This window comes from Papaver somniferum, chromosome 6, assembly GCF_003573695.1.
Source record: "Papaver somniferum cultivar HN1 chromosome 6, ASM357369v1, whole genome shotgun sequence".
Classification (NCBI taxonomy): Eukaryota; Viridiplantae; Streptophyta; class Magnoliopsida; order Ranunculales; family Papaveraceae; genus Papaver; species Papaver somniferum.
In genome coordinates this window covers 100,838,204-100,910,292 of record NC_039363.1, presented here as the reverse complement: position 1 = coordinate 100,910,292, position 72,089 = coordinate 100,838,204, and the positions used below count along the sequence as shown (strand labels likewise).

At 37.0% G+C, this 72,089-nt stretch overlaps 3 protein-coding genes, 1 long non-coding RNA gene and 3 other non-coding genes across 8 annotated transcripts; 2 read left to right on the top strand and 5 right to left on the bottom strand.

Annotated features, from left to right (window-relative positions):
- The first annotated feature begins 9,326 nt into the window (after positions 1–9,326).
- LOC113288600 lies at positions 9,327–13,439 on the top strand. Its single transcript, XR_003330670.1, has 7 exons — positions 9,327–9,416; positions 9,839–10,183; positions 10,287–10,646; positions 10,770–11,212; positions 11,304–11,663; positions 11,765–12,357; positions 13,082–13,439. It is a non-coding gene; the product is annotated as an uncharacterized LOC113288600 (long non-coding RNA).
- A 22,119-nt stretch (positions 13,440–35,558) lies between these two features.
- On the bottom strand, positions 35,559–39,448 carry LOC113288599 (tRNA-splicing endonuclease subunit Sen2-2-like). 2 transcript variants are annotated; one of them, XM_026537687.1, is made up of 3 exons: positions 39,308–39,448; positions 37,934–38,769; positions 35,559–36,487 (listed from the first exon to the last, which is right to left on the bottom strand). In XM_026537687.1, exons 1-3 carry the CDS (start codon positions 39,340–39,342, stop codon positions 35,727–35,729), a joined length of 1,632 nt encoding a protein of 543 aa, XP_026393472.1. In that variant the 5' UTR covers positions 39,343–39,448; the 3' UTR covers positions 35,559–35,726. The 2 variants fall into 2 exon arrangements, with proteins under 2 accessions (XP_026393472.1, XP_026393473.1); XM_026537688.1 differs by lacking the exon at positions 39,308–39,448 and having other exon boundaries at positions 37,934–38,113; positions 38,515–38,673.
- On the bottom strand, positions 36,927–37,000 carry LOC113292232. The gene has a single exon (XR_003331727.1). It is a non-coding gene; the product is annotated as a small nucleolar RNA Z105 (small nucleolar RNA).
- LOC113292231 lies at positions 37,213–37,285 on the bottom strand. Its single transcript, XR_003331726.1, has one exon. It is a non-coding gene; the product is annotated as a small nucleolar RNA Z105 (small nucleolar RNA).
- Positions 39,449–39,506: 58 nt separating the features above from the next.
- TRNAM-CAU lies at positions 39,507–39,578 on the bottom strand. Its single transcript has one exon. It is a non-coding gene; the product is annotated as a tRNA-Met (tRNA).
- Positions 39,579–39,960: 382 nt separating this feature from the next.
- LOC113288596 lies at positions 39,961–42,475 on the top strand. The gene is made up of 4 exons (XM_026537685.1): positions 39,961–40,889; positions 40,976–41,230; positions 41,331–41,422; positions 41,518–42,475. Exons 1-4 carry the CDS (start codon positions 40,110–40,112, stop codon positions 42,296–42,298), a joined length of 1,908 nt encoding a protein of 635 aa, XP_026393470.1. The 5' UTR covers positions 39,961–40,109; the 3' UTR covers positions 42,299–42,475.
- Positions 42,476–42,577: 102 nt separating this feature from the next.
- Positions 42,578–47,175, bottom strand: LOC113288598 (glutamate--glyoxylate aminotransferase 2). Its single transcript, XM_026537686.1, has 14 exons — positions 46,805–47,175; positions 45,697–45,835; positions 45,411–45,476; positions 45,103–45,220; positions 44,855–44,936; positions 44,672–44,759; positions 44,406–44,564; positions 44,082–44,255; positions 43,873–44,004; positions 43,685–43,750; positions 43,503–43,567; positions 43,301–43,392; positions 43,033–43,189; positions 42,578–42,925 (listed from the first exon to the last, which is right to left on the bottom strand). Exons 2-14 carry the CDS (start codon positions 45,808–45,810, stop codon positions 42,796–42,798), a joined length of 1,443 nt encoding a protein of 480 aa, XP_026393471.1. The 5' UTR covers positions 45,811–45,835; positions 46,805–47,175; the 3' UTR covers positions 42,578–42,795.
- Between the last annotated feature and the right edge of the window lie 24,914 nt (positions 47,176–72,089).

The window sequence follows — 72,089 nt, the reverse complement described above, 5'->3', positions numbered from 1 at the left end:
CTCTAATGTGTAAAGAGTTAACTCACTAACTGGAATTAAAGAGGTTACTTTCCAGGTTTACTGCATCGATCTCAGTAAGGTGAGCCTGAGTTGTGCCAAAATAAACAACACACTTACACAGAGTTCACGGAAAATTAAGATAAACGGTAATATGTTTTCTCTATGTGAAATCCCTGTGTTGAGTTGTTTCTTCTGGCATAAAAATGAATATTTTGTTCTTTCGTTGTTGTATACCTATCCTACCAGACCTGTTCAAGAGCTTGAAATAAAATCACATGAAGAACTTCATTTATTCAAGATCTTGAACAGTCTTGCAGGAACAACTAACAGTCTCATATCTTGTTCTTCACTTCAGGTGGTACTACGACACTAACACATCTCCAACTGCGAAAATATTATTAAGTTAGTGTATCAACCAAGAGAAACTAATGATAACAAGATAAACTATTTACTATACGAGTTTACCCACCAATGAAATTAGAGTGGAGATGAGTCAGTTGGCAAGTTTGATGCATTGATCTCCTTAATTTACATCAAACCTAACAACTAATGCATCTCCACTCCGTAAACTGTATGGTGGTAAGTTGCATCTTTTGTTAGGAATCATGTAAAAAACATACTTGAAAAAATCATAATAGGTAAAAAAAAAACCTTAAGGAAACCTGTAGCAGCCACATGTTCACTCTCCAAATGGAATTAATGAGGTTACTTGTATAGTTTGCTACATCCACCTCTATAAGGGGATCATGATTTGTGCCAAAAGAAACAACCCAAATGCACAGAGTCTTCAAAACACTTGACAAGTAATATATATGTTTTGTCTCCGAAAATTCTGTGCTTGGTGTTGTATCTTTAGGCATAAAAATGAATTTCCTGTGCTTTTGTGGTTGAAGGCTAATCCTGCAATTCATGTTCAACAACTTGGAATCAAATCATTTATAGAAACTTCATTAATGAATAGATCATAATAGGTGACAAAACAAACTTGCGATTAAAAAGGAAACCTGCAGCACCATCGTGTTCATGGGAATGGCTAGAATCTTAGACGAAAGATACAACTCATATCAATGTAAGTGTATATTAATCCTGCAAGGCTCTCTAAGGCAGGAATAAATTCATTTTGACAAAGTTGATTTTGTCTAATAATGAATTTATTCAAACGCTTAAAGACATTTTCATGAACAATACTGTCCATATAGGAAACGTAACAACAAACCACATACAGAACAAGAGGGAAATAGGTTACAACAAAAAAACCATAAATCTAGAGCAGCAATCTGATGAAAGAGATTACAGTTGAGTTGAATAAAACTTATTTGGGTTGTAATCTATAGAAAGAGATTACAGCATCCAAGAGAAAAAAGAATGTAAAGCAGTAAACATCAGCTTATAAACAACAAAAACAACAACAACAACAAAAATCTATTGAAAGACAGAAATCTATTAAATGTAAAGCAGAAATCTATTGAAAGACATTATTCATGGATGCTAAGCAGTAAACAGTATAGATGTTAAGCAGTAAACAACAACAACAACAACAACAACAAAAATGAAAAATATCTTGTTGAAATCTATTGAGATTACAACCAGGAAAACCCTAATTTTAAAGGGAAAAGTACAAATTTAAAACATACCAGTGAATCTATTAAACAAATTGAAACCTTAAACGAGAAAAATAAACAATTTTGATAAATCAATTCGTAGCTAAAAGGCACAAAGAAAACACCTTGAGATTGAATGAGATACAGTGAAAGATGCGAGTAAAGAGGTATCAGAGTTCTTCGTATCCCTCTTTAGAGTTGAATGAAGATGGCAAAAAGGTCAGAGTTCTTCGTCTAACCCTTTTAATAAAACATGAGGAGAGTTGAAATTATTGAATCAGAGGAGGGAAATGAAATTTGAGAGGGAAATCAGATAGGGTTTCAAATTTGTGAGGGAGTGGATATCAAAAAGAGTTATTAGATTGGGAAAGTGAGAGCGAAACGAAATTTGAGAGCCAAAAGTTTCAGACAAGAAAGAAAAGTACAATAATTGAGGAGATATTTGTTTTTCTCTCAAAATATCTGGGTCAAGGCGTCCCGTTCGAGATAAAGTTGGTAAAATTTGTGGTCAAGTTGGTCAAATTAGTGGTCAAGACGGTCAGATTATGGTCAAACACATGATCGGAAACAAAACAAGGCATACTCAGGTTGCAAGATTACCATATAAAGACCCGATATTCTGGTCCGTGCGAGGTTCGAGGTGTCAAATATATCAGATTGGATGAAACTGCAACCTATCACTTAACTTAGGTTGCAAGATTACCATATACAAACCCGACGTTCTCTTCCGAGCGAGGTTCGAGGTGTCAAATAATTCAGATTGGATGAAACTGCAACCTATCACTTAACTCAGGTTCCAAGATTACCATATACAGACCCAATGTTCTCGTCCGAGCGAGGTTCGAGGTGTCAAATATAACAGATTGGATGTAACTTGGCATTTTAAGTTGAGGATAGGAAGGTAATTACGCACAACCCTCCTGAAACTCTGTAACAAATACCAATTATTGTAACGATTATCTGACGTTACAAAGTTACCAACGTCGATACGACGTTACTTAAAAAATATTCGTTATAAAATCGGGTGTTATAAATTCCCTGATTTTGTATAGTGAAAGTACTGAGGATTATCAGTATTCTCAGTATCGGGGACGAATCTCAGCTTGGTGTCACTTACTTCGCTAAGAATACGGATTTCACCATGAGAAGCAGTCATAGTACGAAGACCGACACTCTAGCGTTTTTGGTTCCGAATATTCACATAATCTCCAAATGAAACATTAAAATTCTCAGCGGTGTACCAGCTTCGTTCATCAGGATTAGGACGATAGCATTTCACCGTGGTCTGACTTTTGCTTCGCAAATAACACTCATGAAGAGTTCTCAGGTAATTTCCACTTAGCTGAACCACGGGGCGACAATGTGTATGGGAAGTGGAACCTTCACGACGAGCCAATACATCATAATAAAAATAATCTCCAGATTTATATAAAGGCAACATCAAACCCGCCTCAAAAGCTCCTACTGTCGTTAACAGATGCTGAGAATCGTAGTTGTAATTACTTATCATCTCGTAAGTGAGGTAATCACCCTGACTGTAGAAACGCACCTCAAAATACTCGAGACCGTGTCGAACCTTAAACTCCTCAAAATCAATATGCTTGAACGAAACAACACGTTTCTTTTTCTTTGGAGTTGAATCTGTCCACGCCGAAGGAGAAACTTCAGAAGACACTGCCTTATCTGACGAAGGATTCAGATCCGAAACCTTCATTTTCGACGATGGATTCCTTGATGAGCTAGTTTCCTTAGGTACAAGATACTTTGACGAAGGATTCTTCAACAAAGATACCTTGAGCGAAGACTGGGTTTTTTGAAAAGCAGACTGAGGAATGATAGTATTGATGGCCTCAGCATCTAACGCCTCTAAACGATTGGAAGAAAATTTACCAGTAGGACGGTTAACAGCGTAGCGAGGGCCCCGTGCCTGATTTTATTTTCTTGGAGGAGCATCCCTAGAAGTAGACGAAGAGGAGACTTTACGAGCATCAATGAAGAGGAGACTTTATGAGAATCTGATTTAGAGGATCGTGTAGGTCCACCCTTCGGCGGAGAAGTGTCAGCGGTTCTAGCCTGAGGAGACCGATAAGGACTCAACGGAGGAGATCTATATGGACTAGTGCGACGATCATTACCCGCCATGACTAAAACAACATGGGCATAAAGCATCAAGAATCAGAAATCATGACCATCAGCAAACAGAGTTTTATAAAGCATCAATAATCAGAAATCATGACCATCAGCAAACAGAGTTTTACAAACAAAGTTTTTTTAACTTTTGCGATGGAGAATAGGGACAAGTGTATATACTCAAATACATATACAACACGCTAAATTAAATCATACCTTGACAGCAGCGGTACCCTTTGAAGGAAGAGTAACCTCCGAACCTTCATCGTCACCGGTATCCTCAGCATCGTCCTTGTAATCAAAATTCATGCCAGTAAAGTTCAAATCCAAAGGACAGAAGTCACTATAACGAACAGGGGCACCGTCACGAATTTTGCTCTGATCAGTAGGCTTCCACCCATTCTCACCAGGAATCCATCCATGAGCCTAAAGACCGATGACTTCAATAGGAGTGGCATGCCACTCATAATCATGGTCACGACGGAGGCGTTCTTTTAAAGGAAAGTACTGAAGATTGCCAGTATTCTCAGTACCGGGGATGAATCTCAGCTTGGTGTCACTCACTTCCCTAAGAAGACGGATTTCACCATGATAAGCAGTCATAGTACGAAGACCGACACTCCAGCGTTTTCGGTTCCGACTATTCACATAAATATCAAAATGAAGCATTAAAATTCTCAGCGGTGTACCAGCTTCGTTCATCAGGATTATGACTATAGCATTTCATCGTGGTCTGACCTTTGCTTCGCAAATACCACTCATGAAGAGTTCTCAAGTAATTTCCACTTAGCTGAACCACAGAGCGACAATGAGTATGGGAAGTGGAAACTTCACGACGAGCCAACACATCATAATAAAAATAATCTCCAGATTTATATAAAGGAAACATCAAACCTGCCTCAAAAGCTCCTATTGTCGTTAACAGATGCTGAGAATCCTACTTGTAATTACTTATCATCCCGTAAGTGAGGTCATCACCCTGATTGTAGAAACACAACTCAAAACGCTCGATACCGTTTCGAACCTTAAACTCCTCAAGATCAATATGCTTGAAAGAAATATCACGTTCATTTTTCTTTGGAGCCGGAGCTGTCCGCGCCGAAGTAGAAACTTCAGAAGACGCTGCCTTATCTAACAAAGGATTCAGATCTGAAGCCTTCCTTTTCGACGATGAATTCCTTGATGAGCTAGTTTCCTTGGGTACAGGATTCTTTGACGAAGGATTCTTCAACAAAGATACCTTGAGCGAATATTGGGGTTTTTGAAAAGCAGACAGAGGAATGATAGTATCCATGGGCTCAGCGTCTAACGCCTCTAAATGATGGGAAGAAGATTTATCAGTAGGACAGTGTAGCAAGGGCCCCGTGCCTGATTTTCTTTTCTTGGAGGAGCATACCTCGGAGTAGACGAATAGGAGACTTTACAAGGATGATAATCTTATTTAAAGGATCGTGTAGGTCCACCCTTCGGCGGAGAAGTGTCAGCGGTTCTAGCCTGAGGAGACCGATAAGGACTCAACAAAGGAGATCTATATGGACTAGTACGACGATCATTACCTGCCATGACTAAAACAATAGGGTCATAAAGAATTCCTAATCAGAAATCATGATCATCAACAAATAGAGTTTTATAAAGCATCAATAATCAGAAATCATGATCATCAACAAACAAAGTTTTTTAACTTTTGCGATGGAGAATAATGGCAAGTATATATACTCAACTACATATATACGACATGCTAATTAAATCATACCTTGACAACAGTGGTACCCTTTGAAGGAAGAGTAACCTGCGAAACTTCCTCATCATCGGTATCCTCATCATCGTCCTTGTAATCAAAATTCATGCCAGGAAAGTTCAAATCCCAAGGAAATAAGTCACCATAACGAACAGGGGCAACGTCACGAATTTTGCTCTGATCAGTAGGCTGCCACCCATCTCACCAGGAATCCATCCATGAGCCCAAGGACCAATGACTTCAATACGAGTGGCATGCCACTCATAATCATGGTCATGGCGTAGGCGTTCCTTCAAAGGAAATTACTGAGGATTGTCAATATTCTCAGTACCAGGGACGAATCTCAGCTTGGTGTCACTCAGTTTGTTAGGAAGACGGATTACACCATGAGAAGTAGTAATTGTACGAAGACCGACACTCCAGCGTTTTCGGTTTCGACTATTCACATAATCTGCAAATGAAGCATTAAAATTCTCAACGGTGTACCAGCTTCGTTCATCTGGATTAAGACGATAGCATTTCATCGTGGTATGATCTTTGCTTCGCAAATAACACTCATGAAGAGTTCTCAAGTAATTTCCACTTAGCTGAACCACAGAGCAACAATGAGTATGACAAGTGGAACCTTCATGACGAGCCAACACATCATAATATAAAGAATCTCCAGATTTATATAAAGGGAACATCAAACCCGCCTCAAAAGCTCCTATTGTCGTTAACAGATGCTGAGAATCAAACTTGTAATTACTTATCATCTTGTAAGTGAAGTCATCACCATGATTGTAGAAACGCACCTCAAAACTCTCGAGACCGTGTCGAACCTTAAACTCCTCAAGATCAATATGCTTGAACGAAACAACACGTGTTTTTTTTGGAGCTGGGGTTGTCCGTGCCGAACGAGAAACTTTAGAAGACGCTTCCTTATCTAACGAAGGATTCAGATCTGAAGCCTTTCTTTTCGACGATGGATTCCTTGATGAGCTAGTTTCCTTGGATACATGATTCTTTGACAAATGATTCTTCAACAAAGATACCTTGAGCGAAGACTGGGGTTTGAAAAGCAGACTGAGGAATGATAGTATTGATGGGCTCAGCTAACGCCTCTAAACGATGGAAAGAAGATTTACCAGTAGGACGGTTAACAGCGTAGCGAGGGCTCCGGGCCTGATTTTGTTTTCTTCGGGGAGCATCCCTCGGAGTATACGAAGAGGAGACTTTACGAGGATGAGAATCTGATTTAGAGGATCGTGTAGGTCCACCTTTCGGCGGAGAAGTGTCAGTGGTCCTAGCCTGAGGAGACTGATAAGAACTCAATGGAGGATATCTATATGGATTACTGTGACGATCATTACCCGCCATAACTAAAATAACAGGGGCATAAAGCATCAATAATCAGAAATCATGAACATAAGAAAACAGAGTTTTCTAAAGCATCAATAATCAGAAATCATGATCATCAACAAATAGAGTTTTTGAATTTTTACGATGGAGAATAGGGGCAAGTATATATACTGTCGTATGATGTATTCCCCATCGCAAAACCTAAAAGAAAAGAACTGTGAAGAACACATTACTTGTAACAATGGCGGAACTCAGGCGAGTAGCTTGAAGAAGTCAATAATCGCCGATCGAAGTTACTCCCAACAAAGATGATGTGCGGAAGACAATCAGTACGATAAAGAATTACCACCAGCAGAATTAATGAGTAAGAAGACAAGTTGAATTTCAAGATTTTTCTCTGCAAAAGTAATTGAGAACACAGAACGAAAACAGAACAAGAAGACAGAGAATGAGAATAAAAATTTAAGGCTTTCACCTTCCCTCTCCCTTATTTATAACCAGTGTAAAAAATGGAAAACCGCACCGAAATTCAAGGGGGGTTATTGTAGAGGAGTGGGAAACGTGCACAAATAAGAGAAGAGTTAATGCGGGAAGTTGAAGGACAACTTTTCTTCCAATTTTGACCAAATTCAAACTTGGAAAGAAAAAGGGGAAAATTGTATACACATAAATCACAGCTAGCCACATGGAGGAAAAGCTACACGTGTGACACATGTGGAGAGGAGACATCAACCTTTGATGACACGTTGCTACATCTAAGAGCCCTGCTTTCATCCCTCGCCACATCGATATCAACAAATAAATCCAACAACATCAAGACTTAAGGACACCTGATAAACAAGGATCCGAGAAGTACCATAGAGGATCCGAAATCTACTTTTCCCCATCCCTAGATGGGTACAAGATGAACGGAGCAGATGCATGCTACTGACAAAGAAGTGACTGCGACAAGGACAACTGTCTGACGCGTGCGGTCTGACCCAACCACCCGCATTTAATGCTACGAGCCTAGGGCATGTGTCAAGAATTCTATGAAGCAAGAGGAGGTTGGTCATCGTAGCAACACATGACCGTTAGAAGGATCGGGCAATAACGAAGCTCATTATCGGTACCAACACAGCTGTCAAGAAGCTAAGATTCAGATGAGTCAGAGAGATGGGCCCTAGACAAAAACTCTATAAATACCCACCTCGACTAAAGGAGAGGGGGCCGACCACAATTCTAGAGGAGAGAGAACCATAGTTAGAGAGAGAGAACTATAGCTAGGAAGAGAAATTATAATTGTAAGTATTGAGTTTATCTTCTCATCATACCTTCGTTCCCTACACAGAGTCATTCGACTAACTATTGTAACCTTATATGATCCATAGTGAAAACCAACATCCCCGTGGATGTAGGCCTTAGCGCTGAACCACGTAAATCATTGTGTCATTGATGAGCCCCAAAACTCAGAGTTCCCCATGGCACACATTTATTCATTGTTATTACATTTGTTATCGTATCTTTAATTAATGCGAACATTGATTGTAGGCACGATGTTCACCATTGTTACGTCTGTGCTTACAGCACCAAAGAAATTTAATAATGTATTGAGTGTGAAAAGAAATGATCTCCTAAAAAATTCCATGATCAAAAGTTGGATTTCACCTGATTCTCCTATTAACTTTGTTTCTGCTCTCCCTCCATTCACGCAGTTGCAACTACTCTTTTGGTAGATATGGTCTTTCAGATGTCAAGTAATATTCCAGCATGTCACTCTGAATCATAATATTGTTATACATAGAGTTTGTCACTATCTTACTAGAAATTCTTCCATCATTAATCATGCTCATACTAGGCATAATAGAAACCCTGTACCTTCTAACCAGCATTGGATACCTCCATCACTTGACACTTTAAAAATGAATTTTGATGCTTCACTCCATAAAAAAATTTGTTTTGCTGGTATTGGTACGATAACAAGGGACTCTGTAGGACGATATGTGGCAGGAAAGGGATTACTAAGGAGAACAAAACATGCTAATTAGGCAGAAACATGGGTATCGTATGAAACTATGCATTAGACACATCGACAAGGTTGAATCGAGTCATCTTTGAATCTGACTGCAAAGGGGATTGTTTTGTTCATAACCAAAAGTTTACCTCCTCCCCCTGGCAGTCTTTTTCTCTTTTGAGTGCTGTAATGAACTATGTAAAAATTATCCTAATTGGAGTTGTGCTTATGCACTTAGAATATGTAACAAAGTAGCAGACTGTCTAGCTAAATCTCCCTGTCAGTCTGGCAATATAGTGGAATGGGGGCATGTACCACCCTCCATATACCGTACGAATTTACAACCGAATCACTCTGAATTATTGGCCGAGTTTGACTTTTATGAATCCGAATAATACTCCAACTGTACATTTTCCGAATACCAAATGGCTAACTAGGAATTTGACCGCGTCAGCGCCAGTGCTACCCAGCTTCCGGGTTTAGCCTTGGTTATAGGGCAAGCCTAGCGAAGAAGGTGCGGAGAAAATATAGTGCATCCCTCTGCAAACAGTACAACTCTCCGCCATCGCCGTCACCTTTCTTCTTCTTCACTTTTTCTTTCTTGGAAGTTAAGGTACGATCTCTCTTCTTCTTGTTGTTCTTCGATTATGTAATTAGGTAATCAGTGTTTAATTTTGTTACTAGGGTTTTAAATTTCGGGATTCGTATTTAGGGTTTTGACATTTTTTTTTAAGCAAGTTCCGAAATAGTTCATCTGTTAAAGATGATACACATAAGGTTCTATTTGTCACGTTTTGGTGCTAGGTTTTAAATGAGGGTATTTTTGAATTCGTATTTAGGGTTTTGACATTTTTTTTTTGTTAAGATGATATTTTCTTCTATTTATCAGGAGGATGGGTGGGTGGTGATTTGGTTGTGGTTTTTGTTGATTTGAGGTTTTGGTTTTATATTCTGATGTAACTAAATTTTTTATTGAATTAAAAGTTATAAATCTGGTTTTTACAATTGAATATGAAAACAATTTTTGATGAACAGATGGAAACATCTACCCAGATGGAAGCATATAAACTCCCTGGGAGGCTCATTCCCCACATAATTTCTACTAGTGAGCACATTTATAGGATTCCAGAGTTAGAAATGGAACAGGACACTGAGGCTGAGCAGTACACTGAGGATGAGGATGAGGATGATGATGGGGAATGAGGATGAGGATGAGGATGAGGGGGATGAGGAGGAGGGGGAGGTTACCCGTAGGAGTAGGTATTGTCTGCTTGACAATAATCATTCTGGAGACTTCCTTATTCAAGATGCACGCATTTGTTCTACATAAGTCTGAGGACCTTGCATCGTTGTGGTTTACTGTTGAAAAAGAATTAGAAGGTTTTTCTTCCCTTTCTTTTTCCTTTTTTTATCGTCTAACAAATATTTCCTCCAACATCTTGTTATCCTTGCACAATGTGACTATGCTGTCCCCCCTTGACAGGTCTTATATCTGCACTTTCACCATTCAAGTTCTTGCAAGAGATTACACGGAAACTGGAACTGGAGACGGTTATAAGTGTTTGTGCCTGGACAGAGTAGTGCCCTTCTCGAAGATGAAACCCTGGTTTGAGTTTAACTGCTTTGAGCTAAAGAAACTAGAAGCTGAAGGGTTTTTAGTTAATGAAATATTAACTGGATTTATAACGTTATGTATTGATACACATATGCTCAAGAAGGTGTCAGGTCTTGGCAGTTACTTGTCAGTAGCTTCTAGGTCCTTCTTAATAGATCATCATGGCGATCTAGTGGCTTATAAAATGACAAGTGTTTGCCGTGGTTGTATAGAGAACTATAATAAAGCGTAATAATCTCTCCCTCCCCCTCTCTCTTTCTCTCAGTTATCATCATCATTTGCTTTATTAATTATCATCATTGTTGTTAATATACATTGAACTTTCTTGTTCTATCTCTTGTTCTATCTCAGATTGCACCGCTGGAATCTTCTAAATAATGATTCAGACAAGGATATAGTAAAGATGATGACGAAGGATAAAGTTCTGAAGAAAAAAGTTGTCAAACAACAAACACATGACGTTCTTCTAGATGATACATGTCCTTCTTATCCCCTGATAATGCAGTTGCTCTATTTCGGGGATACGTATGTAGAAACACATGAAGCCTGTGGAAACCCTTACGTTGAAAGTTTGGACATCGTACCCATCATTTCTTTGTCATCCAAAGACGAACAGAAATTTATATCTTTGAAATTTGAATTTGGATTTGGAAGACCTATGGACCAGAAAATAAAAAGATACAAGGAATGGCTTGACATGGCACCTGTTTCTGAGAAGGGCAAGAATTCAATGATCGTCTTCTGGCTACTGGATGGTGCGCCATCCAGTTGCTCTGTTTGTCACATTTTGTGAGGTAAACATTTGCTTTCCAATTTCCATTTCCATTTCCATTCTTAGATTTGCTTTTCCGAAGATTAAGCATTCATATCCAATTTGTTGCTCAGTTGGGGAGTGTAGCTTTGGATGCAATAGATGAGGTATCAAAGGCGGAAAAAAGAAATAGAGTCAAGGAAGCTAAAAAACACAAGGTGAGCGCTGGTGTTGTGCAGGCTAACAAATTAACTCAGAGTCCAACAGATAGTCAGGGCATGTCAAGTCAGAGCACGTCAAGTCAGGGCATGTCAAGTCAGAGCACGTCAAGTCAGAGCCCAATGGTGCAAAACCCTACCGTCACCCCTATTCAGCCCCAACAGAAGATGAAGGGTATTCAGCCCCAAAAGAAGATTAATGGTAGGGTGCCGTGGATTCAACCACCTGCTAAAGGAATCAGCCGTATCGATACTGATGGATCGTTCGTTGTTAAGGTAATAAACAAACGCAAAGTCTCATTGAACTTGTTAAGATGAATGTTGTTGTGTATCATGTCATATAATAAATATGTTGTACTTTTGAATGTGAAAATCAGGCAAATAAAGAATGTACAGCTGGATTTGGCTGTATTATCCGACAATTTGAAACAGTTCAGAATGTTGAAACAGTTCAGAATGTTCAAGTGGAAGTGGCAGTTGCTGGTGGTGCCACACCATATTCGTCACTTGCTTCTGAACTCGAAGGTATATATTGGGGATTCAGGAAACGAAAGACCTCGGTCTTCAGAACGTTGTATTGGGCACGGATTGTCTGCCAGCGCTTCATCATGTGGACAACGGACTAGTGGTGCATAAACTAATAGGTCGGTACCTCAGAGTGTCAAACAAACTGAAGAAATTGATCAATAGAATTATCGAATGTCAGTCGCATTTTGCGCATTGCGAGTTGATTCAATTATACAGAGGTGCGAATGAGGTTGCCAATTTATTGGCGCATATCCATACCAATCCAACAAGTCTAACAGTATACGGCCAAGGCTATTTTGATCAAGCTGACAACAAGCTAGATGAGATGGAGCTTAAGATCAAAAGATTTATTAAATCTGACGCTGCTGGTAAACATTATCTCCCCCATGGAGAACCATAGCTCTGCGTAATTAAAATACTCAAGCCTGTCAGGAATAACAAGGTAATTCTTACTTGCAATATAATCATTTCGTCTTTCTTAGTGATAGTTCTTTCCTGTGTGTTAGTTGCAAAAACATGTGAAATGTCTGGGCATAGGTTGGATTAGCTCCATCCTGTGTGTCCCAAGTCTTTTGAACTTCCATAAATGTCAAGCCTTTGTTCTGGATGATCTTATCATATGTGTTCACTCGTTTTGACGTATTTGTATATCACTTTTATTTCTATCAAATTATTTGTGCGCCGCTCCTATTGGATATTGTCTGTTGTCATATACATAATAAGAAAGCTTGGACCATGGTTGGCTTCAAGTGTCATATGCATATTAACAAAGCTTGGACCATGGTAATTTTCTGTTAGTTGTTGTGATTTCACTGGGTTAGGGGGAAGTTCATAATCAAGTTAGTAACTTAGTAACTGACTGGGTGGATAATAAACCTTAAGTGTATATGAGAGAAAGAGAGTGAAATAAATAGGAAATGTAGTGGGTGTCCAGTCCTAAACATGTTCTACGAGCCGGACTGCACAAAGTACTCAAGCTTGTGTTGGCTCTTAAAAGCCACAACTATTTATTGCTATTGGTATCAGTAGTTTATTGTTCTTTTTGATCAAACTGATATTTGGCAACCAGAAAGAATATAGGAGAGAATCTGAACACCACTGCAAAAAATGTTATGTTTTTTAAAGCATCAATTCATGGGTAAACTAACTTATTTCATCGTATGCAGGTATGTTTATATTAGGAGGAGATAGAAGATTTAACATGGATTAGAAGTAGAAGAAAAGAAATGAAGTCATAGATAAGACCAATTGACCAAGGACAGGGGATTTCAACTTTTTGTATTTCCCTGTTTGTTTGATTTTTTGTATGAAATACAGAAGTAACAGGAACCTTTACTTAAATACCAACAAAAAGATTTTAAATGTGAATCCATTAATAATCGGTCATTAGTCACTCATCAGCGTTTTTTTGTGGGCACTATTTTGAGGACGGTTCTCTTAAAATCTCTTTTCATCTCAGTATTCTCAATATCTGTTACCAGCTTCACTGCCTTCTTGGTTGCATCTTTGTTGTCATCTTTGACAATCTTTATTATTGTCATAAGTTACATTGATCACCAATAATGCACACAATTTCTTGTATAGCTAAGTGATAATTAGAGTTATCGCACCAGTATCAAGTGATATATGCAGATTTCAATGGTTGTCACTTTTCAATTCTCAATCATCTCATCAATCATGTATTTCTTTTATGGTATATATACTCTTAGAGGAAATGGCGTACAAACTCCCAAATACTGTCAAGCACAACAGCACTTGGGCAATTGGGTTGGGTGATGATGAAGTTCCAAATTTCATAAACCCCTATATGTGGAACCGTTTTTCGGGGACTACTCAAAAATGGTGGGGGATTACTTAGTGATAGGAATGTCTATCCTATACTTATAACAGGTGTCTTAAAGTATGGAAATGACTAACCTACTCTTCACCTATATATATAATCACCTCCTCCCATCATCACCACCATCTATATATATATATATATAACCATCTCCTCCCATCACCACCGCCGACCACCACCACCACCTCAAATCACCACTACCGCCACCTTTATATATAAGATTAATTTAAATCATTAACAAAATCAAAATTATAACAAATCCATTACTTTTCATTCGTTTTCCGTTGAAAAAATGAGAAGTAATCATCAAAATGAGTTGAAAATGGAAGTTACATAGAGAAGTTCGGTTAGGAATTATGTGCAAAATTTTGTCGAACTAGCCGAACTCAACTTTAATGGAGGTTTTTGTTTTCAGAGAAAAATTCGGTTACGTCGGAAAAAAAAAGTCCAACCCGGACTTATAGTTCGGTTACGCCGCAAAAAGTTCGGTTACGCCACAAAAAGTTCGATTACATTGCAATTTTTTTCTCCTAACTGAACTTTTCTCTGAAAAACCTGCATATTGAGTTCGGTTACGTCACAAATTTTTTTCCTAGACGAACTTCTAGTTCGGTTACGTCGCAATTTTCTTCTCCTAACCGAACTTTTCTCTGAAAGAAAAAACTCCATTAAAGCTGAGTTCGGCTACCTGTGTTTTCAAAAATATTAACCGAACTACACTTGCAGATGAGTTTGGCTACCTGTTCTTCAGATTTCGTAGCCGAACTTTTTTAACCAAACCGAAATCAATTTGTAAATTGTTCATTTTTATGAATGTTTTGGCCAATTCAAGCACCATTAACTAAATTTGAAGTATCCGTGAGTACCCAAAACATCATATTCTTGTTGTGGCTCTTAAAGAAAAAGATCTTAACTTTTTTTCTTCCAAAATCCTCATCTTCATCTTCTCCCTCTCAATAATTCTTCTTTTGAAAAAAAATCAACTTATTAATTTAATCTCACTAATCATTTCACTAATCTGATTACCAAGGATAAGTTTGGTATTAAAAAAAAGCCTTAGATAAGGAATGCGCGATTAGGGGATATCAAAACTAATTGGGGGATATAGCTACATAACAAAATAGGGATCCAAATATCAAATCTGGGTCACCCTTTATGTAATTATTTTTTTAAAATCTAGCCCTCACTAATCAGGTTTAGTGGTTAATAATAATTAGTAAAATCTTAAGTATTTGGGGGATAGATTAGTGTGTATTTTTATTTGAATTTGTGTGAGGGAGGTGAGAGTAGAAGGAGGGAAAAATATTTTTGGGTGGAAATTTTTTTGTGAAAATGGAAGATGATTGTGAGGAGAGAATCGCAGATGCTGAATCTTTAGCTCAACTACAACAACAATCATATATTCAATCTTCGGTTAATGATAACAACTCACAATTGGAATTATATGATGAACCAACACCCTTGGATCGTGATTTTCGTGAGCATGAAGTGTTTCTTGAAGAATCAACCCAAGAAAATAAACATGTTCAACATACAAGCAACCCCAACACACAGGTAATGCTACAAAGAGGTCGAAAATTTGATCATTTTTTTTTGAAACCGCCATTTTTTCTCTGAAAAAGCTTGGTGCCGGCATACCCGTAGTATGAATACCACGCCGGCACCACCAGAACCGGCACGGTATTCATACTATTTTCATGCCGGTAATAGATTTCCCCTATTCTGAAATAAATTCCGGCGTGGTCTTCAACCAAAAAAACCATGCCGGCACGCAGTTAACTCTTTACCTACCACCGAATGTTCCATGGAATATCCAAACCGGCATGGTTCCCTCCTAACTTTCCATGCCAGTACCACCAATAAAACATCCAGGAGTTAGAGAGTTTTGAACTTAAATACCGGCGTCTTATACAAATTATCGAGCACGCCGGAACCTATTACCGGCGTGGTAAAAAAATTACGGACCAAGCCGGCACGAGATATCGGCTTGGAATCTTTCATATCTAGCATGCCGGTACCACTAGAAAAACATCCAAAAGTTAGTCACTTTGGTACCGACGTTGTTTTAGAAGTATCGGGAATGCCAGCTCCGGTTTCCGGCGTCGGACCTTGTGTAAAGAGAATGCCGGTATTACCAATTCCGGCATCGATGTTCAAGAAAATACAATGCCGGTACTGTTTAAAATTAGGTGCTCTTTTTCAAGTGCATTTCCGGAAAGCCGGAACATTTTCCGAGAATGCCGACACTAATTTCTGGCTTAAGTCGTTTTTGCCGAACTGCCGTCGAGCATGCCGGAAATAGTACCCGGCATAGTACTTTAAATTTTTTTTGAACTAATTCAATTTTCTTTTCATTCATTCCTTAGATTGTGACATACATTGATCCAACAAATTCCAAGCCGCTTGGTCTGGATACGTCCGAATACTATAAAATTCCTCTGGTATGTTACCAAACAATACTTTTCACCTAGTTTTTAGAACTTTATGTGGGGATTGCTTGTAATGAACCTTATAATATTCCATTGTTGTCCTTATGTAGGGAATAAAATCTCCACATGAAGCGATTGCTTGGGAAAAAGAGACGGCTCTTAAGAACATGTGTGTGTTGGTGAGGAATACCCAACGTTCAGATAATCGTTTTGAGATGGTTTGCGAGAGAAGTGGGCAATACAAGGAGAAGAATAGCCATAATATAAAGGGTTATGTATATCCAAAGAAGACCAATAGGGTATACAAGACTCATACGAGTAAGGATAATTTTCCCTTCAAGCTTTTATTCTATTTAAGAGACAAAGACAAAGAAAAGGAATGGGATTGTGCGGTGTGGTTGGCCGTCATAACCACCGGGATCCGAAAGATTTTGTTGGTCACTCCCTAGTTGCGAAGCTAAAACCTCATGAATTCGAGGATGTAAAGATAATGACCAAAGCATGTATCAAACCAAGAGTGATTCTCAGAGGGTTCAAGGAAAAGGATGATCAGAACGTTTCTTCTCTAAGTACAATCTATAGCGCACAAGCAACCATTACAAGGGTGGAATGGGAAGGGGGGACCGTTATGCAAGAATTTGAGAAGATAGTTTGGGATCACAAATACACGGTATAATTAAAAGATGAACGGACAACAAACTCATTCATTGCGTATCCTTTGCTTTCATAATTGGCTCATACATGTGGTGGTGTTCTTATGATAGATTGCACCTACAAGACAAACAAATACAACATGTCGTTGTTCAATATCGTGGGACAAACATCGGACAAGGTGTCATTTACATTGGCTTGGTGTTTAATGGAAAATGAGAGGGATTACAATTATCATTGGGCATTACGAAAATTGAAATTATTATTCCCGGAAAATCAATTTACGAGGGTCATCATAACCGATCAAGATGACACACTAATGAGTGTTATATCCGATGTATTTCCCTATCCCTCCAATGTGTTGGTTCTGGAGTTGGATCATACTCTACCCTCAACCTTGTGAAACTTTCCATGGACACAGAAAGGTCAAGCTGATACCTTTCAGTAGAGGATGTCATGTAGCAGGGTAATTGCTTGTATTCAAGTTGCCGCATCACACGTCGAGGATCAGCCATAACGTATCCCTTTGGGTGGAACAAAGGCCCGTTGTAAAATGCAACGTTATGAGACCTCAAATATTGGCGGTTTTCTCTAGCCTCCTTGTAAGGGTAGAACACAACATCTTTGGTATTCATTGCGCCCAGAGCCAATATCATATCTGTCAGTCGATGATCGTTACCGGGCTTCGGATGGCTGTTGAACTGGTATCTCTTGGCTCTAGGCTCCTCGGGGTCATCAACGAGAATAATCTTCAAGAAGGGGTTGTCCTTGAACAATGTTGGGAAATGTTCATAATCCCATACCTATACCAATGTGAAATGATACATATAAAAATCAGTAAATTTTGTGAAAAGGGTACATGTAAACAATATAAATAAGAACATAAGTTTAAAAACAAAACTACCTGGAGTAGAGTGAAATTCCCGAAAAATTGGTTTGTAACCGCCAAATAGGCCCTTCTCATCTTCGTCATCAAATGTGTCATTACCACGGTCCCCCAAGAATATCTAAAGACATCTTCCAACGGATCCAAGTATTGAAAGAAGTTTGCACTAACCCTGTTGCCACTAGTGTCAGGGAATACCCTAGTGCCCAAGATGAATAACAGCTACGCAACAGCTGTATAACGAATCTGTGCGGGGTTTCATCCATCCTTCAAACTTCTTTCCTTTGAGTTCTGAAACTTCTCCTTAAGCAGGGTCAGCTTGATGGTCTTTGTCCTATTAAGCTTAGATACATAGAATCTTTCCACAGAAGTTTTGTAGTCCCAACCAAGCAACTTTTTGGTAAGCTCGTGCAACTTCGTTCATTCTAGATCAAAAGAATGATTATCTCCTTATGCAATTTATTTTCCGGTAACACTCAAGCCTAGGATGTTCTGAGCATCATCATGGATCAAGGTTATCTCGCCAAACGGGAAGTGCATGGTATCTGATTCACCATGATACCTTTCGACGAAGCAATTGACTGTCACAATATCTGGTTTCACATAATTTTCAACCAAAGGATATAGATCAAAATCCTTAACTATTGTTTGAACATCTTCATGCTCCTTAGACAAATCCCAATGAGCCTCGGCTTGGTTTCGGAAAATAAGCACATCCTTCGTATGATCCTACAATTAAGAGATAATATGATTAAGAGATTATGCATATATTTATAACAATACATATGCACGAGATATAAATTCTTACATAGGTTTGATATATAGTACGAGCCCACGAGTGCTTGTAGCCAAATAGATACCCTGGATCATAAGAAGCTGCGCCCCAAATTCTACCACAATCAAGGTCGGGCATCATGTCATCAACATGAGGAAGGTGCGAACCTTTAACTTTTACTTTTCCTTTGCCTTTGCCTTTCCCCTTGCCTTGTGTGGGTTGTTTACTTGGACCACCTTATTTCACTACCCATTGGCTTTGGATTGCTAATTGAGTTGGTTCAATCTCATTATCTTCCTCCTCACTTTCCTCTTGCTCATCTTGCTCATCTTGCTCATCTTCCTCCTCAACAGCTCCGGTTTTACTACGATCACGACCACTCTCCCAAATTTCCCCTCTTGTATTAGCACCCAAACGCTTTTTTTTTTCCTCGAGGAGGCAGAGATTGAGGAGTATCAAGGCCATCCTTCCTTCTTTTCTTAGTGATAGAATCTTTAGATTTTCCTTTGTTAGCCTCCTTTTCTTTAGCTTCCTTTGCTTTAGATCTATTTCAAAAGAAGCACGAAATAAATATAATACAACTAACTTTAATTTCTAATACCGGAATAGATAAACCACATTACGTCATAGAATCATAAATACCGGCATACTGAAAAAAAGTATCGAACATGCCGGGATACAATACCAGCATAGTATATCAAAATGATTACATGCCGGGAGCAGCTGCCGGCATTGATAAATAAGTTTCTAGGATGTCGGTTTACTATAGGAAATTCCTGGATAAGAAAACTCAAGTACCGGCAGCTACGTAAAATAAAAATAAATGCCGGAACGGAGTACCAGAATTGAAATAAAATTGTCCAGGATGCCGGTAGTAGATCTAAAGTTTCTGGATACAAAAACTCTAGTACCGGCATGGAATCTAACATACAATGTACGCCTGAACAACTAACAAAATCATATGGTTTTCTGTTGATTAGAATCTTGCTACCGGCGTACTCGTAAAAGTTCAAGTAAATGCCGGTACTAGGTTCAGAAATAGTGTTCATCCTAAATTCAATGCTGAAACTAAGCTCTGGTGCGGTCTTCAACCTAAATTGAACGCCGGAACGGAATACCGGTGTGCTCTTCATCCTAGATTGACTGTCGGTACTAGTTTCCGGTGTGGTCTTCATACTAAAATGAGTGCCGGAATTTCTGAAACTCAACTGTTTCACTTAGGGTTTCGCGATTTCGACCTAAACCCATTGCCACAAATCGATTGTAACACTAATTAAACAGTTTTAAATGACTTATATGTCTCACAGAAGCCATATTTCTGAGTAGTTGATCGTCCGATAACTCTTGTTCTTCGTTTTCTTGCTCTTGAGCAATCAAAGCAAGCCTTTTCTTTAATTTATGTTGAGCAATCGATTTTGATTTCGATTAGGCATCTGATTTGTTTCGTGGAGGCATTCTTATGGGTTGGTTTTAATCGATGATGAAATTTTTGGTTCAACGATTAATCGTAGAGTATATGAAGAACGATTAATCTAATGGGGGATAACTGATTTTGGTTTTTTGGTTTTGATTTTAAGTTTTTAATTTAGTGGGGAGGGTATAACAGTCTTTTCATAATATTTTTTAATTAATCTAAGGGTGTTTTAGTATATTCGCTCCAAAAAACACCCCTAAGCAGACACCTTTGGTTGGGAGAAGTAATTCATATACCCCAATTAGTTTCCATATCCCCCAATCGCGCGTTCAAGATAAGGGGTGACTCATTATTACTTCTAATATAAAATGGAGAGTAGTCCCCCACCATTTTTGAGTAGTCCCCAAAAAACCGTTCTATATGTATTCAATTTGGTCACTGAATTTTTCTTTTAGTTTTTGCCACAGTGTTTTGCCATATAGTTATACTAGGGTATTACCCGTGCCGTAATGGCACGGGCTTTGGTCTTACTTTCTATCGTTGAATATTAGCTTCTTAACATATTAAGAATCTTTCCCATTAGTGTTTAGATGAATCTAAGTTTTGCAGTAATAATTTTCTGTTTAAACGGATGTTCTGAAGGTACAAATTTTGTAACAAACTCATTCTTCGTCTTATCCTGGATGAAGAGTTATACATGTACCTACAACCACACTTATTTAACGACTCCCAAAATATATTGGTTGTAGGTTTATACATGTACATATAAGTGGACTAATTTTTACATGTACGTAGTAACCTATGTAGTTTGGTAACCCATTTTTCGGTTAGTATTTAATTTTTAGAGACCTCCGCTAAAAGCTACCGTATGAAGATGTAAAATCGGAAACTTTGATATCAACACTGCATCAAAAATTGATCTTTGGATAAATAAATTATTATCGCCACCTAACTTGTATGGATGGACTCTGGTTCTTCATTTTTATTATCCCCGTATTTGTAGTACGGTATATTCAACAACTTCTGCTTATGCTTAAAAAAAATTCGTATGCTTTGTGCTTTAATTGTGGTTCAAAAGAGTAGCAAAACTTAGATTTTTATGCACACATTGAATCAAAGTTCATTGATTCATATCCTTGCATCACTTCATTGTCATGGTCCTACGGACAAATTCAGTCGCTTGTCTGGGCACAGACCCATCCTTCGAGGTAATTTCTGAGAGTTCACAATCTATAGATGAAACTCTACAGTCTAGGCATAACCTCATGGCTGATAATCTCTCCTACAGAAATTCCTAACAAACCGCCCAAAAAACCAGCTAAAAACAGCCCCTCTCATCTGCCTAAATAATAATGCCAAAAAATGGCCCCCTGCTGATCCCAAACAGATGGGACCCGCACTCATGTGAGAAGGTGATTTTTAGGAGCAGTTATTTGTGCCGTCTATTAAGAATCATTGTATCTTTTGAGGAATGAATGATTACGGAACTACATTTTCCAAAATGAACTATTCATACTAAACTTCATGGATCATTGACGAATTAATCCTTCACCAAGGATTCATACTTTATCTTTTGACAATTAGCTCAGTGTTACACCAGTTCATAAATTTGAGGAAAAACTTTATCTCATAAACAAAACATACTGCATTTACCATCTTCTTTACTAATACAACTTGAGATTTCGACAAAACAACAACAACTAAAACTTGGGATTTTCAGAAAATCTCCCGAACTTAAACTAACAAAAAATAATAAAAAAAGTAAAAGAGAAAATCCTAATTTTCTTGGCGTAATTTGTCACCAAGAATCTGGCAAACATAGGAAAACTGACGTTGTCAACCCATAGAGAACGTATAAAGTCATACCACACAACGTATGGCCATCACTTGTTTGTTTAGAAAAATGATGAGAAGAGATCTCTACCATGATAACAATTTTACCGATTAAACAAATAAAAATAGGTATACCAAAAAAATACCTGATGCAGTGATGTTAAAAGAGAAAATCCATATTCATTCTTGTACACTTTGTACTACGGTTAGATGGAGAGGCATATGAGGAAGGGAGATAAATATAAGCATGGAAATTGTTGTGATGGATAATTCACAGTGATTTCTACAAACGACGTTTTAAGCCTGTGATTTCTATAAACTACATTTTAAGCTCCATGTAATGAGCATGAGATCGCTCCATGCCAAAATAGAAAAAACTCGTCAGGGTCATACATATTACATTTTCAGATGTCAATGGGAGATGCCTAATTGCATATGAAAGATTCATGCATTGCGATATAACTTTGATGCACTGCTTCATCAGAGAATGCATCAACATAAGCCTAATACGTGTCCATGGACCATTTTTTTTTGTTAGATTGTATCCTGCAAAGAAATCTAGATATTAATAAGTTCTGTGCATCCTAGAATTGAAACTAACATGGAGCTTACTCAATGTGTGAGTTAATTGGTGGGTATGGGAGATGGAAAGTCAAGTTAATTGGTGGGTAGGGGAGATGGAAAGTCAAAATTAGCTTCTTTGAACCAACTAAATCCCTAATTGGATCACCACAAGAAACCTTCTTTCATCTTCATATACTAACTCTTTACGAACCACTTGTCATCATTAGTTTCATTATATTTTATGGGGTTTCCATTTTGTCAAAGAATTTAACAATATAAAGGGGAGAGTTTTTGAAGAGAGGGTAAGAAAAACAGAGAAATGTGAGTAAACTGGTGCAAGAGAGACTTGTTGGAATAGTCAATAACTATTTACAGGCGCCAACGATTTACTAAGGTGAGTCAAAGAAATCCAACAACCAAGATACAAATTTTAGCAGAGCAGAAAGAAGTTGTACCGTAATTCCTTGTTTGGCAATTAAGTGTTTCAAATAGTTCTCATCAATCTATCATCAATCCTGTTGCAATGGTCCTACCAAGTTAATCCAATCAATCTAAATAAAAATATTGATGAATTAATATGAGATAAAAATGTGAATACATATTAGATCAAAAAACAAATACAACAGAATAACAATGAAATTAGTTTAGATCAAGGTTCGAAAAACGGGTCACGGCCCAGGTCACAGGTACTAGGCGTGACCGTTATAACGTGTTTTGACGGGTGTGAGCACGTTTTGGGTCAAAAACGCGTTATATAGGAATAAAACGCGTTTTTTTGACGTTTTTTTAAAATAACGGGTGTGATAACGGTTAAATAAGAAAAATAAATAATTTGTGATCTGAATTTCCTATGTAACGGTAATTACAGTTGTGAAAACGGTTACAACGGGTCTAAATGACGTTGTTACTACGTTTTTTCATTTTTTTTGGTTTAATTTATTTATTTGATTTTTTATTTATTTGTTTATGGGTTTTTAACATACAAATTTATGGATATCTAGTAAAATTCACAACCCTAAGTCTATGACTTATAACAATGCATTGTAGTTATCGTTTATCGACAATATTTATACACGCATACTATCACTATCCACTTGATATGTTCAAGTTGTCACTCGAATAGTTCAATGCATTCCCCAATATTTCAATAATGCATATTCGGATTCAAAAGCAGTCAAAACTTTGTTGTCAAATAATACTCCTAGGCTCTTAGCTACTTGCTACAAGACTAACCAACAAGGAATGCAACAGGAAGAGAGTCAGAGACTAGCTAGAGAAAAAGAGAGTGAGAGAGGGAAGTCAGGGAGTCGATTTATCTTTTTCTTTTGCATTTGGAGGTTGTACAGTATATGCTACATGTGGTCTGTACTTTAGAGTTCAGACTCAAAAGTTAAAGAAATAAAACAAAAAAAAAAAGTAAAAAGAGTAGTTGGTTTCATGATCAAAGACATAGCTAGCCTGTGCTTATATACGCATGCAACGAGATTCCAAATGTTTCAAGAATATTTCGATTTGCTAGCTATTATGTCTTCTTGCCCAAAGGAATGCTTTAAAATGACAAGAAGAGAATTGAAATGAAATCAATACCTCTGGTTCTCTGGTTCTCTGCTTCTTGCTCAAAGGAATGCTTTACATTTTGAATTTCTCATATACAAGTTTAAGAGGTAATATTAATTATTTTTGTAGATTTTTCATTCAATTAGAGATATAATTTATTAATACGTTATTAATTTATTTATTATCGTTTTTTTCTTTCATGATGTTAGAGTAGTGATATAGATGTTTGAGAAATATCATTGTTTTTTTCTTTCGTGATGTTTGAGAAATATTTAAGAAATGTTAAGTGAAGAAATGTTTCATTCTATTCACGTATATTTACTTAATAAATGTTTCATTTTTATCTAAGAAATGTTTTAAGAAATATAGATTTTTTGTTCATTTTATTATCATTTATTTAAGAAATGTTTTAATAAATGTTAATATTCATAATTAAATAGTCCATCAACTTGAATCAGTTGGCACGTAAAAAATCATTGTTTCTTTATAAAAAAAATGGCATGATGAATTGATGTATGGTATGTTTGTATTCCTGTTCTCAATCATGAAAAAATGAGAGGCTACACGATCCTTAATTTCAACTTTTAATATTCAAGTTGAGTAAATGACTAATGCAACTTGTGATTTCTAATTATAATGCTACTCTAACCATTTTTATATTGATGGAATATGTCCACTTAACTTGTATTTATATATGTCACTTATTGCTATGTGAAATTTCCTACTTACAAAATATAATGGAAGGATCAACATCTGCAAAACGAGATGTTTTTCATGCATATTGTACTGTAATGAGTGATGGTAAAAAGTTGAAGTGTAATTTTTGTGAAAAAGAAGTGTCTGCGGGAATTTCGCGTTTCAAAATGCATTTGGCACAACAAAGAGGTACAATTAGTCCCTGCATGCATGTGCCACCTGAGATTAAAAATTTAGCAAAAGTATGGGTGCAAGACAGAAACAAAAATAACAGCAACGAGTACCAGAAACTGAATATGAAGATACAGAAATTCAAGATATGTATGAAAATGAACCGTGGAACCCTGTGCATGATATAGATGAAGAAGAACAAGCGCCGGTAACACAAAAGAAAATGGGCGGGTTATCGAAGTTGAAGAACCTTTTTGGACGAAAAAGTAAGAATACTAATGCCGGAGAAGGTACATCACAGCGTCCACAGGCCTCTATGGACATACCTAGTTCTTCAATGCGTACACCACACCAAGCACCTAGGATGTCTGTAGATATGGGAGGACAATATAATACTAATAGGGATTCTCAACCTAGCATGGCGAATTTTGGGAGAAGTAAAACATGCGGGAAAAAGTTGATTCTTCTGTTGGACGTTTTTTCTATGCTAATGATATTCCCTTCAATGTGGCCAACTCAACTCAGTACCACGAGGCATTCAATGCAGTTGCAAATTTCGGAAAATCATACAGAGCTCCGTCTTCTATAAGTTGTCGAACCCATTATTAAGGCAGGAAAAACAAAGGATTCAGAAGGATGTGGTGTCGGTCCAACGAAATTATTGGAGAGAGTATGGGTGTACACTCATGTCAGATGGTTGGAAAAACAAAAATAACCATACGATTGTAAACTTCTTAGTTTACAGTGGCCATGGGACAACATTTTTGAAAAGCGTTGACATCGAGCATAATCGGTTGACACAGAGTATTTGATGAGTTTGTTCAGACCGGTTATAGAAGATATTGGTCCGACAAATATTGTTCAAATAGTAACTGATCAAGGATCCCAATTCAAAGCCGCAGGTAACTATTACAACTTAATTTAATTACAGTTGTTTATTTTTATATATTATTAATTCATTTCTCATTTTGTTTTAATAGGTATGAGATTGGCCATAGAGTATGGTACATTTTTTTGGGTACCTTGTGCAGCTCATGTGTTGGATTTAATGTTGGAAGATACTGAAAAGTTCCCCTTTGTTAAAGGTGTGATTTCAGAAGCTAGAAAAATCAGTAAATTTATTTATAATCATGGTTGGGTTCTTGCTAGATTCAGACAACATTCTGGGGGACGCAATCTATTGCGCCCTGGCTTAACAAGGTTTGCGACAAATTTTATCGCAATCAAAAGTATCATTGATCAACGTAATGCAATCGAGAGTCTTTTTGTAGACCAAGAATTTGTGAACTCGCCAGAAGGAAAAACTCGTACGGCTAAAGATGTGAAAAACATTATTTTGAATGAGATGTTTTGGCACACATGCCAAAATGCATGCATGATGGTTGGTCCTTTATTGAAAATGATCCGTTTCTTGGATTCAGATAAACCTACCATGGGTTATTTGTTTCATGCACTTGCTACATGTGTGGAAACTATAGAAAGGGGTTTGGGTAAAACTCGAAATAATTCTATTGTAGGTGTGATTAACCGACGATGGAAAGATCAGTTGAGTTCTCCTCTTCATGCTGCAGCGCATTTTCTGAATCCATATTATATCTACAACCCAGCAGCCAATCTCATCAACAATGAAATTTCTCAGCCCCAAATTTGTCTCAGTGAAGTTATATCAAAAATGATTAGTAGCCCTCAAGAACAAGCGACATGCATGCTAGAGGTGTGAATTTTTATTAACAATTAATTTCGTAATTATATGAATTTCTATTCACAGTTTTTGATATTTTTAGGCGGGAAGAATGCAAATGATGCAAGGCCAATTTGCATCACCATCAGCAAGATTGGCTGCTCTGCAAGGTGATCCTGTAAGCTGGTGGTTGTCATACGGTGCTCAGTTTCCATCACTCCAGGGATCGCGGTAAAGATACTAAGCCAGACAAACACATCGTCTGGATCCGAGAGGAATTGGAGTGTGTTTGAAAGAATTCACACCAAACTACGCAACCGTTTAGTTTCGTCAAGAATAAACGATTTGGTATATGTTCAGTACAATTTAAGATTGGAGCAGCAAAGAGTTCAAGGTAAAGCAAAGCGACATAACATCGATGTCCACGATGTTCATAGCCTGCTGACAGATGAAAATATGCTTGATTGGATAGCAGGGGATGATGAAACACCAGTTTTACCTCAGGAAGAACATTGGTTAAATGAATTGGAAGAGGAAGCAACTAATAATCCAGAGCCTCTCCCTCCACCATACGAATGGCATGATCCAGAAGTTGAAATCTCATATCAAAGGTTGCCAGTGAGTAACTTTGTTTATGACTTTGGTAACCTAACATTTGGAGACAATACACAAGGTCATGAAAATGAAAATCCCATATACAATTCTCATTACACTGAAGATCGTCCAGAAGAAGATACCCGAGGAATTAATGAAGAGTATAATTCCAATATTAATATCAATAATGAAGTAGATAATCGTAATGATAATGAGGAAGAAGACTATGGTTATGAAGATGACGATACTGTTAACTACGACAGCCAAATGCATTACGCGAACCAATATGAGGCGGAGGAAGAGGAGGAGGAATCAACTGAGAATCGTCGAGAAAACAGAAAATACTTGAATAAGTCGAAAAAAAATGCCGGTACAAGTTGGTTTGTCTAAGTTTAGAATTTCAAGCACTACTGTCACTAGGTTACTTATTGTAAGTTTATAAAATTTGAAGTGTTTAATGATTATTTATGAAATTTTAGTTGTAAGTTTGAAATTAAAAATTGTATAAGAATTTCTCCGACTCAAATTTTTTTTCCTTAAAAACGGGTTTAACCGGTATGAAAACGGAAAATACGGTGTAAAAAACGTGTGTTAAAATGTTATTTAGAAGATAAAAACTGAAATATTAATTTTAGAAAAACGGTAATCACAGGTGTGAAAACGGTTATAACGGGTCTAAATAACGCCATTTTTTCCTATTTATCGGTGTTATTTAGGTAAGCGTGTTGGTGAGCCTCACGGGCACGGTATATGGGCGTGAGCGTTATAACGGACGTTTTTTCGGGAAAAACGGCCGTTTTTCAAACCTTGGTTTAGATAACAAACAAAATAACTATGATTTCAAAGAACGGGCACACCGAGATTGAAAAGGATAACAAATTTGAATTGAAAAAAGAAAAGCTTACCTTTGACAGTCGGCACCAAAAAATTGTTTGAAAACAACAAATTTTAATTTATAGCTTTAAGTATTGACAAATAAGAATGTAGAGAGCTGCACAAACAAATAAAGAATATATACCGTAGTGAGAATGAGGAGATCCTTTTCAGTTTACCTTTTTCCCTACATTCACTGCCGTGATTTAAGTGGCTAGGCAAAGGGTTTTCCATGCGTTTTCCTTTTTTTGCGCGGAGTAATTCTCATTGATGGCTTGGAAAACGGAAACCGTTTTGAGTATTAATGCAAGGAGTAATATGTGGAAAGAAAATTGGGTGAGTATCATTAGAGTGTGAGAATATTCAGATCCATCTAGGCCGTTCTTTATGTGCCCAAATTGTAGATTACCGTTCAACAGGAAAATCTGGAGAGAAGAGCAAAACATATATTAATGGTTGAATCTGGACCGTCCTTTATGTGTCCAAAATGTAGATTACCGTTCATTGGTGAAAACACCATTATCCCTTATAATATAGACTAGGATATGACCCGTGCCATAACGGCACGGGGCTATGAGTTGTTTTTGGTGTTGGTTATATATGACCTATGTTTAAATTGATTGTCATTTTGTGCTAAAAATAAATTCAGTGCAATTTGTTTTCAAAATTTTGAAATGTTGAATCCGAGTTGGGAACTCTTCTTTCGTATCCTTAAAAAGTGTTATATCTACATTAACCCTTGGAACCGCTGACTGTTTTAAAAACCAAATATTGACTGTGTTCTTGCATCAATGTATAATTGGAATGGTTACACATTAGTAATACTCGAACTTGTGGTAAAAAATTCAATCTGTTGGTTAATATAATTTACGACCATTAAACATGTTATTTGCATAAATTTGGTAATTGACAATCATCATTCTCTACAATGTTATGGGTCTGGGAGATGTTACACTATACTATGAAGCCTCCTTATAAAGACTATACATTTATGGTTTAAACTAACGTCTGAAAAACACCCAGCAAAAAATACAAAAAATAAAAATGTAAAACATTGAATCCTACATAATTCCCTTGAATATTAGTAATGTGAAGCGAATTGAATCTTTCTTAGCGGTGAGAAATGATGCGCGTGATGAAATTGGATACATTATATTTCCAGTATGCTTTTGTTTCCAAATTAATAACACAAATTTATTGTCTTACTAAATAGTGAAAGACTCGGATTAAATAAAATGACAGATCCAAACAAAAGAAATCTCCCCTTTTAATACATGAATCGATAAATGATACATGTGTAGGAGAGTCGTTCTTTGTCACCATATGCATTTGAGACCTAAAAGTAAATAACAGACTTACTCTAAATACCAATGGTATGAAAAGTTGCAAATGGAACTGATATTACACCTTGACCCAAGAGTACATAACAGACCTAAAACAACCATAATTTTATAATTGCTAGCACAAAATGAACATGACATTACAGTTGAATATTGAAATATTCCTTAATCGACTTCTACTAAGTGTAAGATATTCATAAGAGTTTGGTTGGGTAGTCGATATCTTCGATGAAATAGAAGAATCTCAAGTACTAAACGATATGCTTAGAATAAAAGATACGTAGGTGATGGATCAAGTATTAGTCATGGTACCTTTAGATGCAAGATCCAGATGGGTTCCTATGCATTAAGCTCTCTTAAACCAAGATAATCTTTAGAAAACTCGATAATTTTTTCATGGCAATCACATATGTGCATATGAACCACATCTTTTAGCAAAAATTAGACTTGTACCTTTTTGGAATACCAAAACTTTTTCATCTATATCAATGATAAAATACAAGGAATGGCAATTTGTGTAGTCCAAATTAGAAGACATTTTGCATCCCACATAAAGACATTTTGCATCATTGCATTGTTCCCTAAACCACTTTCTTCATTGATTAGAAACGTTCACCCAAATTACAAGATGGTCTGCTAACCATTTTTTGATGTCAACTGCATACAACCATTATTTGACTACGCATGAAGAATTTAAGGTACACAAATACTCACTTTGTAAACCATCAGAAGGTTATAAATATGAAGTGATTGATTTCAAGGTGATCACATGATACAAAGAATCAGTAGAATAACAAATATAATCAAGAAACTTTAATCCATTTGATACCAACATGTACGCGAATCTAATCCAACTAAGATTTTGAACTCTCCAATAATAGTAGCAATAACAATGAAACCATCGTTTTCTTCGTCATTTATTTTCACTCCATGTAAATCCTTAGGAATTAGCTTCAAGGTTCTAGGTACATCTGCCAGTCGAGATACGAGTGCTTCAGCTGCCTATGATTTTGGCCTGAAAAAGTCAAAGTTTGGTTGGACAATTTCCTATCTATAGAAAATAAAAAATAGAAACAAAGATAAATTAAATGGTATGGTATTAAAAAAAAACTAACATAAGAATAAAAATGAAATGCCAACATGTACGCGAATCTAATCCAACTAAGATTTTGAACTCTCCAACAACAGTAGCAATAATAATGAAACCATCGTTTTCTTCGTCATTTATTTTCACTCCTTGTAAATCCTCTGATTTTGGCCTGAAAAAGTCAAAGTATGGTTGGACAATTTCCTATCCATAGAAAATAAAAAATAGAAACAAAGATAAATTAAATGGTATGGTATTAAAAAAAAAACTAACATAAGAATAAAAATGAATAGATGACAATCATATCTGATCAGTATCTTTTGACTGCAAATGAAGAAACAAAATCAAGATAACATAATACAATATTAATTAAACTCCATAAATCCATTGATGTTAAACAAAAAATTAAAGGGAAAAGCTAACAACAATTATCTCAATCAACCAACGCAATAGTGAATCATACCTTGAGAATAGAGTTATGCAAAGGATGAACATGTGACAAAGAAATTTGATTATAAAAGGGATTAAGTTAAGAGCTAAGTTAAAGGGCATTTAATTTAGAATAAAAAAAAACGGTTTGACATTAAATGGGAGGAATAACTCTTAAATAAATGAAGGACCAATGCACATTAAAAGTCTAAAATTAATATGTGAATTAGTCTGGACCCTTCTTTATAAGCCTAAAATATAGATTGAACAATCTGTACCGTTCTTTATATCCCAGAAATGTAATTGAATAACTTAAATATGTGCTTTAATCTGGGCCGTCTTTTATGTATCCAAACTGTAGATCTCCGTCCACATAGAAAAACACCATTGTCCCTTATAATATAGATCCAATGTTTTTCATCCTAACAATTGGGTTGGATGATGATTTTTGTTAATCATACTTAAAATTAATTATTATGTTCTTTAGTATTTTCATAAATTTAACAATTATTATAAACCCTAATTCTTATTTTTCCCCGAAACAAAATAAACTCTAATTCTTAATTTTTTTTCTTAACCATGATTACATTAAATTTGATCGTGATGTATATTATAATTGTTCTCTTAAAAGAAGTCTATAACAATATCAATCCAAATGGAATAAACTAAGATTTTGATCTTTCCCTATGACCATTCTCCTAGAACTCCATAAACATAATCTATAAAACAAAAAAACTCTTTAAGATGATGGGTTTTTTCTTCTCAATCATGATTACATAAGAGATTGAGGGTATTGATTGATTATTCTTCAAAAACATTATCTATGTGAAATTCGTACATAAATCTAATTAGATAATTAGTTTTTTGTTGTTGTCGTCGTTGATTTAAGAATTTAATGATTGTCTTATTATTTTGGGCTATATTTAATAATTATATAAAATTTTGCGGGCTATGTTAAATGATTATAAGAGTGTGTTTGGTTAGCTTAACTTAAGTAAGGATGAGCATTTTATCCGTAATCCGCGGATTTAACCGGGACCAACCGTATTTTTGCGGATGGATGTCCGGACCATTCGCTAATGGGTTGGACGCGAATGAGATTTTTGAAATCCAACGGATTACGGATTGGGCCCGGATGCAACCTTGAAAATCCGTTGGACATCCATATCCATTAGATTAAGGGCATTTATATAGTTTCTAGAAAATACATAGATAGTTTTGAAAATTTTAAGGTGTTTGCTTGAAGTGTTATTCATGGCACATATACATTTATATACATATATAAAATGTGTAGGTTTTATAAGAAGTCATCTAAATTGGTTTTATATTTTCGTTATAAATTTTAACTAACACAAATAGAGCTGGCAATCCGAGCCAAAACCCGCGGGTTGGCCCGTCCCGTCCCGTGAAAACCCGTACCCGTCCCGGATGGTAAGTAAACAAGACGGGCGCGGGTTGTACAATTAGTGGCTTGTGAAGAAACGGGTTAACCCGGCCCGTACCATGAAACCCGCGGTCTGACCCGTAACCCGTAGATTTATACCCTGCTGAAACTGAAACACGTATCTAGTTACGTGTCACCCAATTCTCCATCGTATAAAACGGGGAAACCCTAAGCTTTCCTATCATTCTTCTTCGACTTCGGTTGTTCTTCCTCTTTTTTTCTTCTTCCCTGACTCAGAGAGAGTCTCCTGAGTCTTGAGGCTGCATCTCATATCTTTCCATCATCGACAAATATCTCAAAGTAAGTTCCAACTTCGCTATCTTATTTCATCAAATCTTATGCATTCTCGGTCATCATTGATTTGTAATTTTGTATCAATAGATTGATAACAAAATTTAGATCTTTACGTTATTCTTTCAGTCTTAGTATTTGTATGACAACTTATAACCCAATTGATAACTCTTAGTATTCTTTCAGTCTCCTGACGCAGACGCACAGAACAACTGAACAACAAATTGAAGAACTATTAGATCTAGATCAAAGGCAGTTAATTTGATCTAAAGATTCAAGGCTAGCAGGTAATCAGATTTTAATTTTTGTTTTCTTCTTTATTTTCTTCTTCTAGGAATCTAGGATTTTACATAGGAATCCCAACAAATCTTTAATATTCTTAGTATTGTTGTGTTGTGAACTTGTGATTGTGATTCTGTGAAGATAGGTAATCTTTAATTTTCTTAATTTCACGATGTTTCAGTTCTTACCAGTTACCACAAAAAAGGGTTTTTTCTTAATCTTTAATTTTTTATTACTCATTAGTTTTGCTTGGTTTAAAGGCTTTAGTTGATTTGATGATTTGATTTCTGTGAGCCAATCAATGGGTATTCACAATTTTGTCTAATTTGTGGATAGTTAAGTTTTTAGTTGAAATCCTTAAGAATATTAACAATTGGGAATTTGGGATCAATTAGTTTTGGTTTATTATTCACAAATTTCGTCTAATTGTGGTTTGGTAACTTTGGTTTATTGGTTAAGTTTTTAGTTGATCAATTAGTTTTTAGTATTTTTACCATCTTATGTTACATTTAATCATGTATTGGGAATTGGGATCATTATCAAAACTAAAGTGTTATTTGGAATTGCAGACCAGATGTTGAAATGGAATTGCAGACAGATGTTGTTTCATATAATGCAATTCTTGATTTAAGTCAGGGTCTTAGACTCTTAGTCTTACAATGTTACTGCAATACTGCTTATTGGTGTCTCCATCTTTTTTTTTATCACATGAATTCTTGTTGAAACATGGAATGACAGTTTTAACTGAATTAAATTTCTTACTGTTGTGGCATGTGGGTCTTGAGATTTTTTATGTTCTTTACAGAGATTTAGGGGATTTGTTTGATTTGTTTGTTTTGTTAGATGTTATTGTTTTGGGTGACTTGAAAATGCATGTACTATAATAGTTTTGTTGGATGTCATTGTCTATGTATTTTTTCAATTTCTGTTTATGTAATTTTCATGTTTCTGAATGACTCTTTGACTTGTTCTTTGTGGCCGCTCCATCCATTTCAGGATGTCAAGTGTACAAGAGCAAGAGTTACCAGAACCAGACCATTTCAAGGATGTTATGAGTGCTGATGATGAAGATGATGATTTTGAGATGTTATGAGTGTATGATACTATGATAGTATCTGTGTGACTGTGTCTGTGTTTCTTTAAGAAGACTAATTTGTTTAGTTTTGCAATTTTGAGTTTTTGAATTGATATACCAAATGAATTGGATGAATGTTAGATACTTAGGTTGTAGCTTGTAGGAAAGGAACTTTAGATGCCCTGAATGTGGAAGGAAATAGCCCAGAAATCGATTTCTGGCGAGTTGACTCAACAAAAACCAGGTAACCCGTGAGCACCCGTAAACCCGCGAGCTTTACCCGGGACGGGCACGGGTGGGATAAATGACCACCCGTGAAGAATTTCAACCCGCGAGCTCAGGCTTGTATTAACCCGTAACCCGCGGGTTGGTCACAAGCCAGACCCGTCCCGCCCGTTTGCCAGCTCTAAACACAAATCCATTGGATTATCCGCATCCAATCCGTTCATCCGTATATCCATTGGATGCAAATCCGTTGGATGTTGGATTGGATGCGGATGCCAAAATTGAAATCCGTAGTGAATTGGATTAGATGCGGATGAGGTAAAAACCGGTCCATACCGTCCCATGTTCACCCCTATGCTTAAGCACTTAATTAAATGGGCTATGATTAATAAATGTGTGGGACATATTTAAGAGAGAATGGGGAAGTTGAGAAGGCCACACAGTTGGGGCGATCTACCCATTTTCTAGAAACCACGGTGACATACACTCACCTTCTCACGAAGGAAGTTCTTGGTCTCAGATACCAATTACTCCCATACTTCTACACCTTAATGTACGAGGCTCACATTAACGGAACTCCCATTGCACGACCACTTTCCTTCTCATTCCCAGAGGATGAAGCAACTTATGAAATCAGTTGAAGGAAAGAGAAGTTACAGTTGATGCTTACTTCCCCGCTGGAAATTGGTTTGATATGTTCACCTACTCAAATTCAGTCAGCGCAGAGAAAGGACAGATTGTCAAACTTGACGCACCACTAAATCATATCAATGTCCATGTTCGTGAAGGGAATATTATAGCAATGGAGGGTGCAGCTATGACAACACAAGAAGCAAGGAAGACCGGGTTCAAACTTTTGGTCGTCGTAAGCAGCAGCGGTAATGCTACAGGAGAAGTTTTCTTGGATGATGGAGAAGAAATTGAAATGGGAGGCAAATCAGGAAACTGGACATTTGTTAAGTTCTCTGGTGGTGTCTCAGGGGATGAGATGACAATTCAGTCAGAAGTTACAAATGGTGACTTTGCTGCGGCTCAGAAATGGGTCATTGAGAAGATTGTTTTTGTGGGTTTGAAAAAGAAGGCTGCTACTTTCAGAAGGCATTGGTTGAACCTCTTTGTTAACGATGCTCCAGCATCGAATGTGACATTTGACTGAAAGGGTGCTTTCGGAGTTGCAGAAGTCGCAGGGTTATCCCAGTCAATTGCAGAGAGTTTCGACCTGAAGTTTCCAATCAAGTACTAGTGATTAGGATAATGCAATCTGTATGAAGTAATATTTTTTACTACCACAGAGATGTAGTAGTATTTGTGTTGTTAATAACTGAACGTTACTCTCATGACTTTCATAATAAATAGATGATTCAAATAATCTGTTTCTGCCGTAACTATGATGCCCAATTGCCGATGCATCACTACAAAGCTGCATAAACCAGACCAACAATAACATCGCAGACTTAAAAGTGTCAAAGCTGCTAGGCATAAAATGGACTCATACATCCCCCGGAGTACCAAAGCAGTTTAACTTCATACAGATTGCATTGCAGTAACTTCATACAGATTGCATAGCAGTAGCAACATCAAAGTATTCATATTTGTCATTTAATTTTCACAAATTTTGAGTCTGGCTTCTCTTTCGATAAGCTACATGTCATAACCAAAAACTAAAAGTTGACATCATGCTGAACTCAACCTCTCAGAAGTGCGAGGATCCTCGCGGTGCTTCTCTGCAAACCATCTCGTAATTGTTCTCCCTTCAACTTTGTAAAGACCCAATTCTGAAGGAGATACGACGTCACAATCGTTGGTGTTAACACTCAAAACCATTAAGGTTTTAGCTACAAGTGTACAAAGACGAACCATACCTTCAATATCTGACCAAACCCTTAACCTAGAACTATTATTGAAATCAACTATGACAACAAATTCAGAATGAACCAGAGATGGGTGATGGCAGTAAGCCACAAAATCTGCGCCATACTGTAACCCGGATCTTACTACCCAGTTTTTCTTTCGGAGATGAGAATACGCGATGTAGAACTCAGGAAATGCTCTTCTCTTTGACTTCATGTATTGCCATACATCATTATTGGACACCAAACACTTATTTTCATCCATAATCCGAACGCATTCAAGAGAATAGCACAAATAAAAAGCTTCCTCAAAGCTTAGTTCATACCATTGTTTATCTTCATCTGAGGAAATTAAAAGCTTCCTCAAAGCTTCCTCAGAGCTTATAGGTTGTCCAAAACAAGAATGCTCCAGCAGTTCAATTTGTTCAACATCAACTGAGAGAAGAAAAGCAGAACTTAAGAGAAACCCTTGTGTTTCCGATTTATGAAGAGAAGATTGAAGCTGCTCAACTATTTTTGACATAGGATCAGCAAGAGCTTTAGCTTCTGCACTCTTCTTCCCCTTCCATCTTGGTCCCGTTCTCCCTTCAATCAGCAAGAATAAAACCAACTAAAGTTAGCACACTGGTACAGTGGTACTGCAATGGGTATCATACCACGAAGTGGTCAGACAAGTAAGCTAACAATACTAATGTTTTGGAAGACAAAGATAAAACAAGCTTGTGAGCAAAAATTATAATCCTTATTTCACTTAATGATAGTGACAATATAAGTGCAGAAGTGGGAAGTTGTGAATCTTCAGCATTCTCAATAACAAGATTCTTCGATACAAATCAAAAAATAAAAGAACGATGAAAACTAAATTGACTAATTAAAAACAATCATCAGACAGTTAAGAACCACCTAGGCTGAACAAGACTAACCTCTTTCGCACCATGAAATCCACTAACAAAGAACACTATGTTTCTACTAAAAGTGCAGAAGTGGGGACATCATGAATCTTCATTGTAGAGATAGATAGCGTTCAGAATGAGTAGGAGGTTATTTATCCATTCATATAATTTAGTCGGATTAAAATACTTTTCATCATCACCACGCTTCAATCTCAATTCATAAGAAGATTCTTTAAGATGAATCAAAAAAGAAAAAAATAAAGAAAAATAAATCTGATTAAATTTAAAAAAGAATAATCACCAGAACTAGGCAGGCCAAGTTGCTACTCAAATGCAGTCGTACACTTGCTTCCTCATACGAAGCATCAGTACAGAAGTGGGGAAATTGTGAATTTTCTTTGTGGAAATAGATAGTGTTCAGAATGAGTAGGAGGTTTTTTATCCATTCATATAATTTAGTCGGTTTAAAATACTTTCATCATCACAGCGCTTCAATCTCATTTCATAAGAAGATTCTTTAAGATAAATCAAAAAAGGAAAAACAGCGAAAACTAAATCGATTAAATAAAAAAACAAAAAATCACCAGAACAAAATGATTCTTAGGCCAAATTATGAGGTCCAACACGACAAAAGTTCCAAAGGATTAGGCTCTTCCATACAGAGAAATACAATATTAAAGAAGTCCAAGTTTCTAACTAACAAAAACTATCTATGGGATATAGCACAAAACAAGTCTCTGACAACTACGCAAATTTTAAAAACAAAACAAAATTATACGTCAATGAAACGCAAACAATAGGTGAAACCTACTTAAAACATTATTTATGATTATTGAAGACTGTTTCTGCACCTAAGAAAAATCGTTGGGAATCTGGAAACCTCTAATAACACAAAAATTGGCATAGTAATTTTCCTTGAAGAGATAATCTGTCTAGCAGTTTATGTGCAAGATATTAAGCCTGCTTGTTTATATGCTATGTATAATCAACATATCAAGTATTTAACTATCCATGAGATCAAAAGCAATGGGGTTTTTAACAATTGCTACTAATAATGATAATCACATAATTTTTATACCAAAAATTGCACTTCACTCAGGATAAAAGATTCAGCGACAGACAGAGAGAGAATACTTACTAGAGAGAGGAGCTTTTTTAGGTTGGATCCTGGAGATTGAAGAGGCAGGCACTGAAACAGTACTAATGTCTTTGGTAGGAAGTGTTGGGATCTCTTGTGTTGAAATCAACCTTTTTCTAATGTGTAGATCCTCATGGTGCTGCTCTGGAATCATCTCTTCAACTTTGTAAAGATCCAATTCTGGAGGAGATACGAAATCACAATCCTTGGTGTTAATCCTCAAAACCAATAAGGTTTTAGCTACACTAGCACAAATACGAACCACACATTTAACATCTGACAATACCCGTAACCTATGACTCTTGTCGAATTCAAGAATGACAGCAAATTCAGAATGAACCAGAGATGGGTGATGGCGGTAAGCCACAAAATCTGCACCGTACTTTGACCCATCTTTTACTACCCAGTCTTTATTTCGAAGATGAGAATATGCAATGTAGGACTCAGGAAATGCTTTACTCTTTGACTTCATGTATTTCCATAGATCATTATTAACTACCAGACACTTATTTTCATCCATAATCTTAAGGCATTCAAGAGAATAGCACAAATAAAAAGCTTCCTCAAAGTCTAGCTCATACCATTGTTTATGTTCATATGAATTAGGTCTAGGTCTTCCGAAAAAAGAACGATTCAGTAGTTCAATAACTTCAATCTGTTCATGGTCAACTGGGAGAAGCACAACAGAATCTAAGAGCAACCCTTGTGCGTCTGATTTACGTAGAGAAGATTGAAGCCGTTCAACAATTTTTGACATAGGATCAGCAAGAGCTTTAGTTTCTGCATTCTTCCCCTTCCATCTCGGTTCCATTACAGCTTCCAATGGTAAGACCAACCTAAAACAAAAATTACAGATAGTTATCAAACACATGCAGTAGACAATTTATAACTAAACTCATTACTTATAATTAAGGACTGTTTCTACTGATTTTTCCCTTAAGAAATTTTGATAGGAATTTATAAAATCTACTAAGAGACAATCTGTCAAGTAGTTTATGTGCAAGAATTTAATCTTGCCCAGTTTAAGTTTTGAGTCTTGCTTTCTGGAACTGGGATGCATACACAAAGCTTCATGATTTCGTAAAACATGCATAAGTAATGACACAGACCGGTGATGCTCTTTATTCTGACATAGGGATTTTAGCATAGGTTGTTAATTACAATACAGGACACGGGAGAAAATCAAAAGATGACTCGGAAGAGTGCTTGAGCTCTATGTTATCTAGAGCATGAGATTTATCAGTACGTAGAACTGAAATCGTAAGGCTACTACTAATCAAACTATGTAAAATAATTGACAATCAGATTTATATTTTCAATCAAAAATTGCACTTCCATGGAGAATATAGATTTAGCGAGAGGCAGAGAAATTACCTACTAAAGAGAGAACAGAGAGGACCTTCTTCCATTGAGTCTGTAGATTGGAGAGCAGCACCAAAACAAGCACACTTCTAGTCTCTATGGTGGAAGCATACTAGGAATTTTTGTTCTTCTGGTTTTTCTTAGGGTTTAAGAAGAGAATGGAATATTTAAATAGGCATAAAAAAAAAAAATAGGAAAGCTCAAAAAGAAATATCAGAGCGAGGTTTCGATCCTCGGACCTGTGGGTTATGGGCCCACCACGCTTCCGCTGCGCCACTCTGATATTGTTGTTAGTTATGTGCTTAATATTGTTTATTAACCAATAAGTTAAATTACTGTAAATGTAAATAAAAACCGGTTTGGCGCCACTTAGCCGTTTCCATATCCCAACTTACTGCCGTTTTGCTTCAAAAACTCCCTATCACTATTTCCTACTGCATCCGATAATCAATGAAAACAGTCAGCGTAGATTCAAAGTTCTTAATTTGCAGAATTTATTGGGAAAACGCTTATAGAATTTGACTGGAAGCCTAAATTTAGAGGAAATGAGAGGTTTTGAGCTGTTTCCTAAACTGGAATGGCCAAACTTAGTCTAAAAAATTGGTCGTTCTAGGGGTTTGGACATAGAGCATTAAATTGACTTAATCCTGTTCCTAACTGATTTTACTAGAGATAATGTTGATCCCATAGAATTTAGAGAATTTTAGCAAATTTAAACATTTTAGTCAGGATCACAACATTGGTCTTTGCTATTAAAGGTTTTATTTTTTTATAGCGGCCGGAGACTAGATTCAGTGAAAGATTTGGGTGTTTAATGGCGTCGTTGCACGGTGGTGTTTTGCTAAAGCTATTAGAGGAAATGGAATCTGACGAACAAACAATCGGTAATGAACCACGTAAACCGGCACTTTTGCAAGTTAGAAGTATAATTCCTGTGATGGCAGAAGGTGATTTATGGCCAAAACAAGGATTTTATCTCAAGGTGAATGATGCTTCACATGCTATGTATGTTTCGCTTCCCTGCGAACAGGATGAAATGATTCTGAATAACAAATTGCAGCTCGGGCACTTCATTCACGTACAAAGATTAGAATCTGCAACGCCAGTTCCAATTCTTGTAGGTGTAAAACTTGTTCCTGGTCGCCACCCTTGTGTTAGCACTCCAGAAGATCGTGTTCCGGCTTCGCTGGGAATTCTCGGGCCATCATTTTCAGATTCAGACTCAAAATCTGAGAATAATAGTGATGATGTGGTTACGAAGCCACCCCCTCAATGGCGTTCATTGAGTGCGTCTAAAAGCCTTCCTAATGACCAAAATGTCAGGAAGAGTCTACGGTGTCGTTCCATTCCCACGGTACCTGCAAGTAAATGTGTTGTGGAGAATAAGCATGTTGACGCTGTGAAGGCGCTTTCGCAAATTAGCATTACTTGTAGCGACAAAGATAGCGATTCGGATAGTTCTAAGTCATCTGCTTCTTCCAGGCTAAAAACCAGAAGGAGCTGGGATGGTAAACCTGAAGGATTCGGAGAAAAACTGCGCTCGCGAGTAGTAAAGCATGAAATAAGAAAGCCTCCTACTCCTCGCAGAGCTTGTGTGAGTTTCGCATCCAAGTTTTCATTTTTAAGCTACAACTCCCTAAAGAATGCTTCTGCTGAACTTTGCTTTATTCTGTACTGCAGCTCTCACCGTATTCTTCTGGACAGAATGATAGCTCAGAGGATAATGCATCAACTTGCTCATCCAGAAGAAGAGTTGTGAATCAAGCTTCAAAAGTTGGTAGAAGTTCCGCCAGACAAAGAATCACCGTTTCGACTGAAAAACGTGACAAGAGCTTTGACCAAATAAATCCTTTGAGTCCAGTTAATGACAGAAAATTTAAACAGTCTAGGATATCATGGGATGCGCTCCCTTCAAACTTGGAGAAGCTCGGCAAGGTACTACATATATCTGTTAGATTTATAAAATTGTACTGCCATATATATTTTTGTTTGGGGTGAAATTGCTCATGAATGTTCTTCATTGCACGTATTGCAGGAGGTCTTACAGCACCGAGATGTGGCATTGCTGGCTGCTGTTGAGGCTTTGCAAGAGGCCTCTGCTGCTGAGAGATTGATGCAATGCTTGAGGTCAGTAACTAATTCTGGTTTGTGATTATGTATTAAGAATTCGGAATTAGTAGGATTAGCATGAGGCCTTACGTACTGTCGTCTTTGGTTTGCAGCACATACTCGGAACTGCAGCTTAGCAAGGATGAAGATCCGTTGCCAGTGGTTGATAAGTTTTTGGATTTCTATAACGAGTTGGCCAATGTCAGATTAATATCGCAATCAACTGCAAAACTCGGCCCTCAATTTACATCTTCTGATGCTGAACCACCATTCAGTCCAGGCTCCAAGGAAGCAGTAAAACTTGTGTATGAAAGAAAGAAACGTGCAGCTTCATGGATTAAAGCAGCAGTGGGATCAGATCTTTACGCCTCCCCTTCTCCTATCAAACCTATCACTCATTCTCTTGAGGTGACAAAATTAGCTAAAAGATCAAGTCCCACTAGTCATTCCAAACAAAAGGACGCTTGTTCAGTTACTAAAACCGGTGAGATCCAAGTCGGGTTCGCAGCGCCTACCAAGGAAAACTCGATGGATTGGGTGAAGGGAATTTGCTTGTGCGCTTCTGCAGACCTTGCTAATTCCTTACATGGAGAATGCAATAAATGGTTCTTAACTTACATTGAGAAATTCTTAGATGAAGTTATGAGCCAATCAGCTGCCACTGTATCTGATTGTCAAATTGCAGGACTTATGTGTCAAATGAAGAAAGTTAACGAGTGGTTAGATTTATTCAGTAATAATGAAGGTAATCCCCAGAAAGATGGTTCTGCAATAGAAGATGAAGAAATAGAATCATGCAGAAGGATTAGAAACAAAATTTACAATGTTCTTTTGAAGCATGTTGAGCGCAGCGCGTTTGCTCTGGAAAGCTTGAGCAGAACATCTCAAGACTGAAAATTTGGAGATGAGGAACAATGAAATGTGTGAATAGTAGTAATCTTCTTAACCACTTTAGGAGGGAATTCTGCTTCTTGTAGCATAATATGTAACTTGGAAGTAGCCTTGTATATAAAACAAACTAAATGTTTTATACTTTTATGGACATATAATATGAACTATATTGTAAAGAAACCAGCTGCCAGAACGGCTATCAGACGACAGATCAGGAGAGTAAGAATTTAAGATTTCTCCCAGACCTATTCATCATTTTCAAGAGCCATTCAGAAAGTTTAACATGATAAAGTATTGTAGATTAGAATGAGATTAAGCAGGAATTTCAAGTTGAAGAAATACATGTTTAAGTTTAACTGTCATGTTCTGTAGAGAAAATAGATAGATAATAACTGTAGTAATTAGTACGAATATATCAACAGAATGACAGAGATCTGTGTAGAATATTTTACAGAATCACAGATTAGGTCCTTGTTGTAAGCGTTGGCTTGTTGCTTCATCTACATTCTCGAATAACCTCTTTGGTCTTCGTATTGTTCCATGAATGCATCATTGAACTTCTTGAAACTATCCATGATAGCTGGCATGTCTTCTTCAGCTGGTAAGATAGTAGTCCTCAAGTGGAAGACCCTGTAACAAAAGAAACAAATTAACCATGCTGAACAATTACAGATCAAGACCCTAATATCGAATTTCTAATTTAACATTTAAACAGAAATATTAAAGGAGCTAATTACCCTTCTTTTTGGCCAAAACCTGAACCAGGGACAGTTGAAATGCCTGTTGCCTCCAAGAGCTTCAGACAGTAGTACACGTCAGGAACTTTTCCAGCCATTTTTGCAACTTCAATTGCTTTTGGAGGAAGACGTATTTGTGGAAATGAATACATAGCTCCTGTAACCAATATTCTCATTATTACCTATTGCTTTAACTTTTTAGAGACTTCAAAATAGTACAAACAGGAAATGAAATATAAGCAAGCTGTTGTTTGTAACTCCCACTTACCTTCCGTGAAGTTGCAGACGACGTTTCTGCAGCTGTTAAAGCCATTGGTCATAATGTGTGCCCTTTTCCGCAACGATTCAAGGATCGTTTTGCTGCAATGATTTATAATTCGGAAAATTATTGTTAGTATTTTATAGGATATTTGAAAAGCAAAACTGTATCATTGGTCGTCATATCGTAACAGAATGTAAGTCATCCACACCTCTCTTGCACAAACTTCTGATACGAGATATCTCCAGGCTTTGGAGGGTTGACCATCAGACCTAACTGATAAAACAAAAGACGTTTTGGAGGTCTCAGAATACAAATAGCATGAAACACTTAGAGTGCTAAAAGTATAACAGCTATTTTATGAGTGTGATTCTAAGTGATTTTTTCACTTACAAAGATCTGTCCGGGGACATTTGGACTGAGAGATATAGATGCAACCTTATAAATCTCATCCACGGACTGCAACACCGCATCGACAAGAAAAAGGAAATGAACATCAATAATTAGATAATCTCGAGGGTCAAAGATACTTGGAAAATAAACAAAATTTCTGGAGTAAAAACTCATGGGAAGAAAGAAACCTCAGCAGGAATATTGGTCATCTCAAAGTATCCTCCACGCTGACCACATTCTCCCCAATAACCTTTGGAGACAGTGTGGAAAGACACGAGCTGAACATCCTTGCTAATGGGTGTGCCCATGTCCATCAAAACCTGACATCATTTTGAGAAATTAGTTTTCACTCTATAAACATTATAGTAGTTTAATTGAAATTAGGATAATATTATACCTTTCTTGAACTTATAAACGGGCGTTCATCCTGGTATACATTCTGCTGATAAACTTCATCCGCGAGGAGGACTAATTTTTCTCGGGAACAAAACCGTAACAGCTCTTGTAGATCCTCTATACTCAGACACTGACCCGTGGGGTTTCCTGGGTTTATAATCACCATAGCTTTGACCTGATCACATTTCAAGACATAAAGGACTGAATTCCGGGATTCAATGTGTAAATTTGGAAAAACACAAAGCTCGAGATTCCATTTTCTATAACCAAGTGAAGAAACCAGACCAAGGGGAATAGATGAGTTTTAAGCACATGCTATACTTACAGTTATTCCATTTGAACGGGCCTGTGCAACTGATTGGCGGAGGTTATTAACATCCAGACCCCAGTTAGCCGACTCCTCTAAGTAATATGGAACAAGAGAACCACCACACAAAGCTATTGCGGCAGAGTAAAGTGGGTATTGAGGAACAGGAACCAAAATCTGACAGTAAACAGTAGAAAATCCAAAATTTAGAGATTGTATAAACATCCATTGTCACCCAAGAGAATAGATGTTCACTATTCATTAATGTTATTGATGCTTAATACCCCATCTTTTTCACCACGGATCATGGTATTCAACATCTGCATTACTCCTTTGCTGGCACCATCCGTGAGAAATATGAGTTCTGGGTCACTGTGATTGGAACAAACACAGTCAACTTCTATTTCAGAGAACACAAACCCACAGTGCCTGGACAAACATAAGGTATGTTACTAGTTTGATATTACCTTGGATACCCATCTCGCCTCTCAATGAACTCAGCAACTTCCTTCCTAATTCCTGGAAGACCTCGAGAATCACTGTAAGCACCTGATTATACAAGCAAATTGTTATGATTGTCCGCTTTGTTGTAAGTTTCAGCGGAATTCACTATTTTTTTATGATTTAACCCCAATAGCAATCCAAACTTGATTTCAAAACAGCAAAGCTATTTTATATAAGTGAGCCAGATATTAAGCACTTCATTGGAGCTCACCAAGACCACCAGATGTCAATGAAAGATAATGTTTAGCTCTTGCGATAGCATCTGCTGGGAAGACAAGCCCCACATTAGGATCATCTAGCAGAAATGGAGCTTGGCACAGAGCGACCACCTGTTACGAGGCATTTCCTTGTGTAAGAACAAATATAAAGATGAAGACATACGGGAGGAGGTAATGAAGTGAAACTTTTTACCTATAACAACTCCGATAGTTCGTTTCACAAATGTGGTCAATTCTTAAACGAGAGGACGGACACAGTAAATTCATAGAAAAAGACTAACGAATAAAGATTGGATATTACCTGGCGAGGGAACGACAGTGGCTTTTGTCCTAAAGCGTGAGGGTTGCCAACATTTGTAAAGATAATCTGTGGATGAACAAGTGAAAATATAAGAGATTTGAAGAAAGACTTTGAACAAGTCAATAACAGATGCTTGCAAGTCACATTCCCATGATATATCCAATCCAAAAGTTATGAAAAATTTATAAACATGCAAAAATCAACTGTATCATGGAACTTTGTTGGACAGCAACGCTGACTCATACACGCAATTTTATCAGGGTAAACATAGATAAGAAACATTTACCTTCTTCCCTTCCTTCTGAAGCTCTGAAGCGCGAAGATATAGTTCACCTCTTACAGCATATTGAACGTTCTTGACGTTTTCATTCAGAGTTTCATGGTCTAATCCCTTTGACATGATTAAGTAGTTATTCTCCTTGGCACTGCAAGCAGAAAAGCATACAATATTAGCAACACGTAAATAAGATCCTAACCTGAAAAACAGTGAGGTAAGTTTGAGAACACAGCAAGTAAAATAGTGGAAGTCATCATGAGAGCATAAAACTATATGAAGACGAATATGATCAGTATGGTACCATGAGCATAACAAATTGACAGGACATCTCAATTGTTGCCTATACCACAATTTTATAGGCAGATAACGAGATCAGAGAACAATCGATGAAATCGAAATGGTCATAGCCGCAAAATTTACTTTCTCAATTCAAATTTGCTTTCCTTGTATTCAGTCTATTTTATCATTATAACCCGAAACATAAACAGAGAAGAAACACGCCGACACCCAGAATAGAAATCAAAAGTTCTATACTGCAGAAGCCAATTAAACCATGAAAAATCAAAAGTGAAATCTGAAAGTAAAAAAGAAAAGAAAAGGAGAATGTCTAGTTGTGCCAAACACAACAGTCCTCATACATGCATTAACACCAATGACAGTAGAACACACAAGAGTTCTTTTTTAGTACATTACTGAAACAAGACAAACCCAGACACAGTAACACGCTAGATTCAATTCAAAAATCATAGAAAGTATAAAAACCCATCAACCAATCTATAAAAACTGTTGAATAGTCAAATTCCACCAAACCCATTTAAGATTTCATCCAGCAGATAATCAAATCCAATAAAATTGAATATTTCAACTGAAACCCAATTATAATTCTCTTTAATAAAACTATTTAGAGAGGATAAAACACAATTTCGACCCACCAATCATTTCATTTTCGCCCCAAAAAGTACAACCCATCCACAAGATAATGGTAGAAAGCTATGATTAAGCAGAAACTAAAAATACCCAAATCGATTGAATCACTAAAAAGATAAAACAATACTGTCAACAATTTAGGTATTTTTATACTCGCACTAGAAAGGTTTGTGTTCTTAGAAGTGCTTACCTTAAAACTTCGATCAGGTTAGAGACACTGAGAGATCAACAGACTTGTAGAGGTGAGGAAGACAAGTGAGATATGGAGTGAGTTCCAAAGTTGTGCAGCTCTGGAAACTCTGAACTAGAAAGAATATTTCTGTGGTACTCTTTGCATGTATAATGTATCCACTTTTCCTGTAGTTTTGTTTGTTTCATTATAAATCAACCAAAATGTAGAAGTTAAAAACCAAGGGATATGCATATCCTGAACTAATTAGGACCACAACACAAGAACAAGAAGTCTAAAATTCAAGAGAAGAGATAAAGTTGAGAAAACATAAGTGTGGTGTAGATTTATGTGCCTCTTTACTCACACTTTCGTAGACAATGAGAGAAATTTTGGTTCTTATACCTTCCTTACCCTCTCTGTCACTCAATGGTCATACAGTGTGATAAGGGAGTCAATTTAAAGCCTAATTTTGGTCATATATGTCTGGAATCTGGATTATAGACATGTGGTTTTAATAATTCTTATCAAGACTACGGAGACTTTAACCACCCCTTCACAGCAAATGCAACTTAAATGTGAAGAGGAGACCAGTGCCGACCAACCTAAGAGCTTCTCCGGTGGTTGTTGTATGTATTTACTACGTGTCAACAGAAGCAAGATATTTTTATTTCAAATTTTCCTTAAATTTAGGTGAAAAAAGTTATTCATCTCCAATGGTATTGTTTGTGATTCATTTTTTTATTAAATGTAAATTTATGTTTAGTAATTTTAAGATTTTATTAGATTTAGAAATGATTATTTATTGTATAAGAATTAATTTTAGTAAATAAAATATATTGTTAATTTTAAAAAGCTGACTAGGATGGAAGATAATGTCAAGGGGAATGTGGGAAACTAGACATTCCCCTTGATATTTTTTATCCATAGTCATGCATACATTGATTTATGACATCCGGATTGGAGAATGATTTTAGAGAAAATGGATGTGCATCCTAAGTGAATTTTGACATTTATCTCCACACACATGCCATTGGAGAAGCTCTAAAAATACTTTCTCACATAAAAGTAGGTCTCACCCGGTAGAACTCACCCATCTAGGATTTGCGGGCGGGGTTGGCGTTGGTTTTTGGGTCCAGCTTGTGGGCGGGTTTTATTTTGTTTATTAGGTCAGAACTATGGAAACTCTCGCGACCGCTTTCGGCCAATACCGAAGTGTGAAGAGCAGACAATGTGCTTAATGGTGCAGGGGTGAAGGTTGGATCCCTAAATCAGCTTCATTTAACTCCAATTAGCTCTTTCTTTTTAACCATTAGGCCTCTAACCTTTTTAACCATTGGATCTCTAAACGGTCTAGCTTTAAAGTTACTTTATTTTGGGAGCGCTAAACCATGTAATGATTTATTGTTGTGAGCCCTTTGCGAAGGGGCATACTGGATAATTTTATTGTACATTTGTTTAACATTATAAATAGGGGGCATAATCAGGCTCGGGTTATCCTGATCTAGCCCTATCTGACGAAGATCGATCAGTATATCACCTTCGTTCGTTTATCAATGAATGATTTGTTCAACTGATGTCTAAAATGCCTGAATCAAGTATTACATGCAGAGAAAAATAAAAATTCAACATGGACCTGGCAGAGCATTTATGGAGCCATGAGTTTTTTTCGGCATTACAATCGTTATTTGAAAGGATAACTAGATACAAGGAAAACAATCTCCACCAATAAACGTTGTACCTTTTGAAGTCGTTGTAAACTACAGTACTGCGGCAAATCTTATTGATCAAGATACTCATTCATGGAAGCAAACAATCATCCAACAACTCATTTCAGCAGAAGATGCAAGGAAAATTCAGATGATGAGAATACCAGCTTTTTCTTCAGATAGACTCATTTGGACTCTCACACGAAATGGGAAGTTTAGTGTAAAATATGCGTATCACTAGCTCGCCAATCTTAAGCACAACAATCACAATAATTATGACGAGCAAATGGTAAAATTCTGGAAATTACTAGGAAGTTTAAATATACTTCTAAGAGTTAAACTCTTTCTCTGGAAATGTGTAAATCATTACATCTAGTGAAAGAATGGCAAGAATCATGCATTATGGAGGGGAGAATTGCAATATGTGTCATCAAATGTCTGAAACAATTAAGTATATGTTATGCGAATATTTATTTGCTAGGGTTGTTTAGACTTCAGTTCTTGGAGCAAGAAGAAACATGGCAGCATCCAATACTTCTGTTAAAAACTGGATCATTAGTTAGATTTGCACTTTTTCTAAACGTATAGTTATCATGGATTTCTAGCTATATATTATTATGTTCATGTACTTTCATTGTGTTGCCAAGTCCTGGAATTTCCTAATTCATGTTACGAAACACCATTGGATTAAAAAAAAGATTAGGCTCTTCATTCAACTCCATTTAGCTCTTTCTTTTTAACCATTGGACCTCTAAACGGTCTAGCTTTAAAGTTACTTTGTTTTTGGAGCACTAAACCATGTAAGTTGTTACCTGTGAAATGTCCTTATCCATGCTTTGTTTGTGTGAGCCCTTTGTGAAGGGTGCATACCGGATAATATTGTATATTTATTTAACAGTATTGAAAAATTGGGGGTCTAACAACCACACTCATCGTTTAGGAAATCTGTATGAACTAACTCCAATATATTTCTAAGAGAATCAACTAGACAGTCAGACTCAATCAAGGAAAATACATCCAAGAGTTATATCTCAATTTCTCAAATCAATCTGCAATCGAACTAATAGAAATTTGTGAGTCGGATTGATATGAGAAATAATTTGGATGGTACCAAAGACCAATATCCAAGTGTCAACCAATTTATATCAACAACCAAAGGTTGGATTATCTAATTGATTGAACTACGCACAACCTGTGATATTTCAATTATATAAAAATATAATGCGGAAAAGAAATAACACAGACACCAGAAATTTTGTTAATGAGGAAACCGCAAATGCAGGAAAACCCCGGGACCTAGTCCAGTTTCGAACACCACACTGTATTAAGTCGGTATAGACTTTAGCCTACTACCAATTAACTTCGGATTGGAATGTAGTTGAGCCGTAACCAATCTCACATTGATTAAGGTACAGTTGATGTGATTTTGAATTGAGTTGTAGTAATAAGTTCGTTGAGACTTGTGAAAGCAAAAGATTTTAGACTTATAAAACTTAAAAATAGAAAATTTATTGCAAAATTGATTTCAAGATGATAAAAGTAACCAAGACACTAGATTCCACTATTATACATGAATGACGATACCAAATATGTTTCAAAACTCTAACTATCCTTTAAGTCCTTTATTTCTTAATTCACACATAATCAAACATATTCCCAAATATTAATTGTATTCCCTTAGAATAGACTATCAATCGATTAAACAAAGTATAATCTATCAAATTGAATCACAAGTAATTAAGAAAATTATGTGAACATTTAGAACTCCGCAAAAGCGGTGATTGAATGAATTATAAATTGTAAATTAGAGAAAATAAAATTGTTACCAATCATTCATGCATAGATAGCTTCATCCATTGTCTTGGTTGCGTGAGAATTAGCTCATCATCATGGAAACACGCTCAAAATTCATTTTTATTGCTCAAAGGGTGTTTACAAAGATGAAATTGGAGAAACAATGATAAAAAAAAGTGATTTTCTTTTCTCTCCCCAAAACTCTCCCCAAATGTGCTCTCTAGCTCTCTATTTATACACACAAATACACATCACTCAAATATATTCTTCCATAACTCCAAAATCTTCTTCTTTTTAATTAAAAATATCTTCAGAATTTTTCCTTCTCTTTATTCTATATATTTCTTTACTAAACCCATATCTTCTTTAATTCGCAGAATAAAATCCAAGATAAAATCTTCTAAGGATATCTTTCTTGTTTAATACAAGATAACTTCCTTTTTCTTCAAAACTTCATGTTTGTAAGGCAAGAAGATATTCTTATCTTAAAGATAATAAATCCTTTACCGTTGAAACTAAATTTCCCGCCAATTTTTTCTTTTCAAATCAAGGAAGAAGATGGAGCCCCCTTAACCAGTAATGGGGTGCGATTAGCAGTTGGTTCCCTGGGGTGCCTGATGGTTTATCAAAAGGTGATTGTAGTTGAAGTGGTAAAAAGGTTCTTTTCAGACTTGTGAAGGTAACAAAATTTCTAGATTTAAATTAAACAAGCAAATAAAAAAAAGTTGTTCAAAGTTATAGAGAAAAACACCAAGACTAGGATTCCACCAATGACCATTTTAATAGTAAACTCTAAATAATTCTTATGCAATTTTATCCTTAAAATCAATTCTAATATTTGCTTCAAATAAGTTTTTGAAGTAATAATTGTAATTAAAAAGTATAAAACATCAAAAGTTACTAAAACCCAGCATGCTTCATCAAGTCAATTCACAATTACTCAATAAAAACTATTAATTCAATTTTAATTCGTGCAAATAATCAAATAATAATATTACAAATAAATGTAAAAATTAGAATTATACCAATAAATTTTGTGCCAATGGCTTCCTCCGTCGTCTCGGCTAATGGGTTTAGCTCCTCATCCCAAAAACACACTCACAAGATAAATTCATGGCTAATATAGGTGTTTTTATTGATGATTATATGATGAAATAGGAAATAGCAACGCTGTAGAAGTGTTACAGCGTCACTGTTACAAATGGTGTAAGTGCTGAGAAGAAACGATAGAACTAAAGTGTTGTAAATAGCGACACAGGGTGTAAGCTGCTGGAAAGAACGATACAAGTCGTGTGTTGTAAACAGCGACACAGCGTGTTCTGGTTTTAAGACTGATGAAGAACGACTGCCTTAGCAGGTCTGTTCTTCCTCTTCTTCTTCCTCCTTGAACAGCAGCAGCAGTAGCAACAATCAATGGTATCTTCCTCGTTTCGGCTCTGAACTCTCTCCTATTTCTCTCTAAACTTTTCTCCCCCCTCTAAGACTCGAAAACCACCTATTTATATCTCAACAGAGTCCCTTAAATTCGATCAAATATCTGATTTCTATTATCTGCCAGTTGGAAAATTAATCCCTTCTCTTTTGCTTTTTCACGCTCTGTTAGCTATTAAATAGGTACCAAACTCTTCTTAAGACGTGAACAAGACTAAATACATTAATTTCCAGCGTCAAACTCTCCCAAATATCTCTCACAAATCTTTGAAACTTGAACACCAGCGTACGTGACCTGTTTGAGCTTTGATCTCTTCTTCCGGCTTATCCAGCCCAATTGGTTGGGTTAAATTGCTTATACTGATCTTTTTATAGTCTAGGAAGTCCAGCCCAGTGAAAATCCGATGTTGAATCTCCTTAAAACTCGCTCAAATTCGAACCCCTAAACCTGTTCTTCTGCAGAGTTCTTTTCCTGCCAAAATCCAGTTTTGAAACTTTGAAGATGACCTCCCCCTATCCAGTTCCGGTCTCCCTTTAGCAGATGCCTGGAAATGGGTCACCCCTTAGTAATTAGGTTACCCCTTATCCAAAATCAAGGGTCCGTATAGCAAGTGTCCTATGGGGCATTTTCCGCACTTTTTTCGGGGTTCCTCCGGGGTATTTCTGGGATACTTCCGGTACACTTCTGAGGCTCTTCCGGTACGTTATCAACGGAGGTCCAAATGCCACATTTTTAGCCAAATTCGCCGCAAGAGATTATTTTCCAAAAACACCTACAAATACATAAAATAACCAAATAAGTACAATATCGAGTACTAACAATATATACAAATGAGCTATATTAGACACATAAATGTGTCTATCAAATACCCCCAAACTTATTATTTGCTAGTCCCGAGCAAATCAAAACTACAAAATAAAATCCTAACTCACTGTTGCAGGCATCGTCGATTGCATTTAGCGTATGCAATAAGCCTTTAAACCCCTAGGTGGCCCTAGTGGCCGAGTTATAGTCTCGGGAGGGCTTACCAGAGATATACCCACAAAACCTGTACTCCAGACCTTAGCTATATACGCAGAACCTTGGAAGGCACTAAAGAATCTCCTTGGTTGGCATACTTATTGACTACAGGAAGAAGTACCCTGATGCGAAATTCCAATTGTTGTACACGAGTTTGCACTCAAGCATACTAAAATTCATATAAAGTGACAGAGCTCTACTCAGATAGTTGCACTATGGACATCATATTCGGAGTCAAAACTAATCACATGGATAGATCAAGAAGATGGATATAGAAAAACATGTATGGTTTTGATGTTTACTAAGTGAACGGCGTTTCCCATATCTGTCTGAAGGCCTCCGCCAAAATGAACCTATCCTAATGGATTGAGATACTAGTCTGACTAATATCAACACACTGGCATATACAAGGGTACCAGTGGTCGATAACCTAACTCTAGGTCAACACAACTGGCATATACAAGGGTACCAGTGGTCGACTTTATTGAATTTATTCCTTTTGGTCAAATGGTCTGGTCTCAAATTTTTTTTTTTTTTGGTAACTACCATTTTTTTTTTCATCTCTTTTTCTTTTTCAACTTTTTTTTTTCATGGTATCTCAATCACTCTAATTCACCCTAGCATTGGTAACAACTTGAATCGTGGGCCCCACCTATCACTTAGAGAAACATAGTTTAAAAACAAAATAAAATAAAAATAGAAGTGAAAAGGACTCAACGAGATATGGTGAAACTATCATGTTATTTCTAACACCTGAGCTCTCTGCTTTTATGAATAGACTCTTTAGATGTTTCCATCTAATCAGATTGGTTCCTCAAACTCCTACAATCAAAATGCTTCCATCCACTTAGATTAGTTAGTGCAATCCTCAATAGGCATAAATTTCTAGGCTCTGGAGTTTATTTATTGCAAAAAGGTGACAAAAAGTGTTTCTTCCCCACCCCCAAACTTAAATCTTACATTGTCCTCAATGTTCTAAAGATGAAATTAAAAGCATGAACAAGGAGAAACTATTACCACTGGAGGGAAAAGAAATAAGGAAGGATATTACTGTATCACATGAACGCGGGAGCCTCCCAGTAAATGCTAAATTTATAGTCATTAGCTATACATCAAATACCTCAAAAAGAATTTTCACCTTCCAAAGTTGTATACCAATAGTCGAAACAATTGTGGGTCCATAAGACCAAATAGAACTGCCACTAATAGGAGACAAATGGTCAAGATCGGAAAAATGAGCAGAAAGAGCACAACTTGATCTAAAGTTTCTCGCAAGACAACTGGATTTATCTGGAGTGCCCAATTGGGCTTCATATGAGTGTCTCGGAAAACAGATTCATCCGAAAAACGGGCCTTTAACATATGGATTTTTTCCTGGACTTTATCAGGCGGATCAGGTTGTGGAGTCTGAATACACTCAAGCGATACCTCAGATGCACTAGGCTTGAGTCCCAAGTTAGGGACTTCTATTGGGGATAATTGACAATCTCTACCCCCAAATTTAGGGTAATCACTATTCTCCGTAAGACCTTTAACTATGGCTTGAATTTCCGGATCCGGAGAGTATTTAAAATACTCTAGAGCTTCTTCTAGTTCACTACCCCCAAACTTAGAGTTGTGGGTGTCTCTAGATAAACTAGTCACAATATTCCTAATTTCTAGACCATCCGGTTCCTGAAAAAGGTCAATTGCTTTCTCTGAGTTATAATCAGGTGGTTCATCCTCTAAATTCTTTTGAGGTATACTAGCTATAGGACTTATATGTTTCATATCCTCTATGGTCATCCCTAGAGTTTCCTTATTGTGTTGAAGCACGGTTACTGGACTAATCTCATGATCACTATCCAAATTGGAAGTTATATGCAAAATCTCAGATGGGCCTACAAAAGCATAATTGGGGTCCAACTTAGGAGGATCTTTAGGCTCTTTGAAATAAGGGCTTAAGGTAGATTCGGTAGCTAGTAATGGTTCAAACCTAGATTTCCATCTATCGGTATCTAACATAGGAATAGAATCCAACAGATCATTTACTTGTTCAATGTTGCTATCATCGTCAAAATCCATGCTAAAACGGGCTAGACAACTCTCTAATGGATCTTCCGATTCGGTGTTTGGTACAGACTTCGGAACTAAGGTTCCTATCATGTTGACCTCTTCAATGCACGTGTCATCTAGCTCAGAATTTAGCTTATTGACATTAAAAATATTCAACTCAATAGTCATATTACCAAAAGATAGATTCATAATACCATTTCGACAGTTTATGATCGCATTAGACGTGGCTAAAAACGGGCGACCTAAAATCACTGGTATTTGGTTCTCTGGATCAGGGACAGGTTGGGTATCTAGGATAATAAAATCCACTGGATAAATAAACTTGTCAACCTCTATGAGAACATCCTCTATCACACCACGAGGAACTTTAACGGACCTATCATCTAACTGAAGTGTTATCTGGGTAGGTTTCATCTCACCAAGTCCTAGCTTGAGGTACACATGGTATGGCAGTAAGTTCACACTGGCTCCTAAGTCAAGCAACGCTTTCTTAACACGGTACTTACCTATTGTACAAGCAATGGTAGGGGACCATGGGTCTTTATACTTAGGAGTAGTGGTATTCTGAATAATAGAACTCACATGACTAGCTATGAAGGTTTTCTTCTGGACACTGAGCTTACGTTTTCGCGTACACAAGTCCTTAAGGAACTTGGCATAAGAGGGAATCTGCCTAATTGCATCTAATAATGGAAGGTTGATATTAACCTGCTTAAAAACCTCCAATATATCATTAAAGTTGGACTCCCTCTTATTCGGAACTAGCAGCTGGGGAAACGGGGCTCTGGGAACAAAGTGAGGATCAACATGACCCTCATTGGTCTCTTTAGAGACTCTATCAGTCTCCTCATTTTCTGTTTCATAAGGGTGAACTACAGCATGTTCACTTTCAGGTAATTCGACCTTATTATCAACTTTCTTTCCACTCCTAAGGGTCGTGACAGCATTCACATGATTGTACGATTTCTCTCCTCTAGAGTTAGGATCAGTATGACTAGGGAACCTTCCTTCTTCTCTCTCATTGATAAACTTAGCTATTTGGCCGACTTGAAGCTCTAATTTAGCAAAAGACTGGGCACTATTCTTAAAATTCTGTTTGGTTTCCTCTTGAAAATTACCCTGGCTTTTTACTAACATTTCCTGGCTTTGTGATAGCATCTCCTGGCTCTTCCTTAATATACTAAGGGTTTCCTGCTATTCTATTCTCAGATGGGTTCTGGGTCTGACCTGAAGAGTTCTTAGTATAACCAAAACCTGGGGGAGGCTGAGAATTACTAGACTGACCTTGATTCTGGCCCTTAGACCAAGAGAAATTAGGATGGTTTCTCCAACCAGGGTTGTAGGTTTCTGAGTATGGGTCAAACTTATGACGGTTCTCAAACCTAGAGTTGTTATAGACAGCATGGGCTTGTTCTTCACTAACTTGACCTTCCCAAAATGAATTATCGGGCTCTATTCCACAACTAGAGACTTGAGAGGCTCTATTAGGTTCAACAAGGGACCTATTTTTAGACTGACCCAGTTCTAAAGCTTCTAACCTTCTGGACAAAGCAGCAAACTTAGCATCTGACGCAAAACTCGTATCTACCATATTGGTGCTACTTCTATTGACCAAGAGTCTTTTAGGGGGTTCAACACAAGATTCCCACTGTTGGGATTTTTCAGCGATAGCTCCTAAGAAGGTAAAAGCATCATCAGCATTTTTACTAGTGAACTCACCAGCGCACATAGACTCAACCATGGCTTTGGTCGAATAGTCTAAACCATCATAAATAATCTGTACGAGTTTCATATTATCAAATCCATGGTGAGGACACTGAGATAGGAGATCATTGAATCGCTCTAAAAACCTATAAAGAGACTCTCCCTCTTGTTGCACACTAGCACTAATTTTCTGCCTAACAGCTGCAGTTTTATGCTTAGGGTAGAATTTCATATAGAAGGCAGCGATAAGTTCCTGCCATGTTTCTATGGATTCAGACGGTAGGTTGTTCAGCCAGGTCTTGGCTTTGTCTCTCAAAGAAAAGGGAAACATCTTAAGTTTCAAGACTTCATCGGTAAGGTCCTTTATCCTAATTGTCCCACAGATTTCCTCAAAGTCCCTAATATGAAAATAAGGGTTCTCTCATCTTTTCCTAAGAATATAGGGATCATCTGAAGAATACTAGGTTTTATCTCAAAATTAGCCGTAGTGGCTGGCAATTTAATGCATGAAGCTCGGTTGGTCCTAGTTGGGAACATGTAATCTTTCAAAGTTGCCATCGCTGGCACAACAGAAGTACTAGGGGTACTATCCTCAGACAGATTCTCAAAACAGAAGTTTCCAAAAACAGGGCTCTCAAAAGAAGAATCTTCGAGCTCCCTGCTTAAATCAGAAGAACTACTAGGTTTTTCGCTAATCAATCGACCTAGAGTATCTCTTTTCCAAGCCCTAACAAAATCGGGCATACACTAAAAAGAATTCAAAAAGAAATAAAAATCCTAACAGGAAGGTTCTAGCAATCACACAGCAGGCTGACTCGACTTTACCACAGCAAACCTAAAGATTTCTAGCAAACAACAAGCATGATGGCTCCACTTAGATTGTTTCTAGACCAGCTTCTAATCCTTCGAAAGGGAATTCGTTACAATTTAAGCAAACCCCTATGGAATCAATCCGAGTTAAAACAAGTTGAATCGAGGCGAGGGAAGCTCAGTGGAGCTTTGATACCCAAAACCTCACCGATCCAATGCGGCGCAGTCACGCATTCAACTTGCAGAAACCTTCAAGAACTTCGAGGTGTGATTAAAAGAGTAACCAATATTTTTCGAATGATTGTCCTGTTAAGCTCGATACCCTATAGGTCTCTTTCTAGTCCAAATTTTAGGCTTAGGTTCGCTTTAGGTTTCGTTTTCCTAAGGCGGGCAAGAAGGGAGCGGTGATGAAATCCGAACCCTTATCTTATATGGTCCAGTCCTTGCCCTTTACTAGGAATTTAAAAACAGTCCATATTCAAGTCCTCAGCATATATTCACCTTAAGGAGTCCAGTAACCCGCTTGCAGGAGATTCGCGGGTGTTTAGAATTTTACCTCCCGTACCAGACGGGAGAAGAACCGCTGAAGTCGACTCGGGCCAAGACTCCTATGCCGTGTGCGAACCCGAGGGGCCGAGACGATATCGTAATCGTCGTCCTTCCCTGCACACAGTTTATATTTAAGGATACCCTTCCGTAGGGTTTAAAAATAAAAATAAAAATGTCCAAAAATTAATGTCCAAATTCCATAAAAAAATACAAAAGAAAAGAAAGTCTAAAAAAAAAATTACAAAAATAAAAATGTCTCTCTTTTTTTTTCTCTCTTTTACAAAATAAAGAAAATCTTCTTCTTTCGCTCCTTTAGCTTTGCTTTTCGCTCCCAAACTTTAAGTAAATAACCACAAGCTTTGGCAAAATTGTCTTTCGCTCCAATCTTCAAAAATCTGCAAGGAAACAAAAAAAAACCCAAAAACGTAAAGAAGAACAAAAATAATAAAAATAAAAAAAAAAATCTAAAGAAAAATGCTAACTAAACACAGGTCCGCGTCGGTGGCGCCAAAAATTTGATGGTTTATCAAAAGGTGATTGTAGTTGAAGTGGTAAAAAGGTTCTTTTCAGACTTGTGAAGGTAACAAAATTTCTAGATTTAAATTAAACAAGCAAATAAAAAAAAGTTGTTCAAAGTTATAGAGAAAAACACCAAGACTAGGATTCCACCAATGACCATTTTAATAGTAAACTCTAAATAATTCTTATGCAATTTTATCCTTAAAATCAATTCTAATATTTGCCTCAAATAAGTTTTTGAAGTAATAATTGTAATTAAAAAGTATAAAACATCAAAAGTTACTAAAACCCAGCATGCTTCATCAAGTCAATTCACAATTACTCAATAAAAACTATTAATTCAATTTTAATTCGTGCAAATAATCAAATAATAATATTGCAAATAAATGTAAAAATTAGAATTATACCAATAAATTTTGTGCCAATGGCTTCCTCCGTCGTCTCGTCTAATGGGTTTAGCTCCTCATCCCAAAAACACACTTACAAGATAAATTCATGGCTAAAATAGGTGTTTTTATTGATGATTATATGATGAAATAGGAAATAGCAACGCTGTAGAAGTGTTACAGCGTCACTGTTACAAATGGTGTAAGTGCTGAGAAGAAACGATAGAACTAAAGTGCTGTAAATAGCGACACAGGGTGTAAGCTTCTGGAAAGAACGATACAAGTCGTGTGCTGTAAACAGCGACACATCGTGTTCTGGTTTTAAGACTGATGAAGAACGACTGCCTTAGCAGGTCTGTTCTTCCTCTTCTTCTTCCTCCTTGAACAGCAGCAGCAGTAGCAACAATCAATGGTATCTTCCTCGTTTCGGCTCTGAACTCTCTCCTATTTCTCTCTAAACTTTTCTCCCCCCTCTAAGACTCGAAAACCACCTATTTATATCTCAACAGAGTCCCTTAAATTCGATCAAATATCTGATTTCTATTATCTGCCAGTTGGAACGATAATCCCTTCTCTTTTGCTTTTTCACACTCTGTTAGCTATTAAATAGGTACCAAACTCTTCTTAAGACGTGAACAAGACTAAATACATTAATTTCCAGCGTCAAACTCTCCCAAATATCTCTCACAAATCTTTGAAACTTGAACAGCAGCGTACATGACCTGTTTGAGCTTTGATCTCTTCTTCCGGCTTATCCAGCCCAATTGGTTGGGTTAAATTGCTTATACTGATCTTTTTATAGTCTAGGAAGTCCAGCCCAGTGAAAATACGATGTTGAATCTCCTTAAAACTCGCTCAAATTCGAACCCCTAAAACTGTTCTTCTGCAGAGTTCTTTTCCCGCCAAAATCCAGTTTTGAAACTTTGAAGATGACCTCCACCTATCCAGTTCCGGTCTCCCTTTAGCAGATGCCTGGAAATGGGTCACCTCTTAGTAATTAGGTTACCCCTTATCCAAAATCAAGGGTCCGTATAACAAGTGTCCTCTGAGGCATTTTCCGCACTTTTTTCGGGGTTCCTCCGGGGTATTTCTGGGATACTTCCGGTACACTTCTGAGGCTCTTCCGGTACGTTATCAACGGAGGTCCAAATGCCACATTTTTAGCCAAATTCGTCGCAAGAGATTATTTTCCAAAAACACCTACAAATACATAAAATAACCAAATAAGTACAATATCGAGTTCTAACAATATATACAAATGAGCTATATTAGACACATAAATGCGTCTATCAGTGCCCCTTATCCAAAACTGAAAGTCCGAATAACATGTGTCCTCCGGGTGCCTATACCAACTTTTCGAGCCGAATTTTCCAAAAATACCTACAAACACATAAAACACCATAATAAGTAGAAAATCGAGTACCAACAATACTGAAAATTGAGGATAATTTGGTCACAAAAATGTGTCTATCAAATACCCCCAAACTTATTATTTGCTAGTCCTCGAGCAAATCTAATCTAGAAAAATAAAAATGACTACACTTAGCACGTGCATCAAGCCGTTAAACCGCTAGGTGGCCCTAGCGGTGGAGTGTTGCCTCCGGAGGGTCTACCAGAGGTGTACCCACAAAACCTTTACTCCAGACCCTAGCTATCTATGCAGAACCTTGGAAGTCACTAAGGAATCTCCTTGGTTGGCATACAATCATTGACTATAGGATAAAGTACCCTGATACGAAATTCCAATTGTTGTACACGAGTTTGCACTCAACATACTAAAATTCATATATAAGTGACAGAGCTCTACTCAGAAAGTTTCTAGAAATCATAACTGGAGTCAACCTATCACATGGAAAGATTAAGAGGATGGATAAAGAGAAAAATAGATGGTTCAAAGTGAACGGTGTTTCCAATATCTGTCTGAAGGCCTCTACCAAGATGAACCTATCCTAATGGACTGAGATACCGGTCTGACTAATATCAACACAACTGGCATATACAAGGGGACCACTGGTCGATAAACCTAACTCTAGGTCAACACAACTGGCATATACAAGGGCACCAGTGGTCGACTTTATTGATTTTATTCTGGTTGGTCTGATGGTCTGGTACTTCTTTTTTTAGGTATCTCAATCACCCTATTTCACCCTAGCAATGGTAACAACTTGAGTCGTGTGCCCCACCAAATCACTTAAGAAATAAAAACAGAAGGGATTAGGATTCAACGAGTTATGGCGAAACTACCATGTTTTTTGTTAATTCTAACACCTGAGCTCTGTGCTTTTATGAATAGACTCTTTAGATGTTTCCATCTAATCAGATTGGTTCCTCAACTCCTACAACCAAGATGTTCCCATCCACTTAGATTGGTTAGTGCCAACCTTAATCAACATAAATTTCTAGGCTCTGGAGTTTATTTATTGCAACTAAAAGCTAACAAAAAGTTTCTTCCCCACCCCCAAACTTAAATCTAACATTGTGCTCAACGTTTCTAATGAAAGAGCAATACCAAAAAGTAAGGTAACACGAGGAATCAGTAAAGAGAGAAGTCGGAAAGATAGTACCTGGGTGAAGAGAGAAATCAAAAACTAATATACAATATACAATCGCCTCGATGGTCAATCAAGGGTAAACAGGGTCCTCCAGAGGGACCTCCTCAACATCACCTGTAGGAAAGGGCTCTAAAAAAGGGTTTCAATCTCTGACCATTAACCTTCGAAGAACTACTAACATCTGGTGTCTCGATCTCAACAACTCCATGAGGAAAGACAGTGCGAACAATAAAAGGACCCTTCCACCGAGAACGTAACTTCCCAGGGAAAAGATACAAGCGGGTATCATACAGAAGAACTTTTTGACCTGGAGAAAATGACTTTCTTAAAATATTCTTATCATGCACAAGTTTCATTTTGTTCTTATACTCCTTCGCACTATCGTAAGCATCTATACGAATCTTTTCCAACTCATTGAGCTGGAGTTTCCTATGGGCTCCTGCCTTGTCAAGTGAAAAATTTAGCTGCTTAACAGCCCAATAAGCTCTATGTTCTAACTCAACAGGTAAATTACATGCCTTTCCATACACAAGCCGATAAGGCAACATTCCAATGGGGGTCTTAAACGCGGTACGTAAGCCCATAAGGCATCAGTAAGCCTAGACGACCAGTCTTTCCGTTTAGGATTAACTGTTTTCTCTAATATACGCTTTATCTCCCTATTGGAAACCTCTACCTGACCACTAGTCTGTGGACGATACGGGGTAGCTACCTTATGTGTAATACCATATTTCTTCATCAAAAACCTAAAAGGTCTATTACAAAAGTGCGACCCTCCATCACTAATTATAGCACGCGGTGTACCAAAACGTGTAAGTATATTATTTTTCAAGAACTCAATCATAACCCTATGGTCATTGGTTTTACACGCAACCGCCTCAATCCACTTAGATACATAGTCTACAGCAACAAGGATGTAAAGGTTACCAAAAGAATTAGGAAACTGACCCATAAAGTCAATACCCCATACATCAAAGACCTCAACAACTAAAATAGGGTTCAAGGGCATCATGTTCCTACGGGAAATGGTTCCTAATTTCTGGCAACGTTCACAAGTAACACACTAACTGTGGGAGTCATTAAACAACGAAGGCCAATAGAATCCACACTGCAATATTTTAGCAGCAGTCTTCTTAGCATACTAAAGTGACCCTCACAAGCATGATCATGACAAAAGGAAATAATACTGGACTGGTCACTCTCAGGTATACATCTCCTAATAATCTGTTCTGGAAAATACTTAAACAAATAAGGATCATCCCAAAAGAAGTGCTTCACCTGGGCTAAAAACCTAGAACGATCTTGTTTACCCCAATGTTGGGGCATTCGACCAGTAACAAGATAGTTCACTATATTTGCATACCAAGGTAATTGGGTAACAAAGAACAGTTGTTCATCAGGAAATATATCCCTTATAGGAAGGGAATCATCAGGGGAATCAACAACTAGCCTAGACAAGTGGTCTGCTACTACATTTTCAGCACCCTTTTTGTCTCTAATGTCTGGAGAATACTCTTGAAACAAAATGATCCACCTAATCAATCTAGGTTTCGTATCCTTTTTAGACATAAGGTATTTCAAAGTAGCATGATCAGTATATATCACGATCTTAGAACCTAAGAGATAGGGTATAAACTTGTCTAACGCAAACACAATGGCTAACATTTCCTTCTCGGTGGTGGTATAGTTCAACTGGGTATCATTCAGAGTTTTGCTAGCATAGTAAATCACATGAAGTAATTTGTTTTCTCGCTGACCTAGCACAACACTAATAGCATAATCTGAAGCATCACACATGATCTCAAAGGGTAAGTTCCAATTGGGTGCCTGGACTATGGGGGCGGTAGTGAGTAAATTCTTAAGCTTCTCAAAAGCCTCTAAACAAGCATCATCAAAGACAAACTTAACGTCTTTTGTAAGCAAATTGCAAAGAGGTCTAGAAATCAAGCTAAAATCCTTAATGAATCGACGATAAAAACCTGCATGCCCTAAGAATGACCTAATATCTCTTACGGTTTTTGGGACCTGTAAAGTTTTAATAAGGTCAACTTTGGCTCTATCTACCTCTATACCCTTCGAAGATACGATATGCCCTAGAACAATTCCTGAACGAACCATGAAGTGACATTTCTCCCAATTAAGCACTAAATTATTTTCCTTACACCTAGTCAAAACTAATGACAAATGATGCAAGCACTCATCGAAAGACGAACCAAACACTGAAAAATCATCCATAAAGACCTCTAAGAACCGTTCTACCATGTCAAAAAATATGCTCAACATACAACGCTAAAAGGTCGCAGGGACATTACATTGCCCGAAAGGCATGCGTCTATACACAAAGGTACCAAAGGGACAGGTAAAAGTGGTTTTCTCTTGGTCTTCTGGGGAAATAACAACCAGATTATAACCGTCGTATCCATCTAAAAAGAAATAATGGCTACGTCCATCTAATTTCTCTAGCATCTGGTCGATGAAGGGAAGGGGAAAGTGGTACTTCCTAGTGACCTTGTTCAATTTTCTATAGTCAATACAGACACGCCAACCCGTGGTCACCCGGGTTGGGATTAACTCATTATTCTCATTCTGGACTCCAGTAATACCGGATTTCTTGGGAACAACCTGAACGGGGATGACCCACTTACTGTCTGAAATGGGGTAGATAATGCCTGCATCTAACAGCTTAAGAACCTCGGTTCGAACTACTTATTTCATATTAAGGTTCAGTCGACGTTGCATCTCCCTAGAAGGTTTGGTGTCACTCTCTAAATAGATCTGGTGCATACAATCAGTAGGACTTATACCCTTAATGTCTACTATGGTCCACCCTAAAGCTTCCTTGTTATTCTGAAGGACAGTCACTAGCCTACTTTCAGGATCACTATCCAAGTCGGATACTATAATCGCAGGTAAAGTTTCAGATGGGCCTAAAAACACATACTTCATGGAATCTGGTAATGGTTTAAGGTCCAACTTAGGAGGCTTTTCTAACAAAGGTATTAGGGTAGACTCAGAAACGGGTAGAGGTTCGAACTTAGGTTTCCATCCATTACTAGTGTCTATCAAAGGGGTTGAATCTAACAAAGCATTCAACTCATTAATCACATCGTCATCATCAAAATCAATCCCAAAGTAGGCTAGGAATTTCTCTAATGGAGCTTCTAACAAAGTGTTTGGTAATGACTCCTCGACTAATGTTCCTATCATGTTCACCTCTTCTATGTTCGAGTCATCTAGTTCAGAGGGTAGCTTACTAATATTAAAAATTTTTAGATCAATAGTCATATTACCAAAAGACAAATTCATAATACCATTTCGACAGTTAATGATCGCATTGGATGTAGCTAAAAACAGGCGACCTAAAATCACTGGTATTTGGTTCTCTGGGTCAGGGACAGGTTGGGTATCTAGGATAACAAAATCCACTGGATAAATAAACTTGTCGACCTCAATAAGAACGTCCTCGATCATACCACGAGGAATTTTAACGGACCTTTCAGCTAACTGAAGTGTCATCTGGGTAGGTTTCATCTCACCAAGTCCTAGCTTAAGGTACACATGGTATGGCAGTAAGTTCACACTGGCTCCTAAGTCAAGCAAATCTTTCTCGACACGGTGTTTACCTATTGTGCAAGAAATAGTAGGGGACCCTGGGTCTTTATACTTAGGAATAATGGTATTCTGAATAATAGAACTCACATGACTAGCTAGGAAGTCTTTCTTCTGGACACTAAGTTTTCGCTTTCGCGTACACATATCCTTAAGAAACTTGGCATAAGCGGGAATCTACTTAATCACATCTAACAATGGGAGGTTGATAGTAACATGCTTAAAAACCTCCAATATATCATTAAAGTTGGACTCCCTCTTAGTTGGAACTAGCAGCTGGGAGAACGGTGCTCTGGGAACAAAGTCGGGCTCAGCATGACCCTCATTGGTCTCTTTGGAGACTCTATCAGTCTCCTCATTTTCTGTCTCAGAAGGGTGAACTACAACATGTTCACTATCAGGCATGGCAACCTTATTGTCAACTTTCTTTCCACTCCTAAGGGTTGTTATAGAATTCACATGATTGTACGATTTCTCTCCTTTAGGGTTAGGATCAGTTTGAATAGGGAATCTTCCATATTCTCTTTCACTAAGAAACTTAGATATTTGGCCGACTTGAAGTTCTAAGTTAGCAAGAGATTGGGAATTATTCTTAAAATTCTGCCTGGTTTCTTCTTGAAAACCACCTCATGGTTCTTTGCTAACATAGTAAGGGTTTCTTCTAAGGTGAAGATCTTTTTCTCATTCTGAAAGTGGGGTTGACCTGAAGAGTTCTTAGCATAACCAAAACCTGGGGGAGGCTGAGAATTACTAGACTGTCCTTGATTTTGATCCATAGACCAAGAAAAATTAGGATGGTTTCTCCAACCAGGGTTGTAAGTCTCTGAGTATGGGTCAAGCTTTTGTCGGTTCTCAAACCTAGCATTGTTATAAACAGCATGGGCTTGCTCTTCACTAACCTGACCTTCCCAAAACGAGTTATTGGGTTCTACTCCACAACTAGACACTTGAGAGGCTCTAAACCTATCATCAGGTTTAACAAGAGACCTATGTTTAGGATGATTCAATTCCAAAGCTTCTAACCTTCTAGACAAAGAAGCAAACTTAGCATCAGACCCGAAGCTTGTATCTACCACATTGGTGCTACTTCTATTGACCAAGAGTCTTTTGGGGGGTTTAACACAAGACTCCCACTGTTGGGATTTTTCAGCGACAGATCCTAAGAAGGTAAAAGTATCATCAACACTTTTACTAATGAACTCACCAGCGCACATAGACTTAACCATGGCTTTGGTTGAATAGTCTAAACCATCATAAATAATCTTTACGAGTTTCATCTTATCAAATCCATGGTGAGGACATTGGGATAGGAGATCATTGAATCTCTCTAAAAACCTATAAAGAAAATCTCCCTCTTGTTGCACACTAGCACTAATTTTCTGCCTAACAGATGCAGTTTTATGCTTAGGGTAGAATTTCATATAGAAAGCAACAATAAGTTCCTGCCATATTTCAATAGATTCAGATGGTAGGTTGTTCAGCCAGGTCTTGGCTTTATCTCTCAAGGAAAAGGAAAACATCTTAAGTTTCAAGACTTCATCAGTAAGGTCTTTTATTCTAATTGTTCCACAAATTTCCTCAAAGTCCCTAATATGAAAATAAGGGTTCTCATCATCTTTCCCTAAGAATATAGGGATCATCTGAAGAATACTAGGTTTTATCTCGAAATTAGCCATAGTGGCTGGAAATTTAATGCACGAAGCTCGGGTGGACCTAGTTGGGAACATGTAATCTTTCAAAGTTGTCATTGCTGGCACAGCTGAAGTACTAGGGGTATTTTCCTCACGAAGAGACAGATTCTCAAAACTGAAGTTTCCAAAAACAGGGCTCTCAAAAGAAGAGTCTTCGAGCTCCCCTCTTTCACAAGAAGAACTACTAGGCTTATCACTAATCAAACGACCTAGAGTGTTTCTTTTCCAAGCCCGATCTTTAATAACCTTGGGCATACACTAGAAAAACAAAAGAAAATGAAAGAAATCCTAAAAGGAAGGGAAGTTCTATGCAAACACAAACAAGGCTGACTCCACCACAACAAACCTACTGATTTCTAGCAAACAAAAACATATGATGGCTCCACTTAGATTGTTTCTAGACCAGCTTCTAATCCTTCAAAAGAGAATTCGTTACAATTTAATCAAACCCCTCTGGAATCAATCCGAGTTTAAGTAAGTTGAATCGAGACAAGGGAAGCTCAATGGAGCTTTGATACCCAAGGCCTCACCGGCGTTACAAGGCGGCGTATTCAACTCGCAGAAACCATCATGAACTTTGAAGCATTCTTAAAAGAGTAACCAATATTTTTCGAATGACTTTCCTATTAAGCTCGTTACCCTATATGTCTCTTTCTAGTCAAATTTTAGGCTTAGGTTCGCGTTTGGTTTCGTTTTCCTAAGGAGGACAATAAAGGAATGGTGATGAAATCTGAACCCTTATCTTGTATACCCAGTCCTTTCCCTTTACTAGGAAATTAAAGCAGCCTTTTTCAAATCCTCACCATATATGCAAATGAAGGAATACAGTAACTCGCTGACAGGAGATTCGCGAGTGTTTCGACAAACTTACCTCCCGTACCAGACGGAGGATGAACCGCTAAAGTCGACTCGGGCCACGACTCCTATTTCATGTACGAACCCGAGGGGCCGAGGCGATATCGTAATCGCCGTCCTTCTCTGCAAACAGTTTATATTTAAACTGCCCTTCCGTAGGGTTTAAAAAAAATAAAGTCCCAAAGTCCACAGCCCAAAGTCCAAAAATAAAGTGCAAAAGAAAGAAAAAAAATAATCTAAAAGAAATTCTAAAAAAATAAAAATAAAATAAAAAATTGTCTCTCTTTTTTTTTAATTAATTTTTATTCTCCTTTTCTTTCGCTCCTTTCGCTTTGCTTTTACTCCAAATCTTTAAGTATTCACCAAAAGCTTTGGAAAATTTTTCTTTCGCTCAAAATTCCAAAATCTGTAAGGAAAAGACAAAAACCCAGAAACGTAAAGAAGAACAAATAAAATAAAAATGAAAAACAAATAAAAACCTAAAAAAAAGTCTATCCTAAAGACAAGTCCTCGTTGGCGGCGCCAAAAATTGATGTGATTTTGAATTGAGTTGTAGTAATAAGTTCGTTGAGACTTGTGAAAGCAAAAGAATTTAGACTTATAAAACTTAAAAATAGAAAACTTATTGCAAAATTGATTTCAAGATGTTAAAAGTAACCAAGACACTAGATTCCACTATTACACATGAATGACGATACCAAATATGTTTCAAAACTCTAACTATCCTTTAAGTCCTTTATTTCTTAATTCACACATAATCAAACATATTCCCAAATATTATTTGTATTCCCTAAGAATAGACTATCAATCGATTAAACAAAGTATAATCTATCAAACTGAATCACAAGTAATTAAGAAAATTATGTAAACATTTAGAACTCCGCAAAAGCGGTGATTGAATGAATTATAAATTATAAATTAGAGAAAATAAAATTTTTACCAATCATTCATGCATAGATAGCTTCATCCATTGCCTTGGTTGCGTGAGAATTAGCTCATCATCATGGAAACACGCTCAAAATTCATTTTTATTGCTCAAAGGGTGTTTACAAAGATGAAATGGGATAAACAATGATTTTCTTTTCTCTCCCAAAAACTCTCCCCAAATGTGCTCTCTAGCTCTCTATTTATACACACAAATACACATCACTCAAATATATTCTTATATAACTCCAAAATCTTCTTCTTTTTAATTAAAAATATCTTCAGAATTTTTCCTTCTCTTTATTCTATATATTTCTTTACTAAACCCATATCTTCTTTAATTCGCAGAATAAAATCCAAGATAAAATCTTCTAAGGATATCTTTCTTGTTTAATACAAGATAACTTCCTTTTTCTTCAAAACTTCATGTTTGTAAGGCAAGAAGATATTCTTATCTTAAAGATAATAAATCCTTTAACGTTGAAACCAAATTTGCCGCCAATTTTTTCTTTTCAAATCAAGGAAGAAGATGGAGCCCCCTTAACCAGTAATGGGGTGCGATTAGCAGTTGGTTCCCTGGGGTGCCCCTTATCCAAAACTGAGAGTCCGAATAACATGTGTCCTCCGGGTACCTATACCAACTTTTCGAGCCGAATTTTCCAAAAATACCTACAAACACATAAAACACCATAATAAGTAGAAAATCGAGTACCAACAATACTGAAAATTGAGGACAATTTGGTCACAAAAATGTGTCTATCAACAGTCGCGTTCCTTATGCCTCTTGAACCACGCTGGATTCTGCGTACTTGATTCCCTTAGCTGATCTCACCCACAACTAAGAGTTGCTACGACCCAAAGTCGAATACTTTATAAACAAATTTGTCTCACACAAAAAAGTCTATTGAGATAGATAAATCTGTCTCCCACAGAAATACCTATGAGTTTTGTTCCGTCTTTTGATAAATCAAGGTGCACAGGAACCAATTGATAAACCGGACTTATATTCCCGAAGAACAACATAGTAATATCAATCATCTCACAATAATCTTAATCGTATGGAAGCGAAACAAGATATTGTGGAATCACAAACGATGAGACGAAATTTTTTTGACTACTTTTTATCTTACCTATCGGAGATTAATTCTGGAACAAATATTAGAGAAGATAATACTCAACACGATAGAACAAAGTAAGATCAGAACACGCAACTACAGAGAAAATAGTTGGGTCTGGCTTCAGAATCCCAATGAAGTCTTTAAGTCGTTAACCTATAATGGTTTTAGGAAAAACCTAGGTTAAAGGAGAATTGACTCTAGTCGCAACTAATATCACACAGGAGGTGCGGGGATTAGGTTTCCCAGTTGCTAGAGTTCTCCCTTATATAGTTTTCAAATCAGGGTTTGCAATCAATGTTACCTTGGTAACAAAGCATTAAATATTCACCGTTAGATGAAAACTTTATTAGATTCAAGCTAATATCTTTCAACCGTTAGATCGAACTTAGATTGTTATACACAAATGAAATATGACTTCATTTAGGTATGAGTAACCGTACCCAAACGTGTGCAGATAGTCGGCTCAACAATAGTTAACCGAAGTTAGCCATATGAACACTTTCAACCTTGTTCATATTAATCGCAACTAGTTTAAATGACTCAAATGAAACTAGTTATGGAGTTGGTCAATTGTTTATATTCTCATAGAAGTATACAAGACACAATTGAATCGATTTTGATTCACTTAAATCAATTCATAAACATTATAGCCACGGTTTGCAAAAGATTCCTTAATATATATATATGTATTAGTTCATGAACAAACCGATTTTATAACTTAACTCACTCAAGTATGCAAACGGGTACGCATACCTAAGTGTCTGGATATAGTTTGGGTTCGCTAGTATGCGAACGGGTACACATACGTCCAAACTTAGTTGAATTCCCGGACTTGAAATTTATTCCGGTACGCATACGAGTGTACATGCTAAGTTCCCGGACTTTCAACTAACCAACCAGTACGTATACGAGTATGCATACTATGGTTCCCGGACTTTGAACAACTTGCAACAGTTAGCATACAAGTATGCATACTGTGTTATATTCAGTCAATGGTTAATCGTTCTAAACTCCATCTTAATCATTGAAACATTCTTGGAAGATGGGAATAACTGTCACACACAAACTATTAGCTTCAAAGCAATTTTTAAGTGGTCAATAAATCAATAAAAACATTTCGAGTCTACATCAAATGACTGTCTCACACAAATCATGTAATATGTTACCAGGTGATTTTCACATGATCATCTTTTGACTTTCGTCAAGAATAAATATGAACTTGGTTAAAGCGAAAGCTTACCAACACATATTTTGAGAAATATGTAAACGATTTAAACTCAACTCAAAATATCAAATGTGTATACTATAAAGTCTATACAGCTATACGACTTTTATCTCAATAGGATATATAATATAAATAGACTTCTGAGTGATAGATGAGTTCAAGTCTCCACATACCTTTTATTGATGATGTTCCACAAGCTCCCCTTAGTAGTTCTTCGTCTTCAATCGATGAACGTCGTGAAGTCTAATGCTCAACTACGCATTTTATCCTAGTCTGAGACATAGCTATAAGTAGACTAGAAATCAAGACTTATAGTTTTGGCAACTAAACTTGACAACAAGCTTGAGATAGCAATGCTTCCGAGTTCGACCGAGCAGTGCTCTAACAATCTCCCCCTTTGTCAATTTTATTGACAAAACTATCAATACATATGGATTACAAATCAATAAACTTTGTAGCTTCTCATCCAAATGCTTGATTTCCTTGGTTCTTCAAGATTACTCGAAATCTTCGTCACCTCCAAGTACTCCAGTGATTCTGAACGTGTTCTACTCAGCATCATAATTGATGAAGATCCATAGCCATAAAAATAAGAAAACAATTATTTTCAATTATTGTTATACAGTGTCATAGTATTATCACACAACATCAAAGTCCAATTATATCACAACTTTGACAATAATACTACGGTGACATGTGTCACTCCCCCTTAGTCAATACTTCATCTCACAATGAAAACCACTCCCCCTTATATAATGATTCGTAAACCATATGTATTTGTACTGTGAACTACACATTAATTCTCCCCCTTTTAGTCAATATAAATTGGCAAAGGTACGAAAACTAGTAGGATCATAATCAAATTCTCATAGAGATACTTCATGACTAAAATAGAACATATCAACTTTGTTTTGATGATTTCACATAGTCGAAAACTTAGTGTATTCATCAAGGAGTTTATAAAGATACAAGAAAACTCCTACAATATTCCACAACCGCACTCCCCACAAAGATTTGGCAATTAAGCACAAGTTCAATTAAGAACTCTCCCCCATAAAATGTCATTCCCGAAAGAAAAACAAGAGCGACCTTACTTTTGCAAGAAAATAAGGATTTCTTCGGACATTAACAAATTACATGAAACATGAATTTGTATCCAGAAATCTCAATTAAATTAACCACAAGAGAACCTATGATTAATTTAATCGGAAATGCTCAATATAAGAGAACTTACAGAGCCATATAGTACTTTCACATAAAAGTGGATCAGAGAAAGATCAATACTGCGGAATATTCAAAGATTCATTCTATTTTTCATCAATATTTGCATAATGATATCATAGACTTAATCTTT

What these genes read in the sequence shown, in the direction of transcription:
- LOC113288599 (XM_026537687.1), bottom strand. Translation starts at nt 39,342, where the DNA reads ATGGAAGAAGGTCCTCTCTGTTCTCTCTTTAGTAG. An exon ending in CTCTGTTCTCTCTTTAGTAG is followed by an intron (nt 38,770 to 39,307) that starts GTAATTTCTCTG and finishes TTTTTGTTTTAG; the next exon opens with GTTGGTCTTACCATTGGAAG. An exon ending in TAAAAAAGCTCCTCTCTCTA is followed by an intron (nt 36,488 to 37,933) that starts GTAAGTATTCTC and finishes TGCTGATTGAAG; the next exon opens with GGAGAACGGGACCAAGATGG.
- LOC113288596 (XM_026537685.1), top strand. Translation starts at nt 40,110, where the DNA reads ATGGCGTCGTTGCACGGTGGTGTTTTGCTAAAGCTATTAGAGGAAATG. An exon ending in ACTTGGAGAAGCTCGGCAAG is followed by an intron (nt 41,231 to 41,330) that starts GTACTACATATA and finishes CACGTATTGCAG; the next exon opens with GAGGTCTTACAGCACCGAGA. An exon ending in AGATTGATGCAATGCTTGAG is followed by an intron (nt 41,423 to 41,517) that starts GTCAGTAACTAA and finishes TTTGGTTTGCAG; the next exon opens with CACATACTCGGAACTGCAGC.
- LOC113288598 (XM_026537686.1), bottom strand. Translation starts at nt 45,810, where the DNA reads ATGTCAAAGGGATTAGACCATGAAACTCTGAATGAAAACGTCAAGAAC. An exon ending in CACTGTCGTTCCCTCGCCAG is followed by an intron (nt 45,221 to 45,410) that starts GTAATATCCAAT and finishes GCCTCGTAACAG; the next exon opens with GTGGTCGCTCTGTGCCAAGC. An exon ending in ATGTCCCCGGACAGATCTTT is followed by an intron (nt 43,568 to 43,684) that starts GTAAGTGAAAAA and finishes TTGTTTTATCAG; the next exon opens with TTAGGTCTGATGGTCAACCC.